This window comes from Corythoichthys intestinalis, chromosome 4 (assembly GCF_030265065.1).
Source record: "Corythoichthys intestinalis isolate RoL2023-P3 chromosome 4, ASM3026506v1, whole genome shotgun sequence".
In the NCBI taxonomy this organism is placed as follows: domain Eukaryota; kingdom Metazoa; phylum Chordata; class Actinopteri; order Syngnathiformes; family Syngnathidae; genus Corythoichthys; species Corythoichthys intestinalis.
Window position 1 is genome coordinate 15,645,533 of NC_080398.1, and position 51,153 is coordinate 15,696,685.

Here is a 51,153-nt window from a genome sequence, read left to right on the forward strand (position 1 = left end):
CTGTTTAATTAAAAAAAATTTTTTTTTTTTAAATGTCCTGAAGTTCAAAATTTTTCTTCCTCCAGAAAATAAAGATTTTAAGCTTTCCAATGATGTATCACACATGCATATCGGACAATTTTTTAATTTGGCCAAATTGGGGGTTTCAGAGGTGAACTTCAAGTCACCTTAGTGTTTTCCGCCATGTATATATAAATATATATATATACCTGTATATATATATATATATATATACCTGTATATATACATATATATATGTAGAGAGAGAGAGGGAGGGAAAAAACATTTCTTATATGTATCTATTTCCGATTATGTTAAATCTGAATAAATACTAAGAACCCCACCCCATTTATTTTTTATGTAAATAAGCTTAGCCTCTACTTTGCAGATTGACTATGATATAACATGACTATGACTGAGAATCACGGCTAAATGAGGCCCATGCCAGCCTTACCAAAGATGAACAGTTGAAACCTAAACCCAGAACAGTGAAAACTAAGCCATTGGGCTTGAAAAAAATATATCATAATTGTGATTTAAAATGAAACAATTGACTGGGGAAGGTACTGTAGGTTTGTATGTCTCTTCGGTTTGGCGCCAACTATCACAAAAATGTCCGAATGACATCATCTTGAGCCTTTAACTTCTAGGTCAGTGCCCCACTGCTCTCCGTTGGCCTCATCGGCTCCAGCCAAGTATGAGCTGGAAGTGTGACGGGACTCATCAGAGTTGGGCTTGATTACCTTCGGAGTCCTTGGTAGCTTGGTACGGCCTGGGTTAATGACACAGTCCCGAAGATAAGGCCTAGCCCTCTTGATATCCAGACGTTACTCCACCAGCTCCTTTTCATTGAGAAAACCTTATCAGTTTCCCTGGATTATACCAGCAGTCACCTGGCAGAGCGCATGGTTGTTTTGCACAGAGAGTGTATTGACAAGTCAAGGTCCACTTGGGTGGCCTTATAAATACAGAGGCGAGAGCGTTTGTATCCAGTAGAGCCTTTTCATGATGGATAACCAATGTCAGTGCAGCAGCGACAGACTGTTAAATCCCATCCTCTTTAACATTCTCAGCCAATTGGATAACAGCTGCCCGAGTCCGCACGACTATAATTCAATACCTCATCGATGCAATTGTGAGCTGCGGCGAACGGTGAGCTTGAAAAGGCCGTCGGAAATTTGCAAGGAGGCTTCAGCCGTTCTGGTCAAAACTGTTTATTTCATGAAGAACCTACCTGCTTTCAACCAGCTTCCACCTAATGACCAGTTCATGCTCCTTAAAAACTGTTGGGCGCCCCTCTTCATCCTTGGCCTTGCGCAGGAGCACGTGGACTTTGAGGTGGAAGACGTCCCGGCTGACAGCATGCTGAAGAAGATTCTTCTGCGACAAGAGGGGGGGACGGAGATGGAGCAGCCCACCATGGCTGGCGTCAGCAAACTCAAGTCCTGCCTCAAAAAGTTCTGGAGCTTAGACTTGAGTCCAAAGGAGTATGCGTACCTTAAAGGGACGACAATATTTAATCCAGGTAGGTGCAAAACAGATCAAACGCTCACTTGCTTTATTAAGTCACTCAATTAGACCAGTCACTTAATGTCTTTATGTCCAACAGACATCCCAGATCTAAATGCATCTCTGTTTATCGAGGGCTTGCAACAAGAGGCACAGCAAGCTCTGAGCGAGGTGGTCCGACTGCTTCACCCCACACGACAGGAGCGTTTCGCCCGCATCCTTCTCACGGCATCAATGCTACAAAGCATCACGCCCAGTCTGATCATCGAGCTCTTATTCCGGCCTATAATTGGCCATGCTGACCTGTTTGAAGTTCTGGTGGACATGCTCTTCTGCAGGTAGAGGAAGCCGTTGTTGACAAAACTGAAGCCAATCTTTTCCATTCAAATGCAAGCAAAAATATTGCTTATTTTTCATGACATTTTCTTAAATGGAAGCAGACGTCAGGAACTATTTCATCTCTGGATAATTTTACTTATCCAACATTGCAAAAACAAGTCTTGATGTCACACTTGTTGAAAATGTTATGTTATGTTAGCTCTGTTGTAAATAAATATGTTTTTGCACTTACAAAACAATCCAAATAAATCTATTTTTATATATCAACTGTGTCTATGGTTTGCTTTAAAGGAATCCATGGGTAGAAAGACTTGTAGTTCTTTAAAAAATTAACGTTATTAGGAGTTAAAATAATTTGATATTAAAACCCCTCTTGACATTTTAGTTTTTATACAATTTGTAAAATGTGTTTAACTGATAGGTCGCCACTGTTTTTGACGTCACAGGGCGGTGACGTAACATGGTTACGTGGCCGGGCTTCTAGAGTATGACTCTAGCGACATAAAACGTCATCTGTTCAACCCTTTCAATTTGAACCCGAGAGCAACATTAATTGCACTGCAACATTAATGAGCATGACAGCACTGTCGATATTTCACAAAAGGAGCAACAAAAGCAAAATGAACAGGAAAGACAGGATGAGAAGAGACGAGAGTAGGGGGAAAAAATGGTGTTATGCCAAAATGTGCTACACCGGCGAAACATCTACAAGAGGCGAATTTGACACCCAAAGTACTATTGTGTGCTTTCAGCTTGTTTTGTTTAGATGCATCAGACAGAACATACTAAAGATGCCTTAAGAAAATACTTAAATGTAGTAATATCAAATAAGAGTGGTTTAAATATGCAATGTGACAATGTGGTCAACAGATCAACAATCTGCTTTAAACTACCACAAGAAAAAAACAATGCTTAAAATTATGAGAGGGAAACACATGCAAGAAGTATTTTGAGGCAATGAAAAGGTAATAAAAGACTCAATAAAACAGAAATAGTAAGTACTCACCGCTTTTAACCGATGAGCGCATGTGTTGGACGTCTCGCCGCATAGAAGGAATTGCAGTTACCCGGTAGTATTCGTCGAGTGACTGTGACAATCTACGTCATCACCCTGAGCGTCCATTGCGCGCTTAAAACATGGCGCCCTCCGTAGGTCAAAACATGTACAAAATATTATAGACAAGTTTGCTGTGCAAAATATGGGCGGCGCCATCTTGGAAAATTTCTGCTTCGAACTTCTGGTTTTGAAAAACCTCATGAGTTGCGGTTGAATTTAGCAGTGTGTTGACGAAGTTAAAACTGCAAAATCAAGCCAGAGGAACCCACGGAATCTCCAAAAATTTATTCAGCACAACGTAGATGAGACGTAGATGAGATTGTATGATTGTCCATATCACTTCGTTTATCATTCGTGGACAAAGTTATAAACTTTCAGACTGTGTTGACGTGAGGTATAGATTGATACGCCGGCCACTTGAGTGACCAAAATGAGGTGATATTACAAATTATATTACATTTGCCAAATGCAGAAAGGCTGACAGTAATTTGTTTTGTTACAAGGAAATACTACACGGTATGTACATATAAACAAAATAGTGTATCATTCTTTTTTTATTGCAGATATTGATCGCAATAAAACATTTGGACAAAATGATTCCATTTCTTGTTGTTGTTGTGTTATTTAAAACGATTTGTGCATGTGCAAAACAGGTCAATAAATCACAATTTATAAAATTATTGGAAAAATAGCATACGAGAGTGTGATATCAGACAGCAGAGCTCCGGAGCCTCGCCAAACTTTGACCCAACATTATGGCCTCCATACGGGCTTTCTCCTGCTGTCCTCGGTAATTCCAGCTCCAGTAGCGTATCTTAAAGTTGCTCCAGTTAAAAAGCTCGTAGCTGGATCTCGGGATCGAGCTGACGGTCCGTCGTGAGGCGAGCCACCGCCTGCAGCCCCAGCCTCTTGGCCGCCCCTGGGTAGAACACATAGTCTGGATACATGTCCATCAACATCTAGTACAGTAAGTGTTGCTCTGAGGCACATCAACTTATCTTCCCTTGCCTAACAGCGTTTTCCACCTGTAAAGAGACGAACAAAAAACCTGTAACACTTGCGTTGACATAATTGTGCCATCTACACGTACTGATTAGCAACAGGCTAGCTGCAGATGCAGTAGTTGTAGTAAATAATATTAAAGCTCATCATAATTACAATAATCATCGAAATACCAATATCAAAGGCAACAAGTTGTTTCATGCGCAAGATTTTAGCTTTAGTATTTTTTGAGCATCGGACACATGAAAATCCAGGGATAGGAAGAACATACCGTCCATAACACAGCGGCAAGATGGCTACAAAAAACACCCGATCTTTGTGGTGGCACCAGCTTGGTTCCACATGTCCTCCCCTGTCCTGATGACGGCAGATGGATGCGATATTTCCAGATTGTCTTTTTTAAGGGATTTTGATGAGTAATGTTACTCCAGCTCCACTATTGTTTTGGATGAAGAAATTCTGAAACGGAAGTTACTTGCAGACATGTGGAAGTAAAGCGGAATTACTTCAGAAACTTGTCTATACATTTCTAAATCAATGGCAATATTTTATGTGTTTCTAATAACATATTTTAGTGAAAGAAAACAATTGTGGCTTATTAGAGCCTTCAAGTCTTTAAGTCCGAGGTTCCTTTTAAAGTGCAAGATAATCATGCAGTAAATGCATTCATTATCGCGCACATTCACAAACAAGCAGCCTACCTGCCGTGCTTAATAAGATCTAATGTGTTTTAGGAAGGAACTGACTGAAATAATCTGCAAAGAAGCACTGAAAGAATGCAGAAAACAACATTGACCAATGTTTAAGTGATACAAAATGGTAAATATTTTTGCTTTTAAGCAGCATTGCATACACATAGATTGAAATTCAAGAAGTTAATGGTGTATCTCAACAAATTTTAATATCTTAGTCATAGTCATTCATTTCAGTGTTTTTGCCCAAAAAAATAAAACTGAAATATTTCAGTCAGTCAGTGCAGTAAAAATCTTTCCATTATAGTATTTTGTAAAATGTTAATGATTGCAGAGTACAGCTATGGAAAACCACAAATTTATCATTTGAAAAACACTTTAAATAATATATTACATAACTTTATTCAAAAAGAATTAATGTGTATTGTATGAGTTTTATGTTTTCATGACTGCAATAAATATTTAAAAGCATTCTATTTTTTTTTTTTTTTTTTTTTAGATGAACCCATAAGTGTAACCTGCAACAAAATTATTCATACAATTTTAGCTAATTAAACGCTATAAAGGATTCCGGTAATTTCAAGCCTAATCTAGCCTTCTAACCGACAAAGTACAAAGTAAAATGACATTTGGGCTTTTAAAAGTAATTATTTGATCAATAGTCTTCTTTTTTCTTTTTTTTTTTTTTTTGCCTCTCTTATTAGGCCACAAATATAAATGACGATATGGGTAAAAGTGGAACGAGACCATTGACATCATCTACAATTGTATTTGTCTCTCTCTAGTGGATAGAAGTAGTAATGTCCTGTCGACACATAAACGCTGTGGCCTTCTCGATTGATACTGTATAATGTATAAGTAAAAAGGAACTACGTATGTAGTCTTATTCATGTGCAACTTGAGTGACACGTACTGAAATGTGTGCAGCATCATATATATATAAAGAGCATGGCCTTCTGTTTGAAGAAAGCCTGTGGCATGTTAGTTGTGAAAGAGAGTTCTCACCTGACACCTCGTACAGGTAAAACAGGAATGTGGTGGGGGCAGAGAGAAAACAGGGTTACACAGGGTGCCTGCAAGAAAACATACAAAAGCAAGTCATGACAACATTTGGCAGAGGTGCGGGAAACAATCCCATATACAGTTTTTGTTTTGTTTTATCAAGACACCGAAGAATGTTTATTGCACTGTTGTGTTGATTCAGTCAAAAGTCGGTCATCTTTATTCCTAAACTGAAGCTTCTAAATTTTATGGGAACAATAGGAGCACACAAAATCCTCACAATCTCAAACAATTATGAAAAACACAAATAAAGGACAGTAGCAGTGAGCTTTTATATTAAATCATTTGTCATCATTTGCTATCAAACATTGATTTTGTTGGCAAAAGTACCCCAGCCCCACACACAAAAAAAGATTAAAAATAAATCAGGCCTAAATTTTATATGAAATATTTTCTGGAAAAAAAAAAAAAACTACCCTAAGGATTTGATTCCTATTTGTTAGAACCAGCCAAACAAGTTCTTGCTTTGCTGAGAGATGAAAAACCCTGCCTCGCGCCTGACGATCACATAAGGGAAATGATAAAAACCATGCTGCTGAATGACACAAAATTAAGCCACATCAGTATTAAAAGACCACTCAAGTTTGTTTGCACCAAATGGTGGGTTTGTTTCTTTTGTTCTTAACTCACATCATAAAGCATGTTTGATCGGTTACAGTTGTTCCTTTTAAGGTCGTTACCACTGTGTTTTTTGCATTTAGTTTTTTTTTTTTTTAAGCCTTTCCTAAGTTGACTTGGTTTCATGTTTTAGATCATTGTCCTCCTACAGAATCCAAGTGCTCTTAGGTTTGAGGTCACTTTGTCAAACATTTTCCTTTAAGGGTTTTCTGCCATAGACCAGTATTCATAGGTCCATGAATCATAGAAAGTGGACCAGTTCCTGAAGTATTAAGTTCTAGTGGTAATCAGGCTTAAACATTGTAAAGATAACATAGTAAAGATAACTTGGTCAGTACAGTGGAGAGCCATTCAAAAATTGACACCAAAGACCTTTAACAATATATAGGACAAGTGAGTTGTTTTTTTTTTTCCAAATCATCAGCCAATCAAACGTGTGTTTGAGGGGGAAAAATGGACCGGCACATTCATGTAGTGAAAAGGGATAAATGTAAGTCTGGACATAATGAAAATAATTCACTTATATTCACTTGTATGGATGCTCCAAAGTTTCGTTGTGCTTTTTGTAACAATGACAATAAATATTCTGAATCTGAATCTAATAAACATAGGATCTATTATATCCTTACAACATATTGGAAGACAATCTACACTTTTCTTATATAATTATATAATGCAAGTATGGTTGCTTAAAAGTTGGTGGGGACAATTTCAGCATCCTGAAAAGTTGGTAGTGTTATGTCCTTACCGTCCCTATGCAAACCTACGCCCTTATTTCAGTGCCATTGATGGCCCATGGATTGGACGTCTAGCGCTGTCAATGGCAGCCAATGAGTTAAATGACTCTCAAGTCAGGGTTAAAAAAAAAATTTTTTTTTAAAAGTGCATGAAAGGTATAAAAAAAATAAAAATAAACTACAGTGCATTTTCTGTTATCTTTTTTATATTTATCTTAAATAAGCAAACTGCAAAAAATACAAACTGGCAAATATATTTACACTGCCATATAAATTCCAACAAAATGAAAACAAATATAGTGTAGTTCTATTAATATGTTTAGACTATTAGATTATTCACCGGCAAGAGGCATATGAGCATCGTAAATAGATGTCCCATCCATTTAAACTGGGAGGGATGGCAACGAAGTAATGTTCACTGTCAGACCCCCCACAACAAATGGATTGGACATCTACTAGTAACATACTAATTTAAATTCACAACATAATGATGAAAAGAGTCCCATGATTGGATGTTTATCATCATCAATGGCACTGAAAGAATACAAATGCAGACAATTTAAAAAGTAAAAAAAACTAACATTGATCTTTATTAACTGGATGGCAAAAAAAGGCATTCAATTGCTACAAGTGGTTGAACAATGCAGAAAGTAACTTAAAACTAACATTTTAATATTTACAAGGAAATATGGCTGAGTCCTTTAATCATAACATGATAGTGTGGTGTCAAAAATGCCTGAGTCAGTGAGCCCTGACAAAAGTTGAACAATGACTTGTATAAACCTTCAGGTCATTCATGCTCTGCCATTCCTGCGCTCCGACAGCCAAACCTGCATGGAGTCTTGACATTCATCTTTTTGTAACATGACACAATAAACACAGCTTGTAAAAATAAATCCTCTCACTTGGCACTTAAAAACAACTGTTGACTGGAGAGGGGTAAATAAATGCTTCATGGCATATCACATTAGCAGCAATAAAAAGTACAAGTAGGGTAGCAAAATTCCAGGGATTTTTAAAGTGTAACATTATAAGGTTAAAAATATACATATAAAATATTGTATCCAAATGTCCAGTTAAATGTCACTCATTTTAACTATAGACGATGTCAAACAACCAAAAGTCCTTCCCTTAACTATCAGCCAGCCTGCAGTGTGTAACAGCATTCGGTAAATGACATCAAGAGAGCAAGGCAGGCAGGGATTCGACCAGGTCACTAAAGCGCAAGGAGAGGAGCACCTGACGAGTCCGTCTCGGTATCGTGTAGGAAAGGCGAATAGGCCATGGCGCTGCTCGAGGAGTATGCTGAAAGAGACACACCACTTTTATCACATTATTGAAACACTTGCCATCAAAAATTGACACACCTCTATCCAAAAAAGTGTGTGAGCTAAACAATAGAACAAAGACAATGAATACTACAAGCAACATAATCCCAACGGCAGGGATTTCTGGTTGATGAATTCCACAAGATAATCTTTTGTAGTCTTTATACTGCGGGAAAGGGTGGCAAGACAAGATTTCTTAATATGAATCCACAGCAGAGGTGTCGAAACTACAGCCCGCAGGTCGTCCCGTTTCTATTGGCCGACACAAAGTAATGAAAATATAATTGAATATGAGCTGCACAAGATGCTTGAGTTCAGATGTCGCTATTTCTCAGTTTCAACACTGCTGCTATCATTGTGAGTATTAACAAACTGTGTGGTTAAGTTTGGCACCCAAACATGCAAAGAATAAAACAAAGGTTTAAAATCCACACAGGATGGAACAAATAAAGTACAATTTAAAGGCAATTTTACTTGAAGAAAATAAAGAAATCTCCCTTGGTGAAAGTGACAAAAAAATTATCAAAACATTTGCCTCACGCCATACATAGTGCTGTACGATATGACGATATGTATCGTCCGTTGGTCCTTGTATCATTCCAGTTTCCTAGAATAGCCCTCAGAGAAAAATGTTTGAACACCGTTGATCTACGATATTAGCCATCCATTATTTTAACTGTCATTCAATAGGAATAATAAAAACAAATATAAAATGTAATACACATATTTTAAACATTAGAAAACGCTTGCATCTTATACATAAAAATCGATTAGGGTGTTTAACAATCCTAGGCTGCAGTGCGAAAGTTGTGGAAAGACAATGTAACACGACACCTCATCCTTTTACCCACCTCCTTGCAGACCAACAACAGCAAAAAAGCTGCTGCACTGTAATCCAAGTGAAATCCAAGTTGGCCTCTAAAATGACATAAACCACAACACATCCTCTGGCATATATTTAATGGGACTTTTGTAACAGCAGCGGGGGGTGTCGTGTGACCGCTCGGCTGTAAGGGGACCGGGAAAATATGGGATTGGAAAATGCCCAGAAAAAGACAGGAATGTGGCGCTTTCACTGTTATTGGGTGCCACATTACTAAGAAGAAAAAAAGAGGTGGCTATGTGAGCAGTTGTGCATCTCAATATCGAGATTTGTATGAAAGGTTTACTCACTTTGCATATTGTCTTACAGTGCACACCTTAAACAATTAAGACTACTGGCCATTGTACTTTGAGGACCTCTGGGATGTGGGTTTAACCATTAATTAGAGACTGCTTAATTTAGTTTACAGTTCCTTCGCCATTACATTTACCACAATGTCATAGATTGCTAAGGGAGAGTGGCAATTAATGTCAAACATGAAACTATCCCAGATTTTATGTTATTTGCACATTTCTCAAAAAAAAAAAAAAAAAAAAAAAAAAAAAAAAAAAAAAATTTAAATGCAGTTTTTATCAAGTTCAATGGTTTTCATAGTATACTATATTTTGTATGATTACTGTATATTGTAGAAGTATACTGTGAAAACGCATGAAGCAGTTGGTGATAGACGTCCATACCATAATGACTTAGAGTTAGTCGTATAGCGTACCTCACGAATGCTATTTTTAGACCGTGACGTCACCATCGTAAACCGGAAGTGGGTCAACATAGAACCGCACTGCATATAACCCATGTTAGTACTGCTTGTTTTCTGCCAATAATCTTTCAAAAAAGAACATGCCGCGTAAATACTGCTGCTACGGAACTTGTGGAAACGACTCTAGACATCACGACATATGAAGGATGTTTTATTCATACGTTTGCCAAAACCAAAAAAAGAGGAAAAAATGAACAATGAATCAACTTGTGCGAACGTCCAAAAGACCAGTTTAACGACAGCAAGGTGAAGCCATTCACCTTCATATGCAGTAAATATTTTGTTGGGGGCCACTGTTTGGCAGGGGACGAAGAGGTAAGCCATTTTGATATTTTTACTTCATTTTTAGCGTGGCGTTTTGACGTGCTGCTTCTGTCTGACAATGAATGACATGAAAAAACATAAAATGGGATCTGAGTGCCACTGTTGTTACATTTTCTGTTGTAAAAAAACAACTTTAGTAAAGAGGAAGTGTAAATAAATTATAGAATTAAGATTTGTTATTGATGAAAAAATTAAGTGTTTGTTGGCTGTCAGAGTACCATTTGCGATCGCTACACAAAAACAGCAATGTAAATTAAACCCATGAACGGTCAGAGACGTAAGACAACCAGATATAATATGTAAGAAAGATAGGGCATATGGCGGTAAAGGATAGATTGTTGAAACAGGAGAATATCAGTGGCGTAAGGCAAAGCACACAAGAAAAAGGTGTCGATAAAAAAGCTACCTCTGGATCAGGTCGGCTCTTTTTCCAGTCTTTTTTAGCCCTCGACACTCAAGCCATCACTTTAACTCAACATTTGTATGTGAATTTGGCACCAGGGACATCATTTTCGGACTGAATTGGTAGGTTTAGCTCAGTAAACATCTCGTTTACAGGCATTTCGCATTAGGGACAAACGTGAGCTTGACCTGCCTAGGACCAGTTGCTAACGTCATGAATATTAATGAGCAAAAGTGACGTGTTGCGTGCGGTACGCCATCGAATTGGACGTCTATCACCATCAATGGCAGTGAAACAGGATCACTCAATGCCACAATCACAGTTCAAAGGGATTCGATATCTATCACTTTCTATGAGTTAGTTTGGAACAATCACCCATTTGAGATAAATATTTAGTCTGTTTCAAACACTGCTGTCCTTCTGTTTAAGCAAAACCTACTTTTTTGATCATTTAGAAATACTGACCATCTCTTTAACACATTGCTTATTAGTGGTGTGCCATCTTAGGCACCCCACAATTCGATTCGATTACAATTCAGGTGCTACGATTCGTTATTGAACGATGATCACGGTATTGACGATGATCACGGTTATCAATGCATCACACATTACTAATTAATAAAGTAGCCAAACAAATGTATGTCCTTTATTTATTTAAAATATGCTAATGATTCAACAGGAACGATGGAAACATGCCATTACAACAAAAAGCTGCCCTTAAAAATTAATTAAAAAACGTTTTTTTTGTTTGTTTGTTTTTTTACAACAAAGTGCAAAAACATTAACCATTTTAAATGGAGTACTTGTTCTGTCGACAATACAATAAAATTTACACAGGTTGAATAAATTCCACATTTTCTGAAAACAAAGTCTGTTTAGAAATGACCTTTTTTTAACCAATATACTTTGTTTTCACAGATTTCTGTACTATTTCGCATGTTTGTAGTATTACTTCTGTACTTAATCATGGTTTTATACGTTTAGCATATGAAATACACGTTAGCGAATTAGCTAATTAGCTTAGCGCTAACTATTAACATCTCAAAAAGAACAACAAAAATGGCTAAACAGTACAAGAGAGTTTGTGTACTCATCTCTTATAGACGCACACGGGTTTTAGCAACACACTCAGGACATTTTTCAATTGACATGACTTGAAACTTCTGCTGGGCATCTGAAAGACAAGGAGCAACAAACTATCTCCCTCCACCTCTCGCTCTAAAAAAATAACTTGCTCACAGAAGCGCGACCGCTGGGTACCTGCCTGTCTCATACACAAATTTATTTTCCAGTCTTTTGGAAAGGAGTAAATCTCCCGCTCAGTAACCGGCAGCAGCCATCATAACGTTGTGCGTGCGTCCGTTAAAGGTGTCCGGGCGGCAGACGTGTCCTGAATTTCATTCCGCTACGAGCAGCTGTCATAAAGTTATGAGGGAAAAATCATCGTTTTTGAACCTTTATGAATCGTAATGGAATCGTCCTTATTGCTTATTGTTCCATTCGCAAAGACTCTTCAGTCATTTGAGTACTGGTTGTTCTGTAGTTGTTGCTGCATAATAAATGCAAAATGTGGAATGGCTTTGGACTTGGGCTTACTTAATTAGTACAGGGAGAACATGCAACCTTCACATGGTGAGGTCAGAGCCCAGATTCTCTAAACATCTTCTGCCTGAATGTTTTCGCTCCCTCATCACAATCAATACTTCTAAAGTTGCTTGACCTTTCAGATCACAAATCCTTACGTGTGGTCAGCACCCAGTTTGGACAATCCAAAGAAGTGAAACAGGCGATAGCCAATCAGGAAGCTGCCAGACGCTCATAGAGGAGCAACTGGTTATGTTGTGTGTTTGTAAAACATGTCTTACAAGTCATTTACCACAATTAAAATGACAAAAAGAGTTTGCAACCCCTCTGCAGTTGCCAAACAAGTTAAAAGCCTGCCTTCTGTACAGCATCTTATCTACAATCTCGACTGCTACTCCCTCTTTCCTTTTTTATTTTCCGACAGATCATTATTGGTGCTGTGACAGACTACTGGACACCGAAGATTCAGTGACGATATTGTTGTGTGCAGTGGTATGCTGTTGTTGGTCATCTGGAGTAAACGGTACACTATAAAAGAAGAAAGCACGTAATTTCCAATTTTTCCCTCCTACATGCATTGTCCCTTATATTGATTTAAAAAAAATATTTTTTATTTTTTTTTAAATCTGTTGAGAGTGTTGAGTAAAAAGCTGCACACGTGTACTCTATTTGTTCATTAATTGAAAATCAATAAAGACAACCATATTCTCTATAAAATATTTTTAAAGTTGTTATTATTTTATTTTTGGGTGTATTTCTTAAGTCTTAAGAGTATTGCTTTATGGAACTCACTTCTCGCGCTATAGTGTCTCATCTTCCTCGCCAGCTCATCTGACGGCGTCTGCTCGGACACTTTAACCTCTGGAACTAGTGAAAGGAACAAGAAAAGAGCAAATGAATAAATGCAATTAAAAAAAACGTTGTTTGTGCAATGATATTATTAGCAAATTGGGAAGGACTTATGAAGTGATACGTAGATTTGTCTTTAGTCTTATTTGTTTTTTCTGCTAAATGCACTTGTATTTAATCTTTATTTTTTTATATACACATTTTTGAAATTTTCTTTAAACATATACTGAATGTTCCATAAATTTGGTTTTATTTTCCCATTTGAAGAGCAGTTGTCAAATCTGTGAATTATATTACATAGGCTCACAGCTTTTTGTGTGTATATGTGTGTCTACATTTGGCATGAAATGGATTTATCAGTGTATGCCACTGCTTATGAAATGTGTCTACATTAATGCATTTTGTCCACTTCCAAAACACCAGGACTTACACACTACATTGAAAACAATATGTCAAAGCTCTTGCCGACACGATTATATTCTGAAATGGTAGACAATTTTGTTAGGTAGATATGTTTACCCAGAAATAGGTATTTCCATTTCAGTTAATACCCATTTTCGCCTAAATTGATTGGATTTTAAAATTTCGTCCAGTACTATATTTCAAAAATTATTGCCAATTGACCTCATTCTTTTTTAAGTGAACCAAATTTAGAACAGTCTCACTATTTTTATCCAGGAAGAATTTTGCTTGTAGACTAGTGTTAATTGCATTAATTAATTTCTGAATTAAAATTGCTTCTCCGCCATTATTCTTAGACCGATCAGAATGAAAATTTGCTAGGTATTAGGCTCGAGCGTTTACGTCACAGCAGCACGGGATCGTGCGAGATTTGCGACAACGCAGCCATTGCGGAAGCACGTCTGCATCACGGGACATTTAAACTTAACGGCAAATATAATTGAACTGCGAGTGCCAAAGATGGAAAAACGTAGGGAAAACTTGCCAGTTCGATACAGAGACAAACTTGTTACCACGGCGAAGGACAGATATGTGAGCAATTTTAAGGATGTGAACAATGTTGACCCTCACGAGCAAGCCGAACACAAATGGAATAAAGATGTCGACAAGCTTCCACCACTACGCGAAATGGACATCATGCTGTATTTAGTGTTTGGTGTATGTTACTACACTCATCAGCACTTCCGAAACTACAAATCGCTACAAAGCTACGAACAGTTTTGCTGCGGATGGGTGCAGGATCTTCACATTATGACCATAGCAAAAGGCAACACCATCTTTCTCGCAAAGGTAGGCAATGTGTGTTTACATTAGTCTGTGACCACGGATGTACAAATTTTTTGTTGCATAAAATGTAGCCTGTGTACAAATTCTTTGGCACTCTCTCACGTCAAAATATTACAGCTTTTTCATTTAGCAACGACAGGAATTATGTCTTATGAAGACAATGCACATGTATGCATGCTAGTTGTTTAGCTGTAACTATAGCTAACAACAGGCCGACTTAGGGCGTAAAGTTACTGAAATTTGCGTAAACAAACGAAATTAACTTACCGGAGTGGAAGTGCGTAGAGCAAACTCAGTGTGTAACTGGAGAATCAAACGTTATGCCCTTCCTTCTGATCGAGGCCACCCATGCCATTCTTCGACGTTTGCTAAGTTCAGATATGACCTTTCCCTCGCCTTTTCTCCACGTAGGGATCCGGAAGAAACTCAATGGTGTTCCGTCGAGCTGTACATTCTCCTTTCTATTCGATCGGTTGCTGCAGTTCTTTACCGCACGATAATTTCCAACCATTTTTAAAGAGCGACCTGTGTTGAAATGCCTCAGTTTATGTTTCTTGCTTCCACAATGGCGATAGCGGCGGAAACCTCGCGAGTGCCACGTCATACGCTCAAGCCTAATAGAGGGATGTATATGATTCCTTAATTGCGGCCTTACTGTTGCCTGTAGGTTCTGAGTTAGTCGGTGGAGGAAGATTGTTATTTTAAACTTGTTTTAGTTGGTACTTGGTGTAAAAGGTTTGAGAACCACTGGATTAATTAAATGTTTTGAATGTTGAATGTATTCTCTACGATGGAGTGAAATAGAGTAGCATTTGGTTAGAATACCTATTTTACAATCCTAGAAGAAGCTACGAGATTCTTACAGTCACTGCTCATGAAGGTGTTGGTCATGGTCTCGTTGCCGCTGTCTGGCAGAGTGCCGTCACTTCGCCCGTTTGGTCTCTGCCCCGCAGACTGCCGCCTGTTGTTCCTGTTGCCCTTTCGGGTGCTGATGCGGATGACGCCACGCACCAGTTTGCACTCTGCCTCCTGCTCTTCCAGGTTATAATCCTGAGCAATGCTGTATATGAGCTCGCTGATCTCATTGGTCTTGCGGGAGAATGACGAGTCTGAGGTGCACTTAGCCAGTTGGTCGATCTGATGCAGCGCGTAAAGCTCCAGCAGCTTCTTGGTAATGAGCGAGTCAATATCTGTGCCCTCGTCGCTCAGGTCATCCAAGTCGTAGTCGTCACGGGATAGCAAGCTGGTGTTGCTGATCGGCCGTTGGCTTTCTCCCCGGCCAGAAGTTCGGGTCCTCTTTGAGGCCATTACCGGATACCTTACTGACTGACCGGCTATGCGCACATCCGGGTAGCGGAAGCTGTCGCTTGTGGGCAACATTTTAACAGATTTGGTGGACTTGTTGGGCTCAAAAGTGATGCCCGCACCAGGGGAATTGGTCACAGCCGTACCATTAGGAGGGTGGGATTCACTACTTGTTTTAGGGGGATGGTCTGTGGAGCTCTCATTAACTGGGAGACAAGGCTCTCGGCTGCCGTAAAAGCCACAGGTCAATACGCAGCAAATAAGGGCCTTACAGCCACTCCAGCCCATAGAGGCACAGGAGCCGCAAGCATGTCTGTTGGTGGGCGCGTTGTCTGCCGAGCCAGGAATGAAACCAATAGTCTCCGAGCCACGTCCGGCGCCGTTGCGTGGGGGTGCTCTGCGACCGTGTTTATTCTCCAAATAGCGGGAGTGCTCATCGTGATGATGCGTTCCATTGGGATCCTTATAAGAGTCTTGAATGGTTTTGCTCTTCCGAAATATAGATGGGGCTTGACTGTACTTGTCTGGTCTGGAACCGTGATGTTTGTGGTGGCGGGATGCCTGCGGGGCCCTGGTGCTGTGGCCAGGCATGGCTCAGAACCACTCTAACCTGCTCGGGGGGGAAATAATACACAAGTCAGTAAAACTCCCCCAGTTGAAATGCTCTCCAACAAGTTGAAACTATCTGCATAACCAGTACTCAATCCAGAAATGTAAATGGCACTTAGCAGTGGGTCATCCACTGACCCAAATTTACACCTTACATTTTAATGCATCTCATGTAATGTTACTCATTTACAAAATACTATTTCAATCATTTTGTCATGTTTCTCTAGTGGAGTTCAAAATTAGGAGTAAAATTGGGGGCGTTATTTGACGTAAATGTATAATGATAGCAGGCTCATGTTCGTCCCGCCCTTACGGCTCCTTGCCGAAAACTGCACTGCGAAAATAGTTACACACCCAAAACGTAACTAACCGCCTAGCTCTCGAATGCTAACAAACAAAAAGTGTACTTACCGCATAAGAGTAAGCAGTTGTGTTTAGCTCGTAACCCAAATGAATTGATGGAGAAGCCCAGGGCGGAAGTCGCAGAAAGAAGAAAAGTTTGTCGAGTCGTGAGTCAAACTAAACGAATGAGTTACGCCGGGCCACATACAAAAAGGTTAAGGTAACGTTTCTCCAGCCAAAAAACAAGCTAAACCAAAATGAAAAGCGGTGCCTTTGCGGAAAATGAGTAGTGGACTCATTGGCGTTATGTCCTTTCGGGCGCACTTGTTGTCGTCCGATGCTTGGCTACTACCTGCGGCTACAGCTAATCCCTGGCTGCTACCTCAGCCGCCTACAGGTAAATGTTGACGTCACGCAACACGGGTATTCATGCGCACTAGGGCGGAAGACGACCACGGATGCATTATAAAAAGTACTGAACTCAATAACTATATTTTAAAGTTTCACTCCATACTTAGTGAGAGGACTCATCCTTTCTGTACGTACACACACACACAGCCGAGCCGAGCCAGCAAGAGTTATTTCCAAACAAAATCTTTCATTCTGCCCTATTTTCCAAAGTATGGAAGCACTTAATCACCCGCACCTTCCATTGGAAAACAATAGCACTACCCTAACTGCAGTAGAATCTGAGTCATATCAAATCATGTGTCTGCACTCTGCAGACAATTAAAACATTTATGGCATGAGAAAGAAAAAAATACAGCAAACGCATTCATGTCATAGGTCATTCACATTTAATGCCGGTAGCTCAGAAATCTTGTAATACCTAATACAGAACCTAAACTAATCAAAATTCTATGATTTACATTACAACATGGAGTAAATGATTAGATTTTAAGATGCATGTTCTATAAATAGCTATTCTATGAAATACCGTACTTCTCATTCCACTGAGCAAATTCCATTCCACTATGTTATTGATCTAAGTAAATATACTGTCATTTGGTAAACCTGCATGATAATATACTACCACATAAACTGTATCCAAATTTTGTCCTTCACAAAGATAACAGAAGAGAAGTTATGTGTTGTGAATCTTGGCTCAGGCTGTGCCATTGGCAAGGGCGTAGGATTGGTCTCGACATTGGTAAGGACAATATAACAGCGTAACCTGCATGTAAAATTTTTGCTTGGGATGGGACCAAAGACCAAATAGATTGGGTGAACGGCCCATCTGTGTGGCCGTCTCCTGTTTGGTGGGGCTCACGCGCGGCTGGATGTGATTGGGCGCGCTCGGGTGGGGGGCCCGGTGCTGGGATTGTCAATGGGGCAGCGCAGGGTCGGTTGCCGACGGGCTTACACCCACAAGGGATTCACACGATTACTGGTTTGTAGATCACTGAGCTGATTTGTGTCCACTCCACCCCTCCAGTGACTTATCCTATAGACTCCTCCACCCTCTTACCCTTCTTTCCCTGGTCAACAGGCCCCCCACATGGTGTCAAACGGAAATACACCTTGCTGACGATAGCACCAACATATTCATAGTTAGTGTAGGTGTTCAATGTATTTCTTTTTGTTTTTAGTGTTTCTTTTCTTTCTTATCTTGTGTTTCTTTTCTTTTCTTCTGTTCCCCCATAACCCCTTCCCGTTTGCGGCTTTGTCATAATAAACGAGGTATGTTGAATGATCACAATGGGAGTATGTCATGCTCTGAATGTGAAACATTAAAACTGTTCAGGCCAACCGGACACTTAGAGTTCCATTCACCGTGTCAAACAGCTAAACAGGACAGGTTAAAAAAAAAAAAAAAGATTGGGTGAAGGCTACATTTTTCACAAATATAAACTTAATTAATTGTTTGGCTGAATCAGAGGTGCTCATTACGTCAATCACGATCGACCAGTCGATCGCAACACTAGTGTGGGTAGCTCGCGGCATCCCCCCTTATAACAACATCTTTTTTTCAAATGTACAGTATATAGTTAATTATGATTATGTGGTGTGTATGTTGTGTTGTGTACGCAACATATGTGGTTATGTAGCACCTGTATCTCTGTAAGCAGTTTCTTGCTAACGTTTTTCTGGTTGTATAATTTCCAGCAGTTCACTACATTTCTTACAGTTTAGTTAATGTTACCAGTAGAAAACACAAACAGTAGGACACTTCTCTCTATGCAGCGTCCTACTCAGGTTTCGCAAATTAGCAAGTTCAATTTTATGCTAACTCTGATACAGGTCAGACTTTCAGTACCAAAATTAGTGGTGTATTTCCCACTTCCGCTACATTAGTGTCTTTTTAAATTACTTACAGTGGCTGCTGCTGGCAGAAAAAAACTTCTAATTTCCCTCCTCTTCGAAGGGGGCGGAATAGGCAGCATGTTGTTGACATGTATTTCTGTCGGGGCTGTGTGAGTGTGAGGGTGCATGTGTATGTCGGGGGTGGGTCAAGTCATCAGCCAATCAAACGTGCGTGTGAGGGGGTAAAAATGGACCGGCACATTCAGCAAGTCAAAAGGGGTAAATGTAAGTTTAGACATTATGAAAATAATTCACTTAAAAATTGTAGGGTCTATTCTATCCTTACAACGTATGGGAAGACCATGTAAATTACCTGTATAACTGAACTCATTATAGAATATATATAGGGTGCTTAAACATTGGTGGGGACAATTTGAGCATTCTGAAAAGTTGGTCGTCTTATGTCCCTACCGTCCCTATGCAAACCTACGCCCTTGGCCATTGGAGTTGGTTTGTGCCTCCCAAATGGGGAAAAAATACATTAATGTTAGGTTATTGATGGATCTAAATTGTACGAATGTGAATGGATGTTCACTGACAGCCGACTGGCAACCTGCCCAGTGTGTAGCCAGCTTCACACTCACACTTGGATAGGCTCCGAATCAGCTGCTACCATAATTTGGACAAGCGTTACTGAAAATAATCAGATGGCTATAAATTCATACAAAAATAGCCATCTGCCCATTTTCTGTAATTCTCAGCTGACCTTGGGTGAGAGGCGGGCAACTTACAGCACTGAACTCGCCACAGCCAATCACAGGTGAAGGTAGAATTACATCCAACAACATCTACAATGAATGATCACGTCAATGAAGTTAAGAACGGGTTTTTGGAATGTTGGAGGGAACCGCAGAAAATCCACACAAGCATGGGTAGAACTTGCAAACTTACACAGGAAGACACACAGTATATATAAGAGATATGTCTTTGTAAAGGCTTAAAAAAATGATACTGCTCATGTATGTTTTCCACTGGAGTGGGAAGGCCACCCAATGCAGTGGGTGAGTGTGTGTTAAGACATAGTAAATGAATAGAAATAAAAATGAACAACAAAGAAACAAGCTTATTTTTGCATGTTTGACAATCCTACTTTTCTAAAAATGCCAGTTTACTGCAGCTAAAAAAAAATCCAGTGAGTGCCATCCAAGCACGAAGGCACTTTCAAGGTTAGATTTACTAGATTTACATGCAGAAGCTCAGAAACAAAAATTAACTGTAAACCTACTGGCACTAAACTACTAGTATTATAATCTACAGGACATTTCTGGGTTCAGAAGGAGATTTTAGAGGTTTGACCTGTGCTTCTTCTGTAACAATGCAAGTGTCATTTGGTGGTTGTTGCGACAGAGTGACTCCTAAATGTTGACGTGGCCTATTGCTGCCGTTTTGGCCCGAGAGGTGCCCCAAGCGTGGGTCCGAGTCAATCTCATATCGATACTGATATCCTTCCATGACGTCGTGACATGCATCTCTCATTTCTATGATCCACCGTTTCATGCCTTTGCGATTCAGATACAGGACAAAGAGGAAGACCATGCCCACGAAGCCCAGTACCAACCCAAGGAAGACATAGGAGGTCTGTAGGCTGAGGTCAGTAATCTCTGTTTGGATGGGAACAATGCATCCAATGGCCTTCAACCCAAGTCCTCGAAGTCGGGTGTTTGTCAATCCCTTGGGCGAGGCGCACCTCACAGAATCCACATCTACCTGAGCCCGTGAATCATTCAACCAAGCTACAAAACTCTGAATCTCACAGGTGCAGGAGTACGGATTGTTACCCAGAAGTATTCGGATGTTCCCCAGCTTCTCCAGTTCTTTGAGATCATCGGTCGCGAATGTCCTGAAAGCATTGTGCTTCAGATCGAGTGCTGCCAAGTTTGCCATGCCAGAGAAGGTTCCACTGTAGACTGCCACGAGAGAGTTGTTGCCAAGGAAGAGCTGCTGTAGATTGAGCAGGTGGGAGAACATCCCTGGAGGAAGCAGAGCGAGGTGATTCCCGGAAAGGTCTAAACGGAGAAGACCCCGGAGGTCCCCCCAACGCAGAGCTGTGGTGAGGTCTGTCAAGGCTGTGAAGTTGTAGAGTGAACAACTCAGGTTGAGCTCCTGAAGCGGACTGCCAGGGATGCTTAAAGCTTCCGGATGGATGATAGACAGCTGGTTGCCACTTAGGTCCAGGAAGCGTAGGTTGATGAGTGTGGAGAAGCTGTGCGATGCCATCTCTGTCATCCTGTGGGGACAACTCCCATTGTTAATCATTTTAAGAATTATTATAAAACATTTTCTGGTACATATTCACGGTTTGACAATTATTTTGTCTATGAATATGGCACATTCTCACCCATTATTGCTTAATATGACATGGGAAACGTTCTCCAGCTCTGTAAAAGAATTAGGTCCAATCCTCTGAATAGTATTCCCTGTGATGATGACAGTCTTTGCATATCCAGGAATTATTTGAGGCACCATCAGAAGATTCTTAGACACACATTTCAATGTGTGTGTGACAGCAAAGCAGTCGCAGCCACCGGGACACTCCGAGCACCGGGATTGGCCACAAAAAAGTAATCCCAAAAGCACACAGACTTTAGAAATACACATTGCTAAACAGAATTCAGTTTAAAATTACAAAAAAAGACAGAAGCCGGGATAAATTTGACCAGGAGAGTCTATATTATCATGCGATGGTTCCCAAAGACTAATACAATACCAGCAAAAGCACCCTAGCAGTAGTCCCTCCTCATCTGCTGCACTCTGGGAATAAAGGGTCTTGTAAATTGATGGCAGTTCTTGTAGCGCAGAATCTGCTCGATGAAAAAATGTGTAGTTCCCTTAAAGGCACAGCGGACAATCAGTGCATCCACTGGCTGTGACCTCGACTATACAATGAGGCTGGAGAGGCAATTGTTACAAGGCTAATAAGAAAAAAAACACATTCAGGACAAATCTACTACAAGTACCGATGGAAGAAAAAAAAAAAAAAAAAAAAAAAAAAAAAAAGTCAATATCACTATAAGGTGCATTAACCACTTTTTCATTTTACCTCCCTCCAAAGATTGAGATGTATATTTCTCCTGCACTCCATATTCATTAAATGTGGTACATGTTATAATAAATTTGGTCAAGCTTCCATTTTTTTTTATTAATTGCAAGCAGATTACTGTATGTACATGCAAACAGCAAAATATGTGAATTCTCTGACAGGCTTGACATTTTTTAATGAAGGTATTGTTAATATTTAATGAGCACCTGCCCGACCTTCACTAAATAACATAAATCAGTTAGCTCAAACTCAGTGTACTGTTAAATATATTTCAGTTTTCTGGAAGTATATTTATAAATCGCAACTGACATTATACGTACTATCTTAGAGTGGACGTTTAAAGATTGACAACATCCAACTACACACGGTGAGTTTGATGATAAAAATTGAACCCTGAAAAACAAGAGCAAATAAATATTTATTGTGGTAATCCACTCTTCAGCCTCCTTTGAAGAAAGACCAAATGTTGGACATAACAACATTGAAACCATCAAAGCGATTCTTAAAGACCCCATAATGACATGGTCGGTAGCTTTTCAGTGACACATGCAGAACTGTTATCAACAAAACAGAATATGCATGATAAAATTGTTTTGTCATGTATTTTTTTTATCAACAATAAAATTATGTAAAAAATAAACATGTACTAAACACAGTCATTGGCAGTGTTGGATATACCGAAATACCATCAAATGGGGAAAAAACAAAGATATAAAATCAGCATAATACAAATTTAGTGATTAATTATTTAGTGCTTCAATTGCATTAATATGTATGCAAATATTTGACCACTTACAACAAAGTTCCAGAATGTCAAAATTGAGCTATTCAGATGTGGTTGCTCAAGGCACTTTATCGTGATATTGACCCAATATGATTTAGTACTGCTTATGTTCAAATTACATTCTGGTATGAAGACAGCCTACACATTTTCCAAGCATTGAGCTACATCACAAAACAAACACAGAAGGTCAGGTATCCTCCTACGTTTTCACATTATTAAGTCTTTGGTAGTGCTTCATTCACTTACATCGCTTGAATAATTGATGAATACTTTCAGCATTAAGATTGTGATTCACATTGTTATTTCCATTTTTCATCACTATAATACAAATTATCCAGTCTGGAAACACATTCATCAAACAAAACACATGTGTAACTCATCGCTGAATCACTCCACTGAATTGTAAGAGTAAGCATGAAGTGTGTCAAAGATTGAGTGAATCAAGGAGTCTTCTGTTGGAATGTATTACGGAAGGTTGAACGTTATAACAAAAATGGCGAAGACTCCGCAGAGCATGACGAAGGGCAGCCAGGTCTTGATGAGCGCGGCCCAGCTGAAGGATACAAAGAAGAGCGTCAGAGGGCTTGTCAACTACAACTTGTATACTGTGCAAACCCTCCCTTCCCTGCTATATCGGGGAGAGACAAGGACACGGGAGGTGTATACATGGCCCTACTGTCTTTTCTCCCAGAGCCTCAATGCTAGTCGTCCTACTGTCCTTTCCCCCACCACCCAGCACAGGGAGCCCCAGCGGAGAGGTGACCTCCAGTGGTGGCACGTAGGGGAGCGCTTCTGTCAGTGATGAATTACATGACTCCCCCTGTGTTAAACAGACTCCTGTGGCGTGGGAGTGGATGTGCAGAGGCAGCACAAACTGTGACGCCAGCTTTCTCTATGTGGGTCAACAGAGAATAATGAGGGGGCGACTCTCAGCCATATGTCTGGAATGGGCAGGTGAGCAGGCTTAATACACGTGTGCAGGTTTGTTATGTAGATGCTTCGAACTAATACTGCCCGGACGGAAGATTTACATTGTGAGATAAAAACTGAGCTCAAACTTGCCAAAAATGTGGTTATTATAAATCGTACCACCAAAGTTGACCATGAATGCACATCAACCAGGTATTTTTATTTTTTCTTAAATAAAAAAGAAAAGAAAAACCTTTAAATTTCAATTATCTGTCAAACTACCACCATCATACAACTGTGGCGCAGTTGGTAGCTTGAATTGTCCTGGGACAGAAGGGTCAGCGATTTGATTCCTGGCTACCACTGCCCACTGTTGAAGTGCCCTTGTGCAAGGCATTGAACCCTAATTTGCCCAGTGCCTTGCATGGCAGCAGCACCATTGGTGTGTGAATGTGCGTGAAAAGGTAAATGTGTGCTAATGTAAAGTGCTTTGGGCATGGTAATAATGTAGATAAATGTGCTATATTAGTATTCACCATAAACCATTATTTAACCATGAAGGCATTTTTTTTTTTCGGTTAAAAAAAACATCCTCCATTTAAGACTGGTTAAAAAAATCCACACTGTATTTAATTTGAACTACAAACATTCTGGAAGAATCTTGGGAGTGATATTCTTAATTCACCTTCACTGGAAATGTTTTAAACATGCATGGTTCAACTGTTTTTTTGATTAAATACCCAAAGTTAGGGGGGTTGGTTGGCAGTATCACATTCTGAAAGAGGAAGAACGGCGATTAAAAAAAAGGTCACAGTAGTAATAACTTTATCACATTTCCAGCTTTACATGCCGTAATTGAGAAAATAAGTCTTTTCCTTAAATGTGCTAAAGTAGGTAAATTTGTGAACATAAAAAGAAACGAACAATTGAAATTAAAAAAGTAAAATTAATACTCTTTTGTCTAGCTGCGAATGTCAAATCAAAGACTGTGCTAAGGTAACCATAGCTAGTTGTACAGTGTATCACAAAAGTGAATACAGCCCTCGCATTTCTGTAGATATTTAAGTATATCTTTTCATGGGACAACACTGACAAAATGACACTTTGACACAATGAAAAGTAGTCTGTCTGCAGCTTATATAATAGAGTTAATTTATTTTCCCCTCATAGTAACTCATAATATAGCCATTAATATTCAAACCCCTGGCAACAAAAGTGAGTACACCGCATGGGAACTGCGTACATCCCTAAATGTCCAAATTGAGTACTGCTTGTCATTTTCCCTCCAAATGTCATGTGATTCGTTACAGGAGTGCTGTCAGCATTGCTGCAGAGATTGAAGCGGTGGGGTGGGGGGGTCATTCCCACCACCATGCTTGACTCCTCACCTGGTCGCTGCCACACATGGTTGAGACCATCGGAACCAAACAAATTCATCTTCATCTCATCACACCATAGGACATGGTTCCATTAATCCATGTGCTTTGTTGCCATGTCTTCAGCAAACTGTTTGCGGGCTTTCTTGTGTACAGTCTTCAGAAAAGGCTTCCTCCTGGGGTGACAGCCATGCATACCGATTTGATGTAGGGTACGGCGTATGGTCTGAGCGCTAACAGGCTGACCCCCCACCTCTTCAATCTCTGCAGCAATGCTAACAGCACTCCTGTAACGAGTCACATGACATTTTGGAGGGACAATGGCAAGCAGTACTCAATTTGGACATTTAGGGATGTACGTTGTTCCCATGCGGTGTAATCACTTTTATGGCCTGGGGTTTGGATATGAATGGCTATATTTTGAGTTATTTTGAGGGGAAAATAAATGAACTATTATATAAGCTGCACACAGACTACTTTTCATTGTGTCAAAGTGTCATTTCGTCATATGAAAAGATATACTTAAATATCTGCAGAAATGCGAGGGGTATGCTCACTTTTGTGATACACTGTATGTACAGTAATTACACAAACCCGGGCAACAATCCACTCCAAACCGAACTGGTCAGGCCATACAAATCTTTATGTCATTTTACATGCATTTGAGCTCCTAATAAAACTTCTTATCGTCTCTTTGTATACATGTATGGAGGTAAATTAAGGCAAAAAGTATTCCAATCTGAAAAAAAGAAAAGATGGGGGGGAAAGAATGTTTGAAACAATGTTTAAAGTTTGTTCTTAAATCGCTTAAAACATAAAACACTGTGTGTTTTTTTCCAGTTACAAAGTTGATATTTTAAACTTCAAAGATTAATAGGAGTGAAAAAAAATCTGTAGGTGAAAAAGAAAAATGAAACCAAAAAGTTAATATTTGTTAACAGTGAACCAAAACAAAAATGAAACCAACAAGTTAATATTTGTTAACAGTGAACCAAAACAAAAATGAAACCAACAAGTTAATATTTGTTAACAGTGAACCAAAACAGTTTAGTTATATTTATATTTGGAAGGTGAGTCTTTTAATGACCACTAATAAAGTTGACAATACGAACAGAGGCACTATAAGCCAAACGTGAATGCTTGTAAAGTGGACTGAGCGTCACCTTTTTTGGTAGTTTCAGTTCATTTGCAAGTCAACTCTGGTGGCGCTTAATTACGACTGGTACAAAGTTAAGTACAGTGCCTACCTCACATATTTGCCATAAATGAGAGACCGAACACACAAGTTGACCATGTTCCAGGAGGTGCTGTTGTCATAGCGCATAAGGTTGAGTGCCATGGCGACGTGGGAATGGCAGTTATCAAAACACAGGTTATGCTTTAAAAAGAATATAACAAGCAGTTATTCAAATTACTGTATATTGCGGCTTCTGAATATAAAAGTCCAGACTTATTTCTTACCGGCCTGCATTTGTATTCCTCAGATGCATCATGCACTGCTTTGTCCCAAGTCACAGCACCGTTGCCACAAACTTTGTCCACGTCAAGCTTCCAATACCTTATGTATGGAAATATTTCATTGACTTACAGTCAGTATAACTATCATTCTATAACCTTTTCCGATTGATGACTTACTTTGTTGGTCTCCCGAAGCCCATGTTGTCCTCCTGATCAATGGAAAACATTTTTTAAAGCTTATGAAAATGCATTTTTGTAAAAGTGGCATTTTAAACAAACAAAGCTAGAAGTTATTTAAAATCCTCAACCCTTTATCAAAGACATCATCATCGGGTCAGCTCGGCCATGCACTGCTCAACTCCAACAAACAGGGGGCCGCCCACATCAAGAGGAGCTATCACAAACAGACGCACGTAGAGAACTAACGGTGGATTTCGGTACAAAAAGTACGAAAGCTGTACCACATACAAACAGGAAGGATTGTCTCAGGAGTGATTTGTTCGAGGATTCAAGGTAATTATTATATTTTTCGTACCATGCATGCATTTTGAAACGTGCAAAAAATGGAGAAATTAGTCGCTAAGGCATTGTCATCATAGTTTGCAATATTTACGTAATATAAAAGCAACCTGCATGTTTTTTTGCCTTTAACCAAGAATCGAGACTGAAGAATTCAGGGATTTAAGCATTTATTCACAAGAATTTCAACGTAAAAAGCTCTTTGTTGTGGTAAGGCGGCGCCACAGTGAACTTAAAAACGAGCCGCACATTTGACATATTTACGTAAAACAAATGCTACCTGCACTTTTTTTGTTTTGTTTTGTTTTTGCTTTTAACCAAGAATCGAGACGGTTTTACGTCCATATCTAAAAAGAATGCAGGGATTTAAGCATTTATTCACAAGAATTTTCAACTAAGAAGCTCTTTGTCTGTGATCCCACTCAGTCAGCTTTGACGGCCTCGCCAACAATGCAGACCCCCTATTTATCGACCCAGCGCCCCGTCAATTACATTATGAAGTCTATGCCTTTATTGAGCAAGTGACTATTTTTGGTCATTAAAAACACAACAACGCTGGCATTCACAGATGTACCCAGATAGCAGACCGACGTAGAAAAGATGTTGGATCAACATTCTGCTGTTGATCTTATATCGTTGAATCAACGTCACTTATGCACCCTCAGTTAATGTTGTTTCAACGTTGAAACCTGAACATCATTTTGATTATTAATAATATTGGAACAACGCTGAATCAGTCTTATGCTTTCGATCAAAACGCCCGCTCACCCATAATTCAATGATTTTTTAAACATATTTCCCAGTCAATCATAAATCAATTATTTGTCAACATTAGTTCATCACCAATAAAACAATGTTAACCCAACCATCGCCTGACATACCATTGAACAACGTTGTTCCAACATCACTTGACGTTGAAAATTTCGATGTCAACCGTGCTGATGATTTTGACGGAAAAATAAACGTTTATTCAATGCCGGTCTGCTATCTGGGGTAAATATTATATTTGGGTCATGTTCGCCACAATATTAACAAACAAACAAATATTTGGTATACACGTTTGGACTTCAGTACATAATCCAAAATGTGGTGTCTGCATATGTTGATGCCGCGTCTAAATTATATTATTAATGATGATTTTTTTTTTTTTCCCATGTATTTTTTTTTACTAGGAATTAACGCAATGGTAAATAAAAACAAAATTAATAAAATTATCATGAATAAAAACAGAAAAACACTCGTTATGAACTCCAATAACACTCTTATATTGATTTATGGTTATTTAAAATGTCAAATTATTAAACTCATTGCCTGTCATTGACAACGATAGACGTCTATTTAATTTGAACTAAGAGTATAGGCTAACGCTAGCTGTCATCCGTGCCAGTCAAAATGGATATGGACGTCTAGCGCCGTCAATGAGTGCCCCATGAAGGGTTACTTACTGCAGGGATAGATCGATGATACATACCGAAACAAAGTAAGATCCTGCAAAATCTCTTATGATTCCCGAAGAGGTGCATATTCCCATATGACCAATGAAAGGCAGCACCCACCTGCAGCATTAAAACTGTCGTAAACATCCATTCAAACATTCTATTTGTTTAATTAATAGAAATATACAGTATTGCAAAGCAGTGAGCTGTCGATACTTCAGGTCCATGGGTCGAATGAAATAAAGCTGTTTTTTGCATTCGACGTAGCAAAACAAGCTACAATAGTTGCTAAAGCTAACAAGAGCGTGAGCGTAAGCTTCTTACGATAAAATAGGAATGGGGGTCCAGACAACACAATAGGGGTAGCGGCTGATCTTTTTGTCGTTTCGCAACATATCTCCGCGATAGTTCACCATTATGTCGACGTCGTCCGCATTTGCCATCACTGCTCGTTACTCCACCTACGTGCTGGCGACGAGTAAGGTAGAGCAGGCAATGATCGCCTCCCTGTGGACGGATCAGTCGCCCAATAATATACAGTCAACCCTCGTTTTTCGCGGGTAATGGGGACCAGAACCCGCCGCGATAAGTGAAAAACTGCGAAGAAGCAGCCCCCCCCCAAAAATAAAATTTTTATTTATTTATTATTTGTGTGTGTGTGCGTGTGTTCAATGTATTTATTCAGATTTAGCATTGGAACTAGAGATACAGTGGTACCTCGACATACGATCGCTACGACACACGATCTTTTTTGACTCACCATTTGTTTCTGCATCCGACGACATGCTCGAAATACGACGATTTACGACAGCCCGCAGTATCTTTGTTTTTCCACAAGACTTTGGATTTTCTTGTGAGAGAAATCAACATGGGATCCAACAATGTTAGTGCTGGTGGTGAAAAAAAGGAAAAAGGTGAGGCTTACTATTGAAATGAAGTTTGAAATGATAGGGAAATATGAGCGTGGTGTCCGCATCCGTAAACTGGCTCGACAATACGGCCGTAGAATGGCTACGAGCTCGGCGGTCGTCCTCTGTTCGCCAATCTTTATTAGTTAAGGTGACAAATATTATTATTGTAACATCACTAAAGAAATCGTCAGCTTTGTCAGGTTTTTAATCATTTATTTCAGAATTTGCCTTCACAACATGCCTCCTGTCCCCCGCAGCTGATGCCCAACAAAAGAACACGGAAGAGTGAAAGTAAAAACTTTAATACACTCTCTCTCTTTGTCGTCAGCCTTGCAGTGCGTTCAGGTACACCACGCAAAACACATCCGCCACATTAAAACCCGATTCGTTACATTAGTACAGGTATTATCATTATTATTACTATTATTATTCCGATTTTTATTCATAATATATTTGTTTTGCTCTTTTTAATTGCTATTTGCAAAAGTAACAGAAGTATTTATTAAGGAGTGTAGGTTTTTGGGCTGTGGAACAAATTAATGGAATTATAATGTATTTTTATGGGAAAATCCTGCTTGACATACGACCATTTCAACTTACAAACAAGGTCCTGGAACGAATTAACTTCGTATGTAGGGGTACCACTGTATATATAAGATATGTAATATATATAAGTATATATATTATATATATATTTTTTAAATATAATTATATAATTAATTATTATAATTTTATGTATATATATATATATATATATATATATATATATATATATAAATTTTTTTAATTAAATGTTTTTAAGCACTTCAAATGTAATAATTATGATTTTTTTACACGTTACTGTCCCACCAAATTATTTTTAAACAAGAATGACGCAGGAAAATGCTTGGCTTTATTAAATGCTTCATTAAGTGAGTCTACTCTAATCCGCTCAAGCTGCTCACCTACACACAATGAGTTGCCACAGCAACTGTTTATCAAGTTCAACAATGATTGACGTATGCGGCGCTTTGAAGTTTGCTTCTCTGGCAAGATCAAACATCAAACGTCTGTCAATCATCATTAACTGTCACTGTCACATTAACATCACTAACACTGCCTTACCAACAAAGAGCAGGAAGAGGGAGACTACGATATCAGCTCAGGACAGCTCATCTGTATTCTTTTTTAATTTAAAAAAAAAATCCACGGTGGACTGAGGGCATGAAGTTTGAAGCGCAAAGTAGCAAGGAAACACTGTCCAGTAATTCACAAATCATTTGGTCAATTGTGTCTTATTATTATTATTATTATTGGATGTCTATCACTGTCAATGGCAGGCAAGAAATGTAAACCTGATTTAACCGCTCCAGATGAGATTTCAGTATTTGCAACGTTAGTGGCACCAATAACATGATTTGGGCCAGGTTAAACCCCATAACTCCCCCCTATAGTTATTTCTTTTTTTTTTAAAGGGTGATTGGTTGGGTTACTTTCTTTTCCAAGGCCCATGAATTTACCATACTGTGTTATTATTTATTTCTGAGACCCGTTCATTTTTCATTCTGCTCAGTCAGCACTGAGCTTTATATTATCACTGTCAACGCTAATGAAGCTGGGTCACCTAGTTATCACACAATATATGGCACATGGGTTGCCCTAATTGTGATTTACGGTGTTCACAAATTGCCTCATAGTAAGCAAAAGCAGCTACGGATGTATGACCGAAATACCAGACAGTTCATAGCATTACCTCATCTTCATTACTGTTGTGGTAAAAAGTTTACATACAGTTGTAAAGAATATAGTGCCCTCCATAATTATTGGCACCCCTGAAAAAGATGTGTTTTTTAGCTTCTAATATGTTTTTTTTATTCAAATAATATCAGACCTTAATGGAAAAAAAAAAAAGAAAAATCCAACCTTCAATACAAGTGCATGAATGTTTGGTTGCTTTATGACTTTATTATGGCTTAACTGAAAAAGTGACCAAATCGATGGGTTAAAAATATTCATACAACAATACTAAAATTTGATTGCAAGTCGTTTTGTCATTTCCCTTTCAATTACCTGTAGGTGCTTTTGGTAGCCATCCACAAGGTCCTGATTGAAACCTTGGTCACCCCTTGTTTCATCAGCATTGTCCACATGTTCTCAATTGGGTTTAAGTCAGGACTTTGGTTAAACCTTAACTTTAGCCCGATTTATCTATTCCATTGCCACTTTGATGCGTATTTAGGGTCACTGACCTGTTGGAATAACCAACTGCCCCCAAATCCCATCCTTCGGGCTGTAAATTTTAGCCCAAGAAGAATCTGAAGGTAACCCTCCCCAGGCATGAAAATGGGTCAGGGGTTGAAAAGGTGAGAAGGGTGTGGAGGAAATATGTTCCAGTACACTGTACACCCCAACAAAATATTGAGCTCTGTCGACCCACACTGTGTTTCAGCAGGGCCGTGCAGAGACCGGTGGAGGGGCGGGTGCTCGTAGATCAAAAGGAGCACATGAACAAGTATTTAATACACCTTAAAACAACATAACTTAAATTTTAACCAGCTTTAGATAATAATTGGCTCGACTGTGACATACTTTAATTGGGAGGGGGCAACAGTGAATAGAAATCAAAACTGTCATCAACACTTTCTGGCTGTGACTCAGTCAGTCTGCCTCTTTTCTTCCTTCAACCTCTGCATCAAAACTTCCTTCCTCAACTTGTTCATCTGAGAACAAACCACATCAGATGGTCACTGAGCCACCAACAGCAGTTTTCTTAAAACTATTATTTCATTATTATCCATACTTAACAACTCTAGCACCTAATGATTAATAAAGCAATGACATAAAAATCTTATAGAAAAATAACATTGTAATTGTGTTTATAATTGTATTTAATACCCGACTATCCTTGCAAACGTGTTCTTACCAGGTCTGCTATTCACCCAGCTGATGAGGTATCCACTGTCTTTAGCAGCCTCATCTAACTCCTTTTTTTTATCCCTCAATCTCCCTTCCCTACGACGCATGTCTATGTAATGAAATATAAATATTTTTTTAAAAAAGACTCCCCGGTGGCTTTTAGTTTTAAAGCTTTCGTAATTTCTTTCTCTCTCAATAACGATTTGTGTTTTTATTATTCAATCAAATAACAAAATTACCTCTATCAAAAACAACGTTGCTTCAATCAAAATACAGTATATAGTTTTAATCCCCAAAAAGTGACTTCAAGAAAAAAAATTGTTTTTGATTGCAAAAATAAATTTGAGACAAAAAAAGCATTTGAAAACTATTTTTCTTGATTGAAACAAATTTTTCCATTCAAGTAATGTTGTTTTGCATTTGGGCCACATTTTGGCTAGGACATTTTTGTCTTTATTATTCAATCAAAGAAGTTGCTTCAAACAAAAATATATATATAAAAAGAAAAACTTTGCACATGTGTCAATCACCGTTTACCAAAGCCTGAGAGGGTTTGAGTAGACTCACTATGAAGCATTTAATAAAGCCAAGCATTTTCTTACTACTTTATTCTTGTTTAAAAATAATTCGGTGGGGCAGTAACATGTTTAAAACTTATCATAATTCTTACATTTTGAAGTGCTTGAAAACCATTCATAAATGATACTTTGGTGAAAAAAGTGAAAAAACATGTCTTATATATATATGTATCTTTTTTCCAATGTAAAATCTGAATAAATGCATTGAACACGCACAACAAAATGGGGGGGGGGGGGCGCTACTTCGCGGTTTTCACTTATTGCGGCGGGTTCTGGTCCCCATTAACCGCGAAAAACGAGGGATCCCTGTATTTCTGAAAAGCTTGAAGAAGCAGGACTCATTCCCACCACTCGTCGGGCCGGTGTTGTGCCGACACCGGCCGTCAGCTCAAATCCAAGCCGAAAATAACGCGTCTCCGGCGGACGACGGGAGCGATGTGAGGCGCCCCCTCCATCCGAGAGCATGCCGCTTAATTTGACTCAACAGTGTGTTTCTTCGTTTGTATTACCGCTAAATACACAAGCTTGACGCCAATTTAACGGGAGCTATTTTTTTCATGGGAGATTTGGCTAGCTCTGGCAGTGTTCAACGCAAGCTGCAAAGAATGGCAGTAACTTTTTTTATATCGCAAAATGTGAAAACGATTGAAACCATTACTCACCAACTTCAATCTGCTGGCAAATACAGGCAAGTGTGTATGCTGCGCTCTGGTCTGCCCCGGTGTGGATAAGGCCTGCTTTTTGTTTTCGCAGCTTTGCAATGCAACGAAAGGCTCTCCATGCACTCCATGTACAGTAAGGAGTGCGCGCGTTTGGAATAATGGAACGCAGCTTGGGCCGATGATTGGTTCTTGTCAGCGAAGCATCTAGATGGATTTGCTGACTGTGCTCTTAAGTGCTCAGTTTACGTACTAAGTTAATCACACGATGATGATAATAATAATAATAATTAAATAAAACCTCCCGAGCCCCCCCTCCTCCCAAAAATAATTTCTCCTCGGATCTACGCAATTCACGTAGGTCGCCCTTTTTGACTTCAAAACGGCGAATTTCGCCGAAAGGTGAGAGATTTTCATGCCTGCCGGCTTCCTCTTTTTCCATTTACCCTGTAAAGCACCAGTTCCATTGTGAGCAAAAGTGGTGTTCTTTGGGTTAAAGGCCTCAACTTTTCTCCTAATCATATTACCTGGCATTGTGGCCAAACAGGTTGTTTTGTCAGACCACCAGATTTTCCTTGAGGTCTCTTCTCTGTCCACCTGATTAGCGAACTTTAAACCTTAAGGTGAAGCTTTTGGACCAAGGAGCAAGCTTCCTTTTTGCATGGCAACCTCAGTCCATTACAACAGAAATCACTCTCAACTGTTGAACATTGACACCTGTATTCCAGCAGCTTCCAAGTCTTTGCTGATCTGTAAAATTTGGTGGTTCTGGTTGACTCTCCTCAATCATAATTGTCTCCGCGGGTGATCTAACCTGTATATTCTTTAAGGTAACTTACAATCAACCCGTAGGTTGGGTCTTGAGCACAGTTGGGTGTTTCAACGCAACAATAACCCCAAACACACCTTTAAAGTGGTAATAGACAGGCTAAATCATACTAGAACTAATGTTTTAGAATACTTACCAAAAGTACTGGCTTAAGTCCCATTGAGCACATGTAGAAAATGCTGAAGAAACAAGTCCATTATGTTTAATGGACTTTTTTTATGAAGTGGTCAAAGATTCAACCATAAGGTTGTCAGAAGCGTGTGGATGGCTACCAAAAAAACATAACTGGAAGAGGAAAATGTTACATTAGCAATGCTGCATGTATAGTTTTGACCCAGCGGATTAGTTCACTTTTTCTGTTAACCTATAATAGTCACTAAAAAACCCAAGTTCATTAATATTTTTGTGTATTTTTCCAATCACTGTCAGAGAAGAATGAAGAATTTTTGAAATAACTAAACCTCAACAGTCATGAGTAATGATGTTTTCTTTCCAAGCGTATGTCAACGTTTGATCACAACTGCATGTCTGCAAACCTAATTTAGTGATTGCAATCATTGAACACCTCTTCGCTGTTATCACAATACACAGCACAAGGGCAAAAAAGCAGCCACACAGTGTTATTTTATTTAAAGTCTCTTTGCAACAAACATGGTTATGATTCCCCAAAGAGAAACAACCAAAATCAATGAACAAAGTATAACACATGAATGCCTAGTTTGCACTCTTAACGTGGATTTAGTTTGCAAGTGACGGGTAGACTAGCCAAGGGTGAGTTGTAGAGACAAAACACTTAGCGCATACTCATACCCTCATTATTAGCATCTGTTCAACCTTGATACACAACATTCACACCAACTTCATTTTGAAATCAAAACGACTCCAAAGTGAAAATTAATTAAGACATGTAGTTTATCTCATCATGGCTAAATTAATCAAATTAAAACTTCCACTTTCGGGATTAAACAAAGAACATAAATCCTTGGCCAGTTGACTGATGAGAGGGCAACCTTTGGCAGAGAACACCATTTTCCAGACTTGTAAACTAAACAAAGCTCATCCATAATCTTGCAACATGCATCTTTTAGAAGACGCCTGATGAAATTTCATTGTAGGCTTAAACTCCAACTGAAAAAGCAGACAGGAGATGCAGCAAAGCACCCTCAACTGTGATATGATCCTCCAAGGAATTCACTGAGGGACCACGCTGACCACAAAATAGGTCATGGGCACCCCTCCTCTGACACTCAACATAAATCTGAAGGAGAAGTGCTGAGCTGTCCATCTGTTTGACGAACTGGAAGTATCGTCCTGGCAAAAAAAAGGGCTTATGTATGGTTAAAAGGGCCCTTCCACCCTCATGTCTTGTTCATCCTTCAGAGATCTCCAGCAGCCCTTACAGGATGAGGGCAGTGCATAGTGTTGAGATATGGCGTGAAGTTCTGCACTCGCTGTCGGAAAGGAGGGCAAATTTGTACTCAAACCGAAATGGGCGCAGCTCCATGTTTCCTACTTCCATTCTTAGGAATGGCCACTGGATTGTCTTAACTTGGTCTACATTGCACATGTCCATCCGAGCTGTCCTCGTCATCGGAACCCTCCGGGCCTACGCTACGCAATCCTGTGAAATGATAGCCCATGTTTTGGAGCATAACCTCCAAAGGATCCGCATTCATTCGCCGCTGGTTGGCCTGAGCAGCGCCTTCCATGTCCTCTACTACACGGCCATTTACACCCTCGGTCTATGGGGAAATAGAAAATAAACATTATGCAAAAAGGTTGAGAGTCTGTTTTGCATCTTGCATGACGCCTCTTCTTGCATTAATTAATGCCAAACCCTGAAAAAAACATTCACACAAAAATCCAAACAAATTATTTACCTCTGGTCTGGGGTTCCATAATCGGACCACTGGGTCAATACCACTTGATGCCAGTGAACAGTAGCTGGGGTGGGGCTGCAAACAGTTGACTATCGAGTTGTCTCCCTGCATGATACGCACCAGATTTGTTGTCTCCTTTTCCCATATAAAGAACGAACCATCGTCTGACCCGCTGATTATGTATTGGCCTTTGCTGTGCAGGAAGGTTTTGGAGTAAGAATGACAATGAACTTAGAATTAAATAATATTAGAATGCCATTGTACTATTGAAAAGAGTTTTATACGATCATGAAGTTTTATCACTAACCTTCCAAAGAAGTTGGCTTCTTTAATATCCGTGGTTGTGTTGCAGTGACCACAGTATCTGCGCTTGTAGTCTAAACTTTGCTCTCGAAAATGCACTTCATCCTTAAGGATGGGCTCATAACGATTATATAAATGGAATCGGCTGGAGTTGTCGAACTTATCTTCTGCTGTGGAAGAATTTAAAAAAAAAATTGTAACTCATGGAAAAGCAAAAATAACATGCTGTCAATTAAATGATTTGAAGAATTATGTATTATTTATAGAATATAAAATCAATAACACTGCACAAGTCAGAGCCAGAAAAACGATCAATAGTTTCATATTGAATTAGAGTAATTTTAGGTGCACACAGTCAAGAACCTTATTAGAACTTATGCCCATTCAATTTTTTTCTAACAAATAAACATTAATAAATGATTTGATAAGGTGAAAGAAAAGATTGCTGTTGACAAGCCTGGTAAATTGAATGAATAAAACATTGCAAGTACTTGTAATAAAGCTTCAAAATGGGAGTAAAATAAGACTGGCCCGTCAGGTCTCAGACACTACAGGTTTCACTGTGTGATATTAAAATAGGTTTGATAAACTAAAACATTTGTGTGTGATAAATATTAAAATAACGGAAATCAAGAAGGGAGCAAATACTTTTTAAAAGCACTGTATTTAGAAACAAATCATTAAAATGAATGCACAGTCCCTTTAAATAACAAATGGATTTAAACAACAAGGGACCACAGTAGTGCTGCAACGATTAATCGATTAACTCGAGTAATTCGAGTAATTCAATTATAAAAAAGATTCAAATTAAATTTTGCTGCTTCGAGTATTCGTTTAATTAAAGTGGCGTTGTAACGGTTTGTTTTGAAAGTGTTTGCATTTAGTTTTATTGATTTGGGTGGATAAACTGTCCTCTAGTGGCAACAGTGAATATGACCCAACTCATTCCACATGGCTGAATCCAGCTGCTCCCTGTTAAGACCAACATAAGCCAAGTTTCTGTTTGAGCTAATGTTTTTTTTAAAGCATTCGTAATTTAGTTTATAGGTGTATTTAGCCGTTTTTTGGGGGGAATATATGTTTGAACCATTTGTTCAGAGCATTGTTAATAAAAAAAATGAAAAACTTAAGAATTTTATAGCATTTAAGCTATCAGACTTTTGCTTTGTAAGTTAGCCCATTGTTCTTTTGTTGTACTTAGATCCTCATTTATTTATTTTTTTGTACCGTTTGAGGCTCAGCTCAGGTATTTGAATTTTTCATGTTCCTTATCCGATATTATTCAAACTAACTACTTCGCCGATTAATCGAATACTAAAATAATCGATAGCTGCAGTCCTAGACCATGGTTACAGCTCAGCTGTAAAAGGTGCTGAGCACAGCTGGTAAAGTGGATTGAACCCTTGCTCCAGCTGTCCTCTGTCAAAGTGTCCTAAAGCAAGATATTAAATCCTAAAATTGATTCAAGTGCGCCAGGCAGCACCTTGCATACCAGTGGCCACCCTTCGGTATAAGAATGTGTGCACATGAGTGAATATGAGCCTCTGTAAAGTACTTTGGGCACCACGATGGCATAGATATAGTGCTACACACAGCACAGTTAAGTCCATTCCATTAACTATCATAGAAAAAAGCTTTAGTCAGTTTTCCCACCTGTTACCATCTCTGTGTAAAAGGCCTTAATATCTTTATCCAATGCGTCACAAGCACTGCTGTGCGCCTGGTCCGGGAACTTTTCTTTGAAATCATCGAGGCACTGCACTGCTTTAGACACATACTTGAGCTCAAACAGACACCTCGCAAGCCTGAAATGAGCCTTCAAATGTTCTGGATTTATAGTAAGTGCTTTCAGACAGTCCTTTAGAGCGTCATAGTGATCCCCATCCCTGCAAAATTCACAGAGTAGGAAATGATGACTCTTGTGTGTGGGAATATGGCCACACTTCTCAAGATAAAAATGACTACCATTTCCGCTTCATGTAGGCTGCAGCCCGATTTCCATAAAGTACAGCGTTGCTGCTGGATTGATGAATTCCTAAAGAGTACAGTTGAATAGCCTGCGTCCAATGTTGTCGCGCAAACGCATCGTTTGCTTGTTGTTTGATCTTTTCCAAATGTGGAGGTAGCTCAGTTGCGCTGAAACAGTAAAAAGAATAGAAAAAAAATACAGTACATCCAATATATTAACTTTCTCAAGCTATTGCTCATTTAAAAGAACAATAATATGAAATAATTTACTGGAACAAAAAGTTAGTGACTGTAAATATACACTGGTACCTTAGTTGCATGTTGCTTTGGGAATATCGTACATGGCTAGCTGGAAAATGAATTCCATTGGCGATTCCGTTGGCTGTTTCCTCATTCTCTAAATCTTCTACAATCCAACATCACAAACAATACATTAATGTACATCAATGTTTACATGGTTGTATATACCACCTTGACAATGTTCTAGATCCACTGTATGGACAAAGGTTTCCTCTCCTCTCCAGTTATGAAAGCTGACATTATTCTGGATTGTGTGTCTCCCCAGCCTTTTGTTCAGTTAGCAATTTGTGTGGTCATGGATCCTTCACGAAAGTTTTTGCAGAGTTCCAGCCCAGCACTTCTCTTATTTATGCATGCTTGTTGTGAAATGTTTACTGGAGAAGAAAAGGGCCTTCCACAATGTGTTTTCACAAAGTTGGAAGCAGAAAATTGTCTGAAATGTCATTTCATGAAGAATTTAAAGGTCAAGTAAGACCTCGAAACGAGTACCATAATTTTCAGACTATTAGCCACTACTTTTATCCTTCATTTTGAATCCTGCGGGTTATAGTCCAGTATGGCTTATTTGTAGATTTATTTGGGTAAATAGGTAACACTTTTTTGGACAGTGGCGTCATAAGACTGTCGAAATTATGACATGATAACACTATCATGGGCATTAATGAATGCTTATGACAGAGGTCATTAAGTGTCATCTGGCAAATTATGTCGCTAACTCCATTTATGTCAAGCTTGGATCTTTTACATCCATTCAAATGTGAGAATTTGCCAGATAACACAAAATGACATCCGTTATAAACATTCATTAGGACAGTCTTATGGCACCACTGTCAAATAAAATGTTACCAAATAACATAACTAGTAATTAATGAAACAACTGGAACAGTAACTGAAGAAATAATTTGCACAGAACATGAATTTTGTTATTTACATCTGTAGCGCTGCAATGCATGCTAGGAGGCAAGTTGGACAACAGTGTTGACAGCAGGTGACAGCAGAGGTTGACTGTCTCCCCCAAGGAAGCAGTGATGGCCAGATGAAGCTTCTTGAAGCCATGAAGCTTTGCAGCCAATTGGTTCAAAGCTTCATGGTGGTTCATTTGGTCTTATGACAGTCGTATAATGCTGCTGTCAAACGAAGTGTTACCGGTTAATATAATTTGGTGTAAATATCCCGTAATAGAGTGAGGGCAGCTGCGGCTTATAGTCCAGTGCGGCATATCTATGAACAAATGCCGTTTTTGTGCCAAATTTGGTGGGTGGTGGCTTTTAGTCAGGTGCGGCTTATAGTGCGAAGTTGATGGTAATTCTCTATTGAAAGGTGTGCCAAACCTTTACCTCATATGCTGTAACTGCATTAGCCTTTCACTTGCTGTGAAAGTTATGTCAAACCTTCCCTAAATTAACTGCAAGGGTTATTTATAAAATCACTTTTCATGCTTCCCTAATGGCTGGAACACCAGAAAGTACATATTTAAAAGCTGAAATACGTTAAGGCTCATTGATGAATTTCCTTACATATCGTTATAAAGAAAAAATAATGCTCAAGTGCTAGATTAATTTCTAACTATTTTATAAATTAGCTCAAAATTGAATCCTAAATAAATCTCATATTTGAAACACTTTTTTAAAATTTTGTTTTATTTGACTGGCTGGCTAATACATGTGTAACAGCCTGCACATATATCTACTTACCGGTTGATGAGTGCCACGTTTGTGGAAGCAGCAATGTGTACGGCTTTTGTCTACTAGTCAGGTCAAACAAATACACCTGGAGAATAATCACATATTGAGTATTGATTTGTGACAACATCTCAAGTAAGAGTATCTCTACCTGTTCTCCTCCCATGTTGACAAGTAACTCAGTTCCATCTGGACTGAAAGTGACATAAGTGGAAACCAAGACCCTCAAGCGGCTAGTGTAGTCTCTCAGTTTCCCTGGCAGGTGACCTACAGTGGATAGGATTTAGAGGTGGAATCTTATGCCACTCTACACAACAGTCAAGATGTATTGACATATACATGATGTGATGGATGAATAGGAATTCAATACCTGCAACATAATACTGCACAGCGCCATCTGGAATGGGATATTGATTTTCTAAGAATGTACGCGCTGCAGATGCCTTGAATTTTTTTATTGATTTCCTGTTTAGGAAAGGCGTGAAAACCTATTATAACCAAGTTGTGAATACACAAAGTGGATGCATGAGTACACACTAAATTAGGGAACGCCAACCCACCTACAGTTCTGAATCATACGGATGTCATAGAGACGTACAAAGGGACAATTAGCCCCAACAGCCATGTAGTTGTTGTCCCGCGGGTTAATAGCCAAACACTTGGCTTCCGCTAGTTGACCACAGAACTTTGTCAAGTCAATAATGACCTCGGAGCGTTTACTGCTCTCTCGTAAGTCATATTGCCTATACGTACAAGAGAAAAATGAGCATGAAAAGCGCAGGGGGAAAAATCAGCACATATTCGCAAAGGAATTGACAGATTTAATATATTACGAGGGTTCCTACCTGATGATACCATCCTCAGCGGCACTCCAGAAGGTGTTGGGCCACATAGGCGCTGTGGCAATGCGTTTTACCCTGTTGGTATGATCAGAAAACATATGGATGGTTTCCTTCACAGTCAGGTCATGCACATGGACCTTAGTGTCTGCCGCACCAGTTACCAAAATTCTGTCTCCAGAATGAGGGAGGAACTGTGTGGAGACACAAACATCTCAATTAACTGGAAGGCCCAGACTTGCAACATGCTTTTGGTTTGCATTAGTGTTTTTTTTTTATTTTTTTTTTTAATGCCTTTAAATTGGGGGGGGGGGGGGGGGGGGCTTTAGATGATTGATTACAATTAAGTTATTACAACAAAATTGAATGAGTTAAAACAATTATCCCATTTTACTGACAGAGTACAGGCCAAACATCGAATCTTTGTCAGTGCACAATTTTCTGGTACACAGACTACTGTATTTTTCGGACTATAATTCGCAGTTTTTTTTTGTCATAGTTTGGCTGGGGGTGCGACTTATACTCAGGAGCGACTTCTGTGAGAAATTATTAACATATTATTATATCATTTCATGTGTTATTTTGGTGTTTTAGAGTGACACTGATGGTTTGGTAAACTTGTTAGCATGTTCTTTTTGCTATAGTTATCTGAATAACTCTTAATAGCTATGTTACGTTAAGATATCGGCCACGTTCACATTTCGTTGTTCATGCATCATGTAACATTATCATACTGTACACTTATTCAGCATGTTGTTCTATATTGTATTTCTATTTTAAATTGCATTTCAAGATGACATATCTGTTCTATGTGTTAGATTTTATCAAGTAAACATCCCCCAAAAATGCGACTTATACTCCAGTGCGACATATATGTTTTTTTCCTCTTCGTTGGGCATTTTATGGCTGGTGCGACTTATACTCAGGTACGACTTATAGTCCGAAAAAATAAGGTAAACTGATGCGCACGTTAACTCAGCTAATGGCTACTGAAATAGAGAAATTCCAATAAATAAGCAAATTTCAACTTTAAAAAAAAATGTGGGTGGACTTTGATATCTCTTTTTCTTCTTTCGACCATTTACATGTTGCCCTGTTCTGGGGGGACAACATTAAATTGGCAGTTTAACTTCAGATAATTGTAATTACCTAGAATGTTTTCACATAGTTTTGAATTGAAGTAATATTAAATGCATTTTTCTAATATTAAATGCCTTTTTCCAGAGAAAAAAATGATTCATTTGATTCATTGATCCACTAAAATCGTTTCAGTTTAAAAATGTAGCTTTTGGGGACAAATATTGCTATGTGGTTAATCAAGATGGATTCTTTACTAAACCTCTACTTAAAATAATGTTTGGGTTTTTTTTCATTTTTATTCTCAACTATCACAGAGAATGTAAATCTGCGTACGTTTAAAAAACATTTAACTCATCTACATTATGTCTGGTTTAATGTGTCAAAAATAGATATTCGACAGAGGTCATTGGACTAAATGAATCTGTGTAGTCATGTAATTAACATAGGGTAAAGAAAAAAGGTGTGTCCTTTGTATGCCATTTTTCACTTTTGTAGTAAACAAGGGGTTTATTTGTAAGACATATTTGATGTTTTTGAATGTATATTTGGATGCATGTTACTACATCTCTTAGTGCAATATTACAATATATGGATGATGATTAATGAATGAACTTAGTTCAAACTATTCCACTCCTCATATTATGAGTCACTAACTTCCCCACATGCCATTGACTCAACAGTCATCACACAACTCTTACCTTTACAGAGAATATGTTTGCTGAATGTCCTGTGTGCATAGTAGTTAGCTTCTTGAGTCTGAATGGATCCCATATGATTGCATGTTGATCATCAGATCCGGAGGCCAGCAGACTGACAAAGGTAGAAGAGGAATATGTTCAGAAAACTGATCTTAAAACAGTTTCGCATTTAATCCGGAACGTGTTCTCGCTTACTCTCCATTTTCATTCCATTCCAAACAGTTCACGCAGCCTGTGTGGCCCTGTACAATCACACAGAACAGGGAAAGGTGTCATTCACATGAACATTTCATGGGATTGTTGATGGACCACTAAAGAGCCTATAAGATCAAGACAGTCCACTTGAAATTAATGAGCTCATGTTTCATTATTATAATTATTATTTTGCTCAAGAAAATTAAACTTGCAATAATATCAAAAATATCAATCCGTTCTGAAGAAATTTGTAAATAACTCTTGGTGCGTCCTTTTCAAATCAACACACAAATCCTGTTGGTGTGTCTAAAGTGGAAGCCAGAGACCAAACAACACAGAAACAGCAGAAACCCAATACTAAGCTCAATTTAACAGTAAAATAGAATGCGACACCAATGGCACAGTCCTTCGACGTTCACATCACGCACGTTGATGTGACGCATAGTCAGGATTTTTTGGAGGTGCACGTCAGGCTACTGCGCAGGGTCGTAAATCGGGTCCGTGTTAACGGCGTAGGTCCGCCGTCACCGCTACGCAGAAGCATAAATCTGCCTTTATTTCCGCAGAATAAGAAAAAGAGCAGTTTATTCCACTTCAGGTCAAGTATATCAAGAAAGATTTGCTCCCCAGGTATTTAAATGGATCTAAATTGCGCATAAACAACTAAACATACGGATCTAAATTGCGCATGAACAACTAAGCGGAGATATTCCCTTCTGTCTTTCACTACATGTCACACTTTGACTTTTGGGGTGTTACCACCAGAAAGCGAGCCTAAAATAAATTCTGAGTCTTCTTATTTTGGGGGTAGGTGTCTTCAGACGTGATTTTAAGTCCAGCACCATAATTTAGGTTTCAATAGGAAAAACAAAACCTTTATCAGGTCCATCCCAGTGAAAAGAACTTATTTAATACATTGGGAAAAAACAACAAAGAATTTAATGTGTTTGATGTGTAATAGTGGTCAATCAAAGCCAGTATTTCCAATGAGGTGGAACACCATACTGGGTATTGTCGTGTGCTTTCATGTTTTTTAATGTTGCATTTTCATAAAAGGGTTTGATGTGATGTATTTATTCTAAATTTTGTCTAATCTTTCCCTGGTTGTTTTTGGAATTTTGTGCCATTAAGTGCTGCATTTCATAAGCAACCCTCGCCCGTCTCCAAGAGTAGTCGCTACAATACATTGATGCACAAAAAGACAAGTTATACAATCCTCCTCTGATGCTTGTTCAAGCACTTGTTGCGACTTACCTGAAGCTCAGCCTCCAGGCCAAGTCTTTTGATAAAGGGGTCTGTCACATGATGGAATCGTTGAAAGCCAGAAGCTCTCTTGTCCTAGTCACATAAGCACAATAAACCAGAATCACTCGAGTCTCGAGAATTTTGTTTTTCATAGTTATTGCTAGATCACTCACCTGGATCTGTCTGTGCAGGATATCTCGGGTGATGTTGACATTAGCCATGACTTCAAAACAAAACAAAAATGAGGTGTCGGGCAGGTGGATCGAGGTCTCATACAGATGACAGGTGGTCTCTAGTTCTTCGGCGTGTACCGCAAAGACATTATATTAAAGTAGAGGTAGATTTATATCATTATATATATTAGTTTACACAATAAGCTAACGTAGCGTTAGCCACACAGAAGACCTCACTTGACAGAGAGTTGTCAAACACTGTAATTCTTGCCCGCGTCAACAAGACGAGATGCCCAAGAGCGTTAGCTCTAAAGCTAATGCAGCACTCCCCCAGTCCTAAAATCCACACCGTACTTCATCAGCACCACTCTAAACATCAACAATGCTTCTTCTTCCAGAATATGGGACCAATTGAGCTGTCGGGTTGTTGACATGAGTGCCGTTTTAAAAAATGCGTTAGTTTATTCCGTTAGCTCATAGCTAAACAGAACATAACCAGCAGAGAACCCTATGCAACCTTTTGGTGACAAATTACGACTGCGTAACCAACCTCGCTTGTCTTACTTTAACAAAAAGTCCCAAATCAAAGAATGTCGACGTCATCAACATCATAAATAACATTCTCAAATCCTTATTTTCCTTCGTGTACCGTGTCACTGGACATAACTTATTTGGTTCCGCTGCTTCAAAGCTACACTTCCGGTTCAATTCATACTCCTCTCCAAAATAATAATAATAAAAATCATCCTCTACAAATTTCAATATCGTAGTTGATTAGAGACACCGTGTTTTTTTCCACGGCTGATAGTCTTGTATCATCAATTCAAATTTTATATATCTTTACATGCAAGAAGGTGGTTTTGCAAATTGACCAGGCGATGTATTGCAGAATCTCAACTCTCCCGGAAGTTCGGTTCGTTAGCATCAATTGTATTGACATGTACGGTGTTCCAAAGTAGGGCTGAGCGATGTTGGAAAACACTGGCATTTTAAAACTAGAAGAATTTTCACCAGACTTGAATAGCTTTGTTTGGGAAGACTTTGGTTGACTCACTATGACTACATTGTGTTCATTAGAGATGTCCCGATCCGATCACATGATCGGAAATCGGGCCGATCGCGCCATTTTTCAGCGGATCGGAATCGGGTGAAACGGATCGGGTTTTTAATTATAAAAAACATATTTAGCTTTTTCTGCTCCTTGCTTTTACAGCCTCTCAACCTCACTCCTGAAAAGCAGAGGGACTAATTCTTTTTGTTGGTCACCAGTGCCTCTGGTATTTGGTACTTTAAGTTAACGATGATTGACAGGTTTGTAGCTTTGATCTGGCCAGAGGCACCTGGTAGCTCTACGATCAAAGGCACAAATGTGTTAATCATCGTTAAGCTTTGTACATGGTCTGAAGTGCGCTGTGGCAACTCATTCATTGTGAATGTGAGAAGCTGTTTTCGGCAGCATGAGCGTCAAAGCAAAATAAAAAAATATTATTTTTTCGGTATTGGATCGGGACTCGGTATCAGCAGATTCTTAAAATCAGGTGACTTGGACTGGTCCCAAAATATGCGATTGGGACATCCCTAGTATTCACATAATACCTTTCCCAGATAGAAGACCGACGTTGAAAACATGTTGGATCAACATTCCACGGTCGATCTTATATCGTTGAATCAACGTCACTTTCGCACCACTTACAAAACCTAAACGTCATTTTGATTATTAATAATATTGGAACAACGCTGAATCAATGTTATGTTTTCGACCAAAACGCCCGCTCATCCATAATTCGATGACTTTTCAATCATATTTCACGGCCAATTATAAATCATCTATTTGTCAACATTAGTTCATCAGTCTATAAAACAATGTTAACCCCACCATCGCCTGACATACCATAGAACAACGTTGTTTCAACGTCACTTGACGTTGAAAATTTCAATGTCAACCATATTGATGATTTTGATGGAAAATCAACATTTATTCAATGTCGGTCTGCTATCTGGGTAGTATTCACATAATGGACTGTAATACCTTTCCTAGATAGAAGAACAACATTGAAAAGATGTTGCATCAACATTCCGCGGGCGATCTTATATCGTTAAATCAACGTCACTTTTGCACCCTCAATTAATGTTGTTTCAGCGTTGAAATCCTTGCAAAACTTAAACGCCATTTCGATTATTAATAATATTGGAACAACGCTGAATCAATGTTATGTTCTAACCAAAACGCCCGCTCATCCATAATTCAATGACTTTTCAATCATATTTCCCGGCCAATTATAAATCAACTATTTGTCAGCATTAGTTCGTCAACTATAAAACAAAGTTAACCCAACCATTGCCTGACATACCATATAACATTTTTTAACATCACTTGACGTGGAAAATTTCGATGTTAACCATACTGATGATTGGGATGGAAAATCAATGTTTATTCAGTGTCGGTCTGCTATCTGGGTTTAATTTTAAGGGGGTTTATCTGTGTAAGGTGTATACAAAAGCGATACAGGAAGCCATGTCTCTGCACAATTGCTGCTTTAATGAAGAAAAACTAAAGTTTACATTGAAAAAAAGAAAACAAAAAACAGTCGCACGTCCTGCGATGGGACTTTTGCACCTGCACACATTGCCATGGCGATGTTCAAGTGCTATATTCTGCAGGCCTATTCCAAAGTCCCACAATCAAAAGATCTAATTTACAGTGGGGAGAACAAGTATTTGATACACTACTGATTTTGCTGGTTTCCCACTTGCAAAGCATGTAGAGGTCTGTAATTTGTATCATAAGTTCTCTTCAACTGTGAGGGACGGAATCTAATACAGAAAACCACGGTGTATGATTTTTAAATAATAAATTTGCATTTAACTGCATGAAATATTTGATACATCACAAAAATCGAACTTAATATTTGGTACAGAAACCTTTGTTTGCTAATACAGATACCAAATGTTTCCTGTAGTCCTTGACAAGGTTTGCACACACTGCAGCAGGGATTTTGGCCCACTCCTCCATGCAGATCTTCTCCAGAGCCTTCAGGTTTTGGGGCTGCTGCCGAGCAACACGGACTTTCAGCTCCCTCCATAGATTTTCTATCGAGTTCAGATCTGGTGACCTGCTAGGCTTCTTATGGAGCCACTCTTTAGTTGCCTTGGCTGTGTGCTTTGGGTCGTTGTCATGCTAGATCAGGGGTTTTCAACCCAGTCCTCAAGGCACACTGTGGGTCCTGGTTTTTGTTCCAGCCGATCCAGCAGAGACAGTTGAACCAATGAGGCTTCTGCTAAAACAAGCCACACCTGACTGCAATCAACTGATTGCACTTGTAAAACACCAGATTGGGGAAAAAGTGTTGTCATCTTGTTTGGTAAGAATGAAATCCTGCACCCACAGTGTGCCTTAGTGGAATAGGTTGGGGACCCCTGTGCTAGAAGACCCAGCCACGACCCATCTTCAGGGCTCTCACTGAAGGAAGGAGGTTGTCAGCCAAGATCTGGCGATACATAGCCCCATCCATCCTCCCCTCAATACGGTGCAGTCGTCCTGTACCCTTGGCAGAGAAGCAGCCCCCAAAAAATGTTTCCTCCTCCATGTTTCACAGTTGGGATGGCGTTCTTGGGGTTGTACTCATCCATCTTTTTCCTCCAAACACGACGAGCCGAGTTACACCAAAAAGTTCAATTTTGGTCTCATCCGACCACATGACCTTCTCCCATTGCTCCTCTGGATCATCCAGATGGTCAGTGGCAAACTTCAGACGTGTCTGGACATGCACTGGCTTCAGCAGCGGGACCTTGCGTGCGCTGTAGGATTTTAATCCATGACGGCGTAATGTGTTTCCGATGGTTTTCTTCGAGACTGTGGTCCCAGCTCTCTTCAGGTCATTGAACAGGTCCTACCGTGTAGTTCTGGGCTGATCCCTCACCTTCCTCATGATCAGTGATGCCACACGAGGTGAGATCTTGCATGGAGCCCCAGAACGAGGCAGACTGACCGTCAACTTGAACTTCTTCCATTTTCTAATAATCGCTCCAACAGTTGTTACCTTCTCACCAAGCTGCTTGCTTATTTTCCTGTAGCCCATCCCAGCCTTGTGCAGGTCTATTATTTTATCCCTGATGTCCTTCCACAGCTCTTTGGTCTTGGCCATTGTGGAGAGGTTGGAGTTTGTTTGTTTGAGCATGTGAATGGGTGTGTTTTATACAGGTAACAAGTTCGAACACGTGCAGTTACTTCCGGTAATGAGTGGAGAACAGGAGGGGTTCTTAAAAAAGAACTAAGAGCCGAAATATTTTCTAGTTGGTAATGTATCAAATACTTATTTCATGCAGTTAAATACAAATTTATTATTTAAAAATTATACAATGTGATTTTCTGGATTTTTGTATTAGATTCCGTCCCTCACAGTTGAAGAGAACTTATGATACAAATTACAGACCTCTACATATCTTGCAAGTGGGAAAACCAGCAAAATCGGCAGTGTATCAAATACTTGTTCTCCCCACTGTATTTGCTGATATTGACGGCGATAAAGGTCCAATCCATTTGTACTGGGAAGATTGACAGTGGGCGTCTTGCAGTCAATGGGTTAAAATTTACACTTGTTCATTTTGGGTTCAATGGAACTTTTAATTTGGCTAATGTGCCCAACTGGTTCACATAAGTAAAATATGTGAACTATAAATCTGTTTGGGTTTTGTGTGTGCATGCGCGCGCGTGTGTTTATTGATAACTAAAATATGGAGGTAGATTTGTGTCTTTATGATTCGATCAAAAAAAAAAGTTGCTTCAATTAAAACACATATTTTCAATCTAAAGAAAGTAATGGAAGTTTCACTTCAATGGAAGTGAAAACTATTTTTCTTGATTAAAGTCAAGTTTTTTTTTTTTTTGATTGAAACAACTTTTGTTGGTTGAAGTAATATAGTTTTGCGTTTGGGCCACATTATTTTTTTCATATTCAAAAACTTTATTTCTGCAAGGGCATAGGTTTGCATAGGGACGGTAGGGACATAACACTACCAACTTTTCAGGATGCTCAAATTGTCCCCACCAACTTTTGAGCAACCTAATTTGCATTTTTTAATGAGTTCAGTTATATAGTTAATTTAGATTGCCTTCCCATATGTTGTAAAGATACAATTGACCCTACCATTATTAAGTGAATTATTTTTCATTATGTTCAGACTTATATTTAAACTGACCTAAACTAAGCTAAACTAAATTTACCCCTTTTCCACTTTCTGAATGTGCTAGTCCATTTTACCCCCTCAAACTCACGTTTGATTGGCTGATGACTTGACCCCCCCTACACACACACACACACGCACTGACACGACGAAAATATAACATGTCGCCAACATGCCGCCTCATCCACCCCCTTCAAAGAGGAGGGATATTACAAGTTTTTTTTCAGCCTGCAGCAGCCACTGTAAGTAATGTAAATAGACCTCGCATGTTATGGAGGTGGGGAACACACCACTAATTTTGCTACTGAAATTTTGCTGCAACCTGCATCAGAGTGTGCATAACATTAAACTGTTTGAATTTGCTAACCTGCAAAACTCGAGTAGGAAGCTGCTTAGAGAGAAGTGTGCTCCATTGTATTTTCTGCTGTTAACATTAATTAAACTGTGAGAAATGCAGTGAACTGAGGTTTACATCCATCTACCCAATTTTCATTTTTGTTTTGTTTATGTGGCCTAAAGCAACACTTGGTAACTTTTCAGTTTTGATCGATTTAACGACGCTTGTGGACAAAAGCGGTAGTTTTTTGATGACTGCGTTTCCCATGAGGACCAGCGCATAGTGTCTTCCTATGAGGGGCGTAACAGAAAATAATTTAGAAGCACTGGTATAACTCAATACAGATTTATTTTGACATGATCAGTTAGCCTATCTATTAATTAGGTATATATTCGTGAGAAATGTAGCTCTAACCCCCGTTTACCCAATCTGTTTGGTCTTATTAACATCGCGTCTCCAGCAAAAAGTGTACATGCATGTTATGCTGTTATATTGTCCCTACCAATGTTGAGCCCAAACCTACACCCTTGTATTTCTGTGATTGATTTTTTAAAATTTTTGATTGACGTGATTTTTCTTTTGAAAAAAAAATTTTTTTTTGTTTGAAGCAACTTATTTTTTGACTGAATAATAAAAACACAAATGTCCTAGCCAAAATGTGGCCCAAACGCAAAACCCCCAATTTTTTTTTTCAATCATAGAAAAATAGTTTTTAATTTTTTTAATCAAAGAAAAATAGTTTTCAATTGCATTTTTTTTTTTGTTTCAGATTTATTTTTGCATTCTAACACATTTTTTTTATGTAAGTCATTTTTTCAAATTGAAAATACATTTATATTTTAATTGAAGCGATTTTTTTTTTGGGATTGAAGCAACTTTTTTTTTGATTGAATAAAGACACAAATCTACCTCCATACTAAACG

The 51,153-nt window shown here is 39.0% G+C and overlaps 5 protein-coding genes across 11 annotated transcripts; 1 reads left to right on the top strand and 4 right to left on the bottom strand.

Moving 5' to 3' along the window:
* Window positions 1-269: 269 nt before the first annotated feature.
* On the bottom strand, window positions 270-17,052 carry kdf1a (keratinocyte differentiation factor 1a). Of its 3 annotated transcripts, XM_057835430.1 has the most exons (6): window positions 16,718-17,052; window positions 15,256-16,307; window positions 13,088-13,162; window positions 5,605-5,672; window positions 4,179-4,264; window positions 3,885-3,930 (listed from the first exon to the last, which is right to left on the bottom strand). In XM_057835430.1, the coding sequence occupies exons 2-6, from the start codon at window positions 16,286-16,288 to the stop codon at window positions 3,900-3,902; spliced, it is 1,293 nt and encodes a 430-aa protein (XP_057691413.1). In that variant the 5' UTR covers window positions 16,289-16,307; window positions 16,718-17,052; the 3' UTR covers window positions 3,885-3,899. The 3 variants fall into 3 exon arrangements, with proteins under 3 accessions (XP_057691412.1, XP_057691413.1, XP_057691414.1); XM_057835429.1 differs by having other exon boundaries at window positions 270-4,264; XM_057835431.1 differs by lacking the exons at window positions 3,885-3,930; window positions 4,179-4,264; window positions 5,605-5,672 and adding an exon at window positions 7,604-8,321.
* nr0b2a (nuclear receptor subfamily 0, group B, member 2a) lies at window positions 756-2,115 on the top strand. 2 transcript variants are annotated; one of them, XM_057835433.1, is made up of 3 exons: window positions 756-1,152; window positions 1,249-1,525; window positions 1,610-2,115. In XM_057835433.1, the coding sequence occupies exons 1-3, from the start codon at window positions 1,006-1,008 to the stop codon at window positions 1,849-1,851; spliced, it is 666 nt and encodes a 221-aa protein (XP_057691416.1). In that variant the 5' UTR covers window positions 756-1,005; the 3' UTR covers window positions 1,852-2,115. The 2 variants fall into 2 exon arrangements, with proteins under 2 accessions (XP_057691416.1, XP_057691415.1); XM_057835432.1 differs by having other exon boundaries at window positions 977-1,525.
* A 389-nt stretch (window positions 17,053-17,441) lies between the features above and the next one.
* On the bottom strand, window positions 17,442-21,556 carry LOC130915077 (trophoblast glycoprotein-like). Its single transcript, XM_057834796.1, has 2 exons — window positions 21,291-21,556; window positions 17,442-21,179 (listed from the first exon to the last, which is right to left on the bottom strand). Exons 1-2 carry the CDS (start codon window positions 21,548-21,550, stop codon window positions 20,204-20,206), a joined length of 1,236 nt encoding a protein of 411 aa, XP_057690779.1. The 5' UTR covers window positions 21,551-21,556; the 3' UTR covers window positions 17,442-20,203.
* A 420-nt stretch (window positions 21,557-21,976) lies between these two features.
* On the bottom strand, window positions 21,977-28,964 carry LOC130915078 (transmembrane protein 222-like). The gene is made up of 6 exons (XM_057834797.1): window positions 28,799-28,964; window positions 28,510-28,594; window positions 26,697-26,728; window positions 26,523-26,619; window positions 26,309-26,439; window positions 21,977-23,329 (listed from the first exon to the last, which is right to left on the bottom strand). The coding sequence occupies exons 1-6, from the start codon at window positions 28,915-28,917 to the stop codon at window positions 23,242-23,244; spliced, it is 552 nt and encodes a 183-aa protein (XP_057690780.1). The 5' UTR covers window positions 28,918-28,964; the 3' UTR covers window positions 21,977-23,241.
* Window positions 28,965-34,946: 5,982 nt separating this feature from the next.
* On the bottom strand, window positions 34,947-45,383 carry wdtc1 (WD and tetratricopeptide repeats 1). Of its 4 annotated transcripts, none has more exons than XM_057834793.1 (16): window positions 45,260-45,367; window positions 44,710-44,759; window positions 44,546-44,629; window positions 43,292-43,338; window positions 43,097-43,208; window positions 41,325-41,512; window positions 41,040-41,222; window positions 40,850-40,944; window positions 40,631-40,746; window positions 40,492-40,567; window positions 38,807-38,903; window positions 38,495-38,665; window positions 38,183-38,415; window positions 36,534-36,699; window positions 36,227-36,419; window positions 34,947-36,088 (listed from the first exon to the last, which is right to left on the bottom strand). In XM_057834793.1, exons 2-16 carry the CDS (start codon window positions 44,755-44,757, stop codon window positions 35,891-35,893), a joined length of 2,007 nt encoding a protein of 668 aa, XP_057690776.1. In that variant the 5' UTR covers window positions 44,758-44,759; window positions 45,260-45,367; the 3' UTR covers window positions 34,947-35,890. The 4 variants fall into 4 exon arrangements, with proteins under 4 accessions (XP_057690776.1, XP_057690774.1, XP_057690775.1 ...); XM_057834791.1 differs by having other exon boundaries at window positions 34,948-36,088; window positions 44,710-44,834; window positions 44,947-45,383; XM_057834792.1 differs by having other exon boundaries at window positions 34,948-36,088; window positions 44,710-44,834; window positions 45,260-45,372.
* Between the last annotated feature and the right edge of the window lie 5,770 nt (window positions 45,384-51,153).

Coding starts and splice junctions, on each gene's coding strand:
- LOC130915077 (XM_057834796.1), bottom strand. CDS start 21,550: ATGTGTATTTCTAAAGTCTGTGTGCTTTTGGGATTACTTTTTTGTGGC. Junction 21,180..21,290: donor GTCATATTAAGCAATAATGG/GTGAGAATGTGC, acceptor TTGTCCCCACAG/GATGACAGAGATGGCATCGC.
- LOC130915078 (XM_057834797.1), bottom strand. CDS start 28,917: ATGGCAAATGCGGACGACGTCGACATAATGGTGAACTATCGCGGAGAT. Junction 28,595..28,798: donor ACCCCCATTCCTATTTTATC/GTAAGAAGCTTA, acceptor TTAATGCTGCAG/GTGGGTGCTGCCTTTCATTG. Junction 23,330..26,308: donor ATTTATGGCAAATATGTGAG/GTAGGCACTGTA, acceptor TGTATCCTTCAG/CTGGGCCGCGCTCATCAAGA.
- nr0b2a (XM_057835432.1), top strand. CDS start 1,006: ATGATGGATAACCAATGTCAGTGCAGCAGCGACAGACTGTTAAATCCC. Junction 1,526..1,609: donor GACGACAATATTTAATCCAG/GTAGGTGCAAAA, acceptor TATGTCCAACAG/ACATCCCAGATCTAAATGCA.
- wdtc1 (XM_057834793.1), bottom strand. CDS start 44,757: ATGGCTAATGTCAACATCACCCGAGATATCCTGCACAGACAGATCCAG. Junction 43,209..43,291: donor GAATGGAATGAAAATGGAGA/GTAAGCGAGAAC, acceptor TACCTTTGTCAG/TCTGCTGGCCTCCGGATCTG. Junction 40,747..40,849: donor TGTGCAGTATTATGTTGCAG/GTATTGAATTCC, acceptor TATCCACTGTAG/GTCACCTGCCAGGGAAACTG.
- kdf1a (XM_057835429.1), bottom strand. CDS start 16,288: ATGCCTGGCCACAGCACCAGGGCCCCGCAGGCATCCCGCCACCACAAA. Junction 13,163..15,255: donor CACCTTCATGAGCAGTGACT/GTAAGAATCTCG, acceptor TCCTTTCACTAG/TTCCAGAGGTTAAAGTGTCC. Junction 5,673..13,087: donor GAGACACTATAGCGCGAGAA/GTGAGTTCCATA, acceptor GTTTTCTTGCAG/GCACCCTGTGTAACCCTGTT.